Source organism: Indicator indicator, chromosome 36 (assembly GCF_027791375.1).
Source record: "Indicator indicator isolate 239-I01 chromosome 36, UM_Iind_1.1, whole genome shotgun sequence".
In the NCBI taxonomy this organism is placed as follows: domain Eukaryota; kingdom Metazoa; phylum Chordata; class Aves; order Piciformes; family Indicatoridae; genus Indicator; species Indicator indicator.
In genome coordinates, this window is record NC_072045.1 from 169,991 (window position 1) to 238,424 (window position 68,434).

The 68,434-nt window shown below is 56.9% G+C and overlaps 2 protein-coding genes across 3 annotated transcripts in view; one reads left to right on the forward strand and one right to left on the reverse strand.

The window, feature by feature from the left end:
• Positions 1–9,483: 9,483 nt before the first annotated feature.
• Positions 9,484–48,966, forward strand: ATP8B3 (ATPase phospholipid transporting 8B3). The gene is made up of 27 exons (XM_054396033.1): positions 9,484–9,568; positions 13,646–13,737; positions 14,308–14,421; positions 16,515–16,613; positions 18,587–18,648; positions 20,804–20,876; positions 20,990–21,060; positions 23,221–23,303; positions 25,173–25,331; positions 26,780–26,868; positions 28,837–29,030; positions 30,385–30,602; positions 31,962–31,996; positions 32,685–32,841; positions 34,052–34,240; positions 35,816–35,928; positions 38,510–38,668; positions 39,593–39,704; positions 39,981–40,056; positions 41,076–41,217; positions 41,689–41,953; positions 43,115–43,338; positions 45,311–45,394; positions 45,621–45,863; positions 46,821–46,959; positions 47,233–47,363; positions 48,733–48,966. Exons 1-27 carry the CDS (start codon positions 9,484–9,486, stop codon positions 48,964–48,966), a joined length of 3,642 nt encoding a protein of 1,213 aa, XP_054252008.1.
• Positions 48,967–64,753: 15,787 nt separating this feature from the next.
• Positions 64,754–68,434, reverse strand: part of LOC128978359 (hepatocyte nuclear factor 6-like) — a 32,588-nt gene continuing 28,907 nt past the window's right edge. For both annotated transcript variants that reach the window (XM_054396249.1, XM_054396248.1), the window contains one exon: positions 64,754–65,046. In XM_054396249.1, coding sequence (XP_054252224.1) covers positions 64,754–65,046 — 293 coding nt within the window. The remainder of the gene's footprint in view (positions 65,047–68,434) is intronic.

Genomic DNA, 68,434 nt, shown 5'->3' on the forward strand with positions numbered 1-68,434 from the left:
GAGCTGGGTCCAGCTCATTCCTTTGTATCCTGCTGGCAGTGTTGGGCTCAGTCTGGGGATGTGCTGCATGTCCCCTGGCATGTCCTGCAGGCCTGCCCCCCAGCAGGGCAGGGCTCTGTGCCAGGGCCAGGGTGTCCTGCTTGGGCTCCTCTCTGTGGGCTGGGGGTGCTGGTACAAGCCTGGCAGCCTTCCCTGTGCCATTGCTGTCCCTGGAGGTGAGGATGTGGCTTCCAGTGTCTGACCTGTGCCAGGCTCTCCTGAAGCCTGTAGAGGCTCTGTTGGTGCTGAGCCCTCCTGTGCTTCCCCTGGCAGCAGTGGCACAGGCTTCCAGCCTGCTGCCCTGAATTCCCAGCTCCCCCCCACAGCACTCCCCAGGCCTCATCAGGTCCAGCTGCCCTCTGCCAGGTGCTGCAGCCACCCCCTGCCCTGCCTGGGGGCTTCCAGGTGAAGCAGCCTCAGGACTTGGTGTCCTCTCCCTTCTTCATTGCCTGCAGGGATCTGGTCCTGCCCAGGCTGTGGGAGAGGTGGGAGAAGGTTGAGTGCTTGCAGCCATGGAGGGAAGCTTTGCTCTGCTCCTGCTGCTGCCTCTTCCTCCCCTTGGCCATCCTCTGTTTGTCTTCAGCCCTGGCTGCAGGGGTGGAAGGCACCCAGAGCAGCTCACAGATCTCCTGAGGTTCCAAAGCCATCTGCTGCCCCAAGGTTCCCTCATCACTGGAAGGACCACGCCAGCTCCTGGCCCTCTCCTGCAGCAGCTGCCTGCCCTGGAAAACTGGCACCTCCCTGGCATGGGGCTGGTGTCCTCTTCAGGGAGCTGCTTGCTTGGCTTGATCCCATCCCCCAGGCTTGGGCAGGGCAGAGCATCCCTGCAGGCTGTCCCTCAGGCAGGAGTCCTACTGTGCCAGGGGCCTTGCTCGTCTCCCCTGCCTCTCCCCAGGACTGAGACCCCCTGAAATGAGGCTTCTGGAGTGGGCTGTGGGGAGGAGGTTGCCCTGCTGGTGGGATGCTGGTGGGGAAGCCAACCACAGCCACCCCATGGCCTGGGTGTGGGTCAGAGCTCATCTCGGAGCCAGGGGCTGCCATCTGCAGTGGCCCTGGGTGTGGGATGCAGGAAGAGCAGAGGGTTGGGGTTGGGGCTGTACAGAACTGTTGTAACCTGTCACCTTTTGTAACTGTTTTTAATAAAAGAGTGTTGATGAGACACAAGCTGCCCAACTGGCACTGCTCTGCCCACAGCCAGGGCAGCAGGAGGGGGGCTGCACACAGCCCCAGGTGGGCACAGCCTGGCCAGGTGTCCCTGGAGCATCCTTTCAGCCTGCAGCTGCTGTTACCTCCTCCATGTCCTCACAAAGTGGCTCTGCAAGAGCCCAGCCTGCCCCCAGGACTTCCCACTGGCTTCACAGCTCTCTCCTTGGTGCCAGTCTGGGTGCATGAAGAAGGGTGTGGTCAGCAGGTCAAGGGAGGTTCTCCTCCCCTTCTACTTTGCCCTGGTGAGGCCACCTCTGGTGTCCTGGGTCAGTGGTCTCCAGGGGGAGCACCAAGAAGAGTGTGGTCAGCAGGTCAAGGGAGGTTCTCCTACCCATCTGCTCTACTTGAGTGCAGCACCTCTGGAGTCCTGGGTCCAGTTCTGGGCTCCCCAGTTCCATAGAGCCAAGGAACTGCTGGAGAGAGTCCAGGGGAGGCTACAGAGATGCTGAGGGGCCTGGAGCAGCTCTGTGAGGAGCAAAGGCTGAGAGCCTGGAGGAGAGCAGCCCCAGAGGGGAGCTGAGCAATGCTCAGCAAGAGCTAAAGGAGCTGTGGGGGGCAAGAGGCTGGGGCCAGACTCTGCTCAGTGGTGCCCAGGGACAGCCCAAGGGGCAAGGGCACAAACTGGACCCCAGGAGGTTCCATCTGAGCAGGAGGAGAAAGTTGTTTGGTGTGAGGGTGCTGGAGGCCTGGAGCAGGCTGCCCAGAGAGGTTGTGGAGTCTCCTTGTGTGGAGAGCTTCCAACCCCCCCTGGGCATTGTGGTGCTGGGCAAGCTGCTGTGGGTGCCCTGCTGGAGCAGGGGCTTGGCCTGGATGATCTCCAGAACTCTCTTCACATCCCCCCATGCTGGGGCTCTGTGCCTCTCTGTGTCACATCAGCTCACTGAGGTGAGCCAAGGGGCAGAGTCTGGTGCCACTTGGCAGCTGTGGAAGTCCAGCCTGGGGCTTCCTGATGAGGTGATGCCTGTGGTGGTCCCTGGGGTGCTCTGGGCCATATCCTTGCTCCCTGCCTATGTTGCTTCTCCCCCATGCAGTGCCCTGAGCTGCTGAGCAGCAGCTGAACAGGTCCTGGCTCTTCTTGCCTCTGTCCTGGAGCCAGGGCAAAAGCTAAGCAGTGTTGGCACCACCCTTGGCATCCTCCCAGAGCCTGAGCTGGCTCCTCAGGAGAGCCCAAATCAATCTCACAAATGGGACAGGAACTGAAGTGCCAGGAGAAGGAGCTGAGTCAGCAGGGAGGAAGAGATGAAGGTAAAAAGTTCAGATAGAGAAATAATGAGCTGGGAGATGACCTCACTGTAAGGCTTTGATGGAAGCTGCTGCTGATTGCCTGCTGCTGGGAGTGGCTTCTGGGGAGGCTCTCACAGGCACCTGGGGTCTGTGCCACCTTCAGGGAACCATGGACTCAAACAGGGGTGTGGGTGGGAAGGGACCTTCAAAGCTCATCCAGTCCAACCCCCTGCAGCCAGCAGGGACATCCCCAACCAGAGCAGGTTGCTCACAGCCCCACACAGCCTGACCTGCAGTGGTGCCAGCCATGGGACAGCTCCAACCTCTCTGGGCAGCCTGGGTCAGGCTCTCAGCACCCTCAGGGTCAAACATTTCTCCCTTCTCTCCACTCTCAATCTCCCTTTTGCAGTTCCAAACCATCTCCCCTTGTCCTGTCCCAACAGGTCCTGCTCCAAAGTCTGTCCCCAGCTTTCTGCTCAGCCCTTGAAGCACTGCAAGGCCACCAGAAGGTCTCCCTGGAGCCTTCTCCTCTGCAGGCTGCCCAAGCCCAACTCTCTCAGCCTGGCTCCCAGCAGAGGGCTTCCAGCCCTGCCAGCATTGCTGTGGCCTCCTCTGGCCCTGCTGCACCAGGTCCCTGTCTGTGCTGTGCTGAGGGCTCCAGAGCTGCCCCAGCACTGCAGGGGGGGTCTGAGCAGAGCACAGCAGAGGGGCAGAATCCCCTCCCTGCCCCTGCTGCCCACCCTGCTGGGGATCAGCCCAGGACAGGGCTGGGGCTGGGCTGGCAGTGCTCAGTGCTGCCTCAGCTCCACCTTTGCACCCCCAGCACCCCCAAGTCCTTCTCCCCACGGCTCTTTTGTGCTGCTTTAGGGGTGTTTAATGTGTAGGGGTGTTGGATGCACCTAGTGCTGGCAGGAGCCCTCCTGGCTGCTCTCTTGCAGCATCCCTGCTGTGAGGCAGGAAGGGTTTAGGGTTTGGAGAGCCCTGGACCCAGCTGAGCACCTCTCACCCAGCCTTGGGTGTGCTGCTGGACACACAGATGGACAGACAGACAGTGGTGCTGCAGGTGTATGCTCAGGATCTCTCTAAGACCTCTCTTTTTCTCTGTAAACGGGAGCTGGGGCAGCACCAACAGCATCTCCAGCCAGGGGCTTGCTTGCTCCTTGAAGCCTTTGTCCCTTTGGGATCCTTTGTCCCTGGGCTTGGTGCTGCCTGTCCCCTGCCCCCAGCAGAGACACCTCCTGAGCCATAACCCTGCTCCTTCACCTCCCCAACCCCCCCAGGGGGGCAGGGTGGGCCCAGGCAGCTCCTTCAGGGCCAGCTGGAATTTGCAGAGTTGCCACCAAGCAGCTTGCTGGGGGAAAGAAGTGCTCAGAGGTGTAGGGGGTGTTCCTCATCCCCCCAGTTTGTTCCTCTTAACTGAGAGCCTTCCCCCACCCACCCCACACTGTGCCCATGTCACAGAATCAGAGAATCATTAAGGTTGGAGAAGGTCTCTGAGGTCATCCAGTCCAACCCCAACCCAACCCCACCATGGGCACCAAACCCTGGCCCCAAGTGCCATGGCCACAGGGGTCTGGAACACCTCCAGGGATGGAGACTCCACCACCTCCCTGGGCAGCCTGTGCCAAGCCCTGACCACTCTGGCAGCAAAGAAATTTTTCCTCATCTCCATCCTAACCCTCCCCTGGTGCAGCTTGAGGCCATTTCCTCTTGTCCTGTCCTTAGTCAGTTGGAAGAAGAGGCCAGCACCAGGCTCCCTGCAGCCTCCTCTCAGGGAGCTGGAGAGAGCAATGAGGTCTCCCTCAGCCTCCTCTTCTCCACACTCAACACCCCCAGCTCCCTCGGCTGCTCCTCCCCAGCCCTCTTCTCCAGACCCTTCCCCAGCTTTCTTGCTCTTCTCTGGACCCACTCCAGCCCCTCAGTGTCCCTCTCACACTGCAGTGCCCAGCCCTGGGCATTGATCTGTGGAAACAGCCTCTGGCCTCTGTCCCAGTCTGAGCTCTCTACCAGCAAATTGGTGCCACTGGGCTGGCTGTGTCCTCAGGGCTGTCAGGGACACAGTGACCTGCTGGGTCCCTGCTGGCACCCAGGTGAGACTCCCTGCCCTGCTCCTGCCTCTGGTTCTGCAGGGCTGCTTCTCTCCTTGCCCAGGGCTCCACTCTGCAGGGTGGGGAATTTCCAACCCCAAATCAAAGATTCTCAGAATGGGTTGGGTTGGAAAGGACCTTAAAGCTCATCCAGTTCCAACCCCCTGCCATGGGCAGGGACACCTCCCACCAGCCCAGCTTGCTCAAGGCCTCATCCAGCCTGGCCTTGGACACCTCCAGGCAGGTGACATCCACAGCCTCCCTGGGCAACCTGTGCCAGTCTCTCCCCACCGTCACTGCCAAGGATGGTGCCAAGCAGGACAGAGGGCAGCAGCTGACTGGTTGTAAAGGTCTGGGGAAGGGTGGCTGAGTTTTTGGGTGCTGGAGGTGAGTGCTGGGCGCTGAGGGCATCACTCAGTTCTGGGGGCACATGGCAGGGCAGAAGCCATGGCTGGAAGCAGTAGTGCCCAATCCATCCTCTGCCACCACTCCTGCTGCTGTCCAAGCCTGGACCAAAGCTGGGGACAGTCATGGGAGCCTGGGGAGGTGCCAGCTTGAAGCCAAGGGCAGCACATGGGGCAGCTCCCAGGCGGAGAACCTCCCCTCCCCCCTCTCCCTGTGCTGCAGGGAAAGCTCCCAAACCTGGGGGATTTCTGCACAAATGGAGCTTTGGGGCTGCTCTGCCGCTTGGAACCTGGCACCAGAGCGAAGGTGAGAGCCAGGCTCAAGGTTTAACCCTTCCCTGCGAGGCCAGCAGCCTGCAGATGGCACCTGGGCACCCCTGCCACGGGGCAGCTCCCACCGGGGTCTTCTGCATCTGGAGACACAGGGCAACAGTGGCTGCGGTGCCCAGGGGAGCATCCTCTGCCCTGGCACTGGGCTGTGGAGGCCTCCTGGTGCTGGCCCGGTGGGGGTCGGGTCGGCTAATTGCAGAGGGTCATCGATTGGTACAAATGTCACCTGCCTGGCTGCTGTTGCCAGGGTGACCTCGGCCCTTCTCGGCCCTGTTCTCGGTTTCCGGCTGCCCACACCCACCCCCCACACATGTCCCTGCGTGGGGGACACCAGGGTGGGATGTGGGAAGCTCTTTCCTCCCTCCGGATCCAAGCCGCTGCGGCCGGAGCGGTGAGCAGCTGCGGAGGCTGAGCCGGGACCGGGAGGGCTGAGGCTGGGCTGGGACCGGGAGGGCTGAGGCTGAGCCGGGACCGGGAGGGCTGAGGCTGGGCTGGGACCGGGAGGGCTGAGGCTGAGCCGGGACCGGGAGGGCTGAGGCTGGGCTGGGACCGGCAGGGCTGAGGCTGGGCTGGGACCGGGAGGGCTGAGGCTGAGCCGGGACAGGAAGGTTTGGGGATGGGATGGGATGGGATGGGATGGGATGGGATGGGATGGGATGGGATGGGATGGGATGGTTTGGGAATGGGATGGAACATGAAGAATTGGGGCTGGGGTGGGACAGGAAAGTTTAGAGCTGAGTTTGGACCTGGAGGTTTGGGGATAGGATGGGACAGGAAGGTTTAGAGCTGGGTTTAGACCTGAAGGTTTGGGGATGGGATGGAACATGAAGGTTTGAGGCTGGGGAGGGATGTGGAGGTTTGTAGCTATGATGGAATGTGAGGGTTTGGGACTGGGGTGGGACATGAAGGTTTGGGGATAGGGTAGGACATGAAGGTTCCTATCCCCACCATGGCCAAGTGGCTGCTGGCCTTTCCTGGTGGTACTGGTGCCAACATCACCTGAGGGTTGTTACAGGGCCCCAGTGCTGTAGGTGCCACTGGTGTAGAGGGAGGAGGCAGTGGGTGAGAGATGGCAGCTAAGGGCCAGGACCCCAAATGTCCTGGGGCTAGGCATCAGCCCTGCAGGAGCTGCTGAGGTCATCCTGGTGAAGGAGCTGCCAGGGGACAGCTGGCAGGAAAGGGCTGGGAGAATGGGAAGGGAGAAACCCCACTGGGATTTGGAGAGGAGATGGTGGTGATGTCAGGGACCATGATCAGGGCTATGGAGATACAAAACATTGCTCCCAGCCAGACCCCACTCTGCTATGGGCTCCTCACTCCCAGAAGGACATTAAGAGGCTGGAGCAGGTCCAGAGAAGGGCAAGAAAGTTGGGGAAGGGTCTGGGGAAAAGGGCTGGGGAGGAGCAGCTGAGGGAGCTGGGGGTGTTTGGTGTGGGAGAAGAGGAGGCTGAGGGAGACCTCATTGCTCTCTCCAGCTCCCTGAGAGGAGGCTGCAGTGGGGTGGGGGTTGGGCTCTTCTTTTCTCTAGGGGTTGCTGTGCAGTGCTGGGGCAGCTCTGGAGCCCTCAGCACAGCACAGACAGGGACCTGGTGCAGCAGGGCCAGAGGAGGCCACAGCAATGCTGGCAGGGCTGGAAGCCCTCTGCTGGGAGCCAGGCTGAGAGAGTTGGGCTTGGGCAGCCTGCAGAGGAGAAGGCTCCAGGGAGACCTTCTGGTGGCCTTGCAGTGCTTCAAGGGCTGAGCAGAAAGCTGGGGACAGACTTTGGAGCAGGGCCTGTTGGGACAGGACGAGGGAGGATGGTTTGGAACTGCAAGAGGAAGATTGAGAGTGGAGAGAAAGGAGAAATGTTTGACCCTGAGGGTGCTGAGAGCCTGTCCCAGGCTGCCCAGGGAGTTGGGAGCTGCCCCATGGCTGGCACCAGTGCAGGTCAGGTTGTTTGGGGCTGTGAGCAACCTGCTCTGGTTGGGGATGTCCCTGCTGGCTGCAGGGGTTGGACTGGATGAGCTTTGAAGGTCTCTTCCCACCCAGCCCAGGCTGTGACTCTCATTTGGGGATCCCTCTTTTCAGAGGAGCTGCCCTGGAGTGTACAAGAACCTTCAGGATCTTTTCCAGTGCTGGGGGTTGGACTGGATGAGCTTTAAAGGACCTTTCCCACCATGCCCAGTCCATGGCTCTGGTTTCCATGTGCCACCACCCACCATCTCCACATCACCAGGAGCAGCTCCTGCCCTGGGCTCAGCACTTGGGCCAGGGCTGAGGGAGGTTTTTTCCCTTCTCTCACAGGGTAGGGATGCTCCCAGGTCCACTCCCACTGCCACAGGTTGGGTGCTGGTCAGTGGCAGCCCATGGGGACACAGGGACTTGGTGCAGCTGCAGCATTTATGGACCTCCAAGGAGTCACTGCAGGAAATGCTTTTATGGACTCTTGGGCCAGCAGTTGGCTAATTGCCTCCGGCATGCAGTGCTTAATTGCAGTGAGCAATTAATCTAATGATGGCTAATGAAGGACCAATGTGGTAGGGCCTCTCTGTGGGACACTGGGGTGGGAGAGCAGGAAGAGACTGGGATGAGTGTGGGGAGGGGTGGGAGAGCAGGAAGGGACTGGGAGGCAGTGGGATGAGGGCTGGGAGAGCTGGGAGGCAGTGGGATGAGTGCTGGGAGAGACTGGGATCAGTGTGGGGAGGGATGGGAGAGCTGGGAGAGACTGGGATGAGTGCTGGGTAGGATGGGAGATCTGGAGAGACTGGGATGAGTGCTGGGTGGGGTGAGTGCTGGGAGAGACTGGAATGAGTGCTGGTTGGGATGGAAGAGCTGGGAGAGACTGGGATGAGTGCTGGGGGGATGAGTGCTGGGGGGGATGGGAGAGCTGGGAGGCATCATCTCATTAGCTGCTGTCACTAACGAGGCAGCCTCTGTCCCCATTAGGATTTGCAGTCCCAGAGCTGTCATCCTGGGGCTGCTGGGAGGCAGATTGGTTCTTTTGTGCCTTCAGCCTCCTCCTCCTCCTCGCCTGCTCCCTGCTCTCACCTTCCTTAGTCTTCAAGGCACTGCCTGAGCCCCACCGAGCTGCTGTCAGACCCCAGAGGCTCTGGGGCAGACTGAGTGCCCCCCAGTGACACCAGTTCAGCTCCAGTGCTGCCAAAATCTGCCTGCTCCCTGCCTGAGCACTGCCCTGCAGCTGTTGGTGCCCACCCATTGCCCTCAGACCCAGCCTGGCACCACCTGCTCTTCCTCCGGGAGGGTGGTGGGGATGCCCTGGCCGTGGAGGGGATGCCCTGGCCGTGGCAGCCTGGGCACATCCCATGGGAACAGCTGCTGCAGAGGCAGCTCCAGGTGGTTCGGGAACATAAATCAGGGCAGGTTCTGAGCTGCCAGCACGGAGGGGGAGCCCAGGGGGGATTGGTGCCCAGCGAGCGTGCCCCGGCAGCGGGCAGGGAGAGGCGGGCAGGGCCGTCTGGGCAGGTCAGGGCAGGAGGTGTGGCGTGGGCAGTGCCCACGGTCCCTGCTGGGGCAGGACAGCTGCCAGCGGCGCTCAGTGCTGCGCTGGCAGGAGCTCGGTGGCTGTGGGCAGGGCTGGGGCAGGTAGGGGAACCCCGCGGGGGGGGTGCATGGCACACTGGCAGCCCCCATCTAAGGGCAGCAGGTCCCCATCCTCCTTTCCCCCCCCCTCGTCCTCACTTTGGGGCACCAGCCTCCTCCTCCTCTCCCCCCTCCTCATCCTCACTTTGGGGCACCAGCCTCCTCCTCCTCTCCCCCCTCCTCATCCTCACTTTGGGGTACCAGCCTCCTCCTCCTCCTTGCTTTGAGGCACCATCCTCCTCTTCCTCTTCACTTTGGGGCACTGAGTGCCAGCTGCGATCCGAATGGGCAGTTGGGGGCGGGAGGGGGGGCAGGGTTCTGTTGTCCCTTTGAGCCCCTTTGGGACTCTCCTGGGAGCTGCGTGGGGAGGGGGTGGGGGAGGGGTCTGTTGTCCCTTTGAGCCCCTTTGCGACTCTTCTGGGAGCTGCGTCTCCCCCTGTAGTCCCCGGGGGAGAAGGGAGGGGTCGTGGAGCAGCCCCTCTGATGCTGCAGGTGGGTGCTGGGCACGGGGAGAACGTTTTGGGGCTGGGGGAGACACCTTTCCACCTGCAGTCCCATCCAAAGAGGTGGAAAACAGGCCAGGCAGAGGGAAGCTGACGTCCCGGGAGCCGGGCATGGAACCCCGGCAGGGTTTAATGAGCTGGGATCCACCCGGGCGGGCCTGGGGGTGTTTCCGGCCTGACGAGGGCAGGAGGAGGCGTGAGCCACCCCAGCCACTCCTCACCCACCCTCGGGGCTGAGCTGGGGGAGATGCCAGAGCCGTGGGAACTGGGGGGGGGGAGGGGTGGGAGGTGGTTGGGGGGAAGGGGGCAAGGGTTGGGGTCCTGCTGGGATGCTGAGATCAGGTGAAGAGCAGCACTGGCAAGGTTGGTTAGGTCAAGGGGATGGGGGGGACGCTGCCCACCCCCCTCCTTCCCACTCTAGTCCCACCACCCTTTAATTTTGTCTGGCAGGGAGCAGAAAGGTGCCCAGAGTCCTCGGGCTGTGGGCACTGGGGGTACTGGGGGTGCTGGGGGTGCTGTGGGCACTTGGGGTGCTGGGGGTGCTGGGGATGCTGTGGGCGCTGTGGGCACTGTGGGTGCTGTGGGCACTGGGGGTGCTGGGGGTGTTGTGGGTGCTGTGGGCACTGGGGGTGTTGGGGGTGCTGTGGGCATTGGGGGTGCTGTGGGTGCTGTGGGCACTGGGGGCACTGGGGGCCCTGGGGGTGCTGGGGGTGCTGTGGGCACTAGGGGGTGCTGGGGGTGCTGGAGGAACTGGGGGTGCTGTGGGCGCTGGGGGTGCTGTGGGCACTAGGGGTGCTGGGGCTGCTGTGGGTGCTGTGGGAACTGGGGGTGCTGTGGGTGCTGTGGGTGCTGGGGGCACTGGGGGTGCTGGGGGCACTGTGGGTGCTGGAGGAACTGGGGTTGCTGTGGGCATCGGCAGTGCTGTGGGCGCTGGGGGTGCTGTGGGCACTGGGGCTGCTGGGGCTGCTGTGGGTGCTGTGGGCACTGTGGGTGCTGTGGGCACTGGGGCTGCTGGGGGTGCTGGGGCTGCTGTGGGTGCTGTGGGCGCTGGGGGTGCTGGGGGTGCTGTGGGCACTGTGGGTGCTGTGGGCACTGGGGCTGCTGGGGGTGCTGTGGGAACTGGGGGTGCTGTGGGTGCTGTGGGCACTGGGGGTGCTGGGGGTGCTGTGGGCACTGGTGGTGCTCCCAAGGAACCCAACACCTCTCACCCTGATTCCTGCCCTGAGCCACAATTTGCCATCACCCAGAGGTTCCAGGAGCAACCCCTGCGTGTAAATCCCACGGGATCCAGCAGGGCTGGCACCAGGCTCTCTGTTCCACTAACCTGAACTCCGCCTGGCACGGTGCCCACTCCTGCTTACAGTCACACAAACCTCCCCCACCCTAGGAGTCATTTTTTTGGGGGGAGGGTGAGAAAGCTTCTGGGGGAGGAGGGGGAGGAGGTCTCAGCAGCACCCAACCTGTGGCTGCTCCACAGCTGGAGGCCTCGGGGGGCAGCAGGGCTGAGCTGCTCCCTGCCAGCCCTGCTGGCCCTGCTGGTTCTTCCTGGGCACTGAGCTGCGGGTTGTAAATCTCTGCTGCTGCAGCTGAGCTCTGCAGGTCAAGGAGCTCTCTGCCTTTGGCCATTGTTGGCTCCTTGTGGCCGTGGGAAGCCCCAGGCTGGGGCCAGCACAGGGTTTGGCTGCCTGTTGGCACAGCTGCTGCTGGCAGAGAGCCCTGGCACCTGCTGCCAGCCCCTTCCTGCCTGCCCAGGCTGCAATTTTGATGTCTAATTAAGCTCTGAATCACTCTTCTTTGCTTTTTCACCCTCTTCCTCCTGCTCCTGGCTTCTGGTAGATCTTTTCCCAGCTGCCTTCACCTGGTGCTCAGCTCCATGGAGGGTCCCAGGTTTGCCAGCTGCAGGTGGCTGGTGGCTGTGCTTGGCATGGCCCAGGAACAGGCTGCTTGGAGCCAAAGGGTGGCACACGGGGGGGTAACAGCGATGCCTGAGGGTACAATGGGCTGAGTGGTGCCAGCTGCAGCAGGGACATTGTGGGTATTGAGAGCAGGGCATGAGAGCAGCCATGGGGGGAGGACTTGGGAGTGCTGGGGGTGAAGAGCTGGACAAAAGCTGGCACTGAGTGCTGCCAGCCCAGAGCCAGCCCTGTCCTGGGCTGATGCCCAGCAGTGTGGGCAGCAGGGGCAGGGAGTCCTGGGTCCAGTTCTGGGCTCCCCAGTTCAAGGGCACAGGGAACTACTGGAGAGAGTCCAGGGGAGGCTCTGAAGATGCTTGAAGGGCCCTGGAGCAGCTCTGTGAGGAGCAAAGGCTGAGAGCCCTGGGGCTGAGAGCCTGGAGGAGAGCAGCCCCAGAGGGGAGCTGAGCAATGCTCAGCAAGAGCTAAAGGAGCTGTGGGGGGCAAGAGGCTGGGGCCAGACTCTGCTCAGTGGTGCCCAGGGACAGGCCAAGGGGCAAAGGGCACAAACTGGCACCCAGGAGGTTCCATCTGAATAGGAGCAGAAAACTCTTTGGTGTGAGGGTGCTGGAGGCCTGGAGCAGGCTGCCCAGAGAGGTTGTGGAGTCTCCAACCCCCCTGGGCATTGTGGTGCTGGGCAAGCTGCTGTGGGTGCCCTGCTGGAGCAGGGGCTTGGACTGGATGATCTCTGCTGGCACCAAGCTGTGTGGTGCAGCTGACAGGCTGGAGGGAAGGGATCCATCCAGAGGGACCTGGACAGGCTGCAGAGCTGGGCACAAGCCAACCTCAGGAGGTTCAACGAGACCAAGGGCAAGGTCCTGCAGCTGGGTCAGGGCAATCCCAAGCACAAATCCAGGCTGGGCAGGGACTGGCTGGAGAGCAGCCCTGAGGAGAGGGACTTGGGGGTGCTGGGGGATGAGAAGCTCAACAGGAGCCAGCAGTGAGCACTTGCAGCCCAGAGAGCCAAGCAGAGCCTGGGCTGCAGCAGGAGAAGTGTGGCCAGCAGGGCCAGGGAGGGGATTCTCCCCCTCTGCTCCACTCTGCTGAGACCCCACCTGGAGCTACTGTGTCCAGTTCTGGAGCCTCTGTTCCAAGAGGGATCTGGAGGTGCTGGAAGGTGTCCAGAGAAGGGCCATGAGGATGAGCAAAGGGCTGGAGCTGCTCTGCTATGAGGACAGACTGAAAGAGTTGGGGTTGTTCAGTCTGAAGAAAAGAAGGCTCTGAGGTGACCTTCTTGTGGCCTTCCAGGATCTGAAGGGGGCTCCAAGAAAGCTGGGGAGGGACTTTTTAGGGTGTCAGGGAGTGACAGGACTGGGGGGAATGGAATAAAGCTGGAAGTGGGGAGATTCAGACTGGACATGAGGAAGAAATTCCTCACCTTGAGAGTGGTGAGAGCCTGGAATGGGTTGTCCAAGGAGGTGGTTGAGGCTCCATCCCTGGAGGTGTTCAAGGCCAGGCTGGATGAGGCTCTGGCCAGCCTGATGCAGTGTGAGGTGTCCCTGCCCATGGCAGGGGGTTGGAACTGGCTGAGCCTTGTGCTCCCTTCCAATCCTGACTGATTCTATCATTCTCTGATTCTATGATCTCCAGAGCTCCCTTCCAAGTCCTCCATGCTGGGCTTCTGGGGTTCTGGCACTGCTCAGCAGTGCAACTCTCTGTAGTTGTCCTGGTTCCTAGATCCTGGCAGTGGTGGCATCATGGCTGAGAAGGAGCCAGGCTCAGGCTGCCCAGCTGGGAAGCAGCAGCTGCCAGGTCAGTTTCCAGAGAGGGCATTTGGGGTTTTTGCTCTTTCTTTAGAGAGTTCATGAAAAAGCTGAGGGTGGGGCTGGGCTGGGAGTTGGGGGAGAAGAGCTTTGGGGTGAAATGGTGTGGAAGGATTTGCCATCAGCTGGGGGGTGGGGGTTGGGGAACCACTGCTGGGATGTCCCTGGCTGGGCAGGATCTGCACTGGAGCAGCAAAAATGACATCAGGAGAGGAAGGAGCAGTCTGCAGCACAGCAAAGGCTTGGAGCAGGCAGACTTCACCTGGCCTGGCTGTACCTTCAGCCAACACCTGAGCCCATGGAGGACACAGCAACCCTACAGCTCTGGAAGCTTCTGGCCTCCTGCTCCACCTTTGCCCACCCCAGGGAGCCAACTCTGTCCCAGCTGGACCTCCAACAGCTCTCAAGCTGTAGGTGCTCTGGGGACATTCCAGCTGACCAGCAGTGGTCACCAGGAGCTCAGGGGCACCACCACTTCCCCTTGTGTCCTGGGAGGGCAGAGGCTGATGGCCAGGGGCTGGCTGGGCACAGCTGGCAGCCACCCTCTTGCTTTTGCAGCCTTCTCCTGGGAGGTGAGGGCCAACGACCGCAGCTACCACAAGCAGTTCAAGAAGAAATTTGCCTTCTGCCTGACCAGGGAGAAATATTCAGTGAGTCCTTTCCAACCCCTGAGTCCTGAGCTGCTGGTGGCTGGGGATGAGATGGGAGAGATCTAGAGGAGGCTGAAGGATGCTGCCCTGGGTGCCCTAGGAAGGAGAATTTTTAGAACCTTTAGGAAGAGAAATTTTAGAACCGTTAGGAAGAGAACTTTTAGAACCTTTGGGAAGAGGATTTTTAGAACCTTTAGGAAGAAAATTTTTAGAACCTTTAGAAAGAGAATTTTTAGAACCTTTAGGAAGAGAATTCTTAGAACCTTTAGGAAGAGAATTTTGAGAACCTTTAGAAGGTTTTTGACTGAACAAAACCCAGCTGGGGGTTGTCTTCAGCTAGGCAATGACCACTTGGGTGTCCCTGGCTCTAGATCAGCAGAAGTAAAAGGTTTTGTTGCTCTTGCTCTGAGCAACTCTCTCCTGTTTTCCTTCTGGCTTGGGCAGCTAGAGGCAGTTTGAGTCGGGAAGATCCCAAATCCACCAGGAGGTTCCTGGCATTTTCCAAACACATCCTTGAGGCCACCAGGGTTGGACTCCTGCTCTGGGGGTGACTCTGCCTTTCTCCTGCAGGGCAATGCCATTAAGACAGCCAAGTACAACATCTTCACCTTCCTGCCTCTGAACCTCTATGAGCAGTTCCACAGAATGGCCAACCTCTACTTCCTCTTCGTCATCCTCTTGCAGGTGAGGTGGACACCAAGGTAAGAAAGAGAGGGTACAGGTGAGGCTGTCCAGAAAAGGAGGCTTTAGAGGAGGAGACTTTGGTCTCCTGGTGTCCAGGAGGTGAGGTGGACACTAAGGTAACAAAGAGAGGGCACAGGTGAGGCTGTCCAGAAGAGGAGGCTTGAGAGGAGGAGACTTTGGTCTGCAGTGGTGTCCAGGAGATGAGGTGGACACTAAGGTAAGAATGGGCACAGGTGAGGCTGTCCAGAAAAGGAGGCTTGAGAGGAGGAGACTGTGGTCTGCAGTGGTGTCCAGGAGGTGAGGTGGGCATCAGGGTGAGAAAGACATCAAGGTGAGAAAGAGAGGGCACAGGAAAGGCTGTCCAGAAAAGGAGGCTTTAGAGGAGAAGAATTTGATCTGCAGTGGTGTCCAGGTGGTGAGGTGGACACCAAGGTAAGAATGGGCACAGGTGAGGCTGTCCAGAAAAGGAGACTTGAGAGGAGGAGATTTTGGTCTCCAGTGGTGTCCAGGATGCTGCTTTTCAGAGGTGCTCAGTGCCTGCCATGAACTTTTGGGTCACCACATCAGTGGACAAGGGAAGAGTTCTGGAGGTCATCTGGAATTCTGTAAGGCCTTGGACATGATCTCCCCCCCCACCCCCTCTCCAAGTTCCTTCTCTCTACCTTGGAAAGGTCTGGATTTGATGTGGAGATTCCTTGGTGGCTAAGGAGCTGCTGTGATGCTCATGGTCAAGAGGGCAGTGGCTCCATGTCCAGATGGAGATGGGTGACAAGCAGGAGAAGTAAGCCCAGGGTGAAGCTATTGAGGTTTAACAAGGCCAAGTGATGCCAAAGGTTGTCCAAACCATTCAGGAGTGAGAGATGAAGTGCTGGAGACCTTCTGGTGGCCTTGCAGTGCTTCAAGGGCTGAGCAGAAAGCTGGAGACAGACTTTGGAGCAGGGCCTGTTGGGACAGGACAAGGGGAGGTGGTTTGGAACTGCAAGAGGGAGATTGAGAGTGGAGAGAAGGAGGAAATGTTTGACCCTGAGGGTGCTGAGAGCCTGTCCCAGGCTGCCCAGAGAGTTGGGAGCTGCCCCATGGCTGGCACCAGTGCAGGTCAGGTTGTTTGGGGCTGTGAGCAACCTGCTCTGGTTGGGGATGTCCCTGCTGGCTGACTGGATGAGCTTGGAAGGTCCTTTCCCACCCAAACCATTCTCTGATAAAACTGGGAAGGGGCTAACCCTTTCCCATCTGCCTTGGGATGCTCCTGGAATCTCCCTCCTCATGCTCCCAGCCATGATGGAGCATAATCCTTGGATTAGCTGCTCTCCAGAGGTCCCTTCCAACCCTCTACCATTCCACAGTTGTGTCCCTGCTGGAGATGCTTCACAGGGAGCTGCTGCCTCCCAGCAGCCTCCTCCTGATCAGAGAAGGGGAAGAAAGCTCCAAGGAGCCCCACAGTGGGACACAGACACAGCCCAGGGGTGGATGACTGGAAAATAATTTATTGAAGAAACAGAAAGCTGCAGGGCTTGGCCTGGATGATCTTTGCAGGTCCCTTCCCACCCAATCCCGTCTGGGAGTCTGTGAGCTCTGAGGGTTTGACCTCCATCATTTGAGTGCTTCAGAGCAGCTGGGCTTGGATGCAAGCCAAGCTCAGGCAGACCCCAGCCAACCAGCTCCCTGTCTGTGCTGTGCTGAGGGCTCCAGAGCTGCCCCAGCACTGCAGGGGGGGTCAGAGCAGAGCACAGCAGAGGGGCAGAATCCCCTCCCTGCCCCTGCTGCCCACCCTGCTGGGGACCAGCCCAGGACAGGGCTGGGGCTGGGCTGGCAGTGCTCAGTGCTGACTCAGCTCCACCTTTGCACCCCCAGCACCTCCAAGTCCTTCTCCCCAGGGCTGCTCTCCAGCCTTTCTGGCCAACCAAAACCCCACATCCAGCTCCCACCTGCAGCACAGAGCTGTGGAGCTACTTCTCAGCTGGGCTCCTGCCCTCCTCAGCTGCTGACTGGGAAGGGAAGCTGAGAGGGAGAGGTCACCTCGAGTGACTCAAACACTCCAAGTGTCCCAAGGAGGCTGAAAGCTGTGTCAGAGGTGCCAAATTCTCCTTCCCCAGACCATCCCTGAGATCTCCACACTGCCTTGGTACACTCTGCTCTTCCCCCTCAGCATCCTGCTCTGCATCCGGGGCCTGCGGGACCTGATCCATGACATCGTGAGTGGGGCTGGGAGCCCAGGGCTGGGAGGAGGGGTTGAGGGCAGGGTGGAGTGGGGGGAGGGTCAGCAGGGTGCCCATCTGTGCTGGAGGGTGAAGGGGCCAGCCTGGGGATTGTGCCATTCCTGGAGGTATTTAAAGCCAGGCTGGAGGTGGCTGTGAGCAGCCTGAGCCAGTGGGAGGTGTCCCTGTCCCTGGCTGGGGGGGTTGGGACTGGCTGAGCCTTGAGGTCTGTTCCAGCCCTGACACTTCTGTGAGTCATCATTCCTGGGGTGCCACCAAGCCCACCTGAATCAACCTGACCCAACCTGAATCAACCTGACCCAACCTGACCCAACCTGAATGAACCTGAATCAGCCTGACCCAACCTGAATCAGCCTGACCCAACCTGAATCAGCCTGACCCAACCTGACCCAACCTGACCCAACCTGAATGAACCTGAATCAGCCTGACCCAACCTGAATCAACCTGACCCAACCTGACCCAACCTGACCCAACCTGAATCAGCCTGACCCAACCTGACCCAACCTGAATCAGCCTGACCCAACCTGACCCAACCTGAATCAACCTGACCCAACCTGAATCAACCTGACCCAACCTGACCCAAACTCAACCAACCTGACCCAACATGACCCAACCTGACCCAATCTGAACCAACCTGACCCAACCTGACCCAACCTGAATCAACCTGACCCAACCTGACCCAAAATGAACCAACTTCAACCAACCTGACCCAATCTGAATCAACCTGACCCAACCAGACCCAACCTGTCCCATCCTGACCCAACCTGACCCAACCTGACCCAACCTGAACCAACCTGACCCAACCTGACCCAACCTGAATCAACCTGACCCAACCTGACCCAACCTGTCCCATCCTGAACCAACCTGACCCATCCTGACCCAACCTGACCCAACCTGATGCAACCTCACCCATCCTGACCCATCCTGACCCATCCTGACCCAACCTGGCCCAACCTGGCCCAACCTGACCCAATCTGACCCAACCTGACCCAACCTGAATGAACCTCACCCAACCTGACCCAACCTCAACCAACCTGACCCAACCTGAATCAACCTGACCCAACCTGAACCAACCTGACCCAACCTGACCAACCTGACCAACCTGACCAACCTGACCCAACCTGACCAACCTGACCCAACCTGACCAACCTGACCAACCTGACCCAACCTAACCAACCTGACCCAACCTCAACCAACCTGACCCAACCTGAATCAACCTGACCCAACCTGACCCAACCTGAATCAACCTGACCCAACCTGAACCAACCTGACCCAACCTCAACCAACCTGACCCAACCTGAATCAACCTGACCCAACCTGAATCAACCTGACCCAACCTGACCCAACCTCAACCAACCTGACCCAACCTCAACCAACCTGACCCAACCTGAATCAACCTGACCCAACCTGACCCAACCTGAATCAACCTGAATGAACCTGACCCAACCTGACCCAACCTGACCCAACCTGAATCAACCTGACCCAACCTGACCCAACCTCAACCAACCTGACCCAACCTCAACCAACCTGACCCAACCTGAATCAACCTGACCCAACCTGACCCAACCTGACCCAACCTGACCCAACCTCAACCAACCTGACCCAACCTGAATCAACCTGACCCAACCTGACCCAACCTGACCCAACATGACCCAACCTGAATCAACCTGACCCAACCTGACCCAACCTGACCCAACCTGACCCAACCTCAACCAATCTGACCCAACCTGAATCAACCTGACCTAACGTGACCCAACTTTCCCAGGCTGGTCCCCAGAACCCCTCAGTGAAGTTCAGCCTCCCTCTTTCTTCATCAGAAGTCATCCCCAGGTGTCTCCAGGAGCAAGCAGCTGCTGCCTGAGTGCTGAGGAAGCACAGTGTGCCTGCTCTCCTGGACTGAGGAAGACTTCTGGCTGCTTTTTTTTTCCCCTTTTTTTCCCTCTGGGCAGGGTCGTCACCAAAGTGACAGAAAGATCAACAGCAGGCCCTGTGAAATCCTCTCTGGGAAGAGGTGAGAGGCTCTGGGAGCCTGCCCCTTGCTTTCCAGGGATGCATGGACTGATGGAGTGTCCAAAGGGCTGAGCACAGCTGAGAGAAGGGGTTGGGTGGGACAGGGAGGGGATTGGGTGGGACTGTGAGGGGTTTGATGGCACTGGGAGAGGGTTGGTGGCACTGGGAGGGGTCTGTTGGGACTGGGAGGGGTTTGGTGGCACTGGGAGAGGGTTGGTGGCACTGGGAGGGGGTTGGTGGCACTGGGAGGGGTTTGATGGCACTGGGAGGGGGTTGGTGGCACTGGGAGGGGTTTGGTGGCACTGGGAGAGGGTTGGTGGCACTGGGAGGGGGTTGGTGGCACTGGGAGGGGTTTGATGGCACTGGGAGGGGGTTGGTGGCACTGGGAGAGGGTTGGTGGCACTGGGAGGGGTTTGGTGGCACTGGGAGAGGGTTGGTGGCACTGGGAGAGGGTTGGTGGCACTGAGAGGGGTTTGGTGACACTGGGAGGGGGTTGGTGGCACTGGGAGGGGGTTGGTAGCACTGGGAGGGGTTTGGTGGCACTGGGAGGGGTTTGATGGCACTGGGAGGGGGTTGGTGGCACTGGGAGGGGGTTGGTGGCACTGGGAGAGGGTTGGTGGCACTGGGAGGGGTTTGGTGGCACTGGGAGGGGTCTGTTGGGACTCTCTCTGACTCTGCAGACTCCCATCCCCTCCCAGCCTCCTGCTGCAGGCCCAGCTCAGGGAGGGTCATGTCCCAGTCCCACCCAGCAGGTCCAACCCCCTCTGGCTACAGAAGTCCCTCCAGGTCTTCACATCTAAGCCATGAGGTCCTACCACTACTGGCCCCTGGGCCAGGGGAGGACCAATGCTCCCCACTGGTGGCCAGGGGGCTGAAGGTCCCTGTCACCTGCAGGTCCAGAGGGTGTGACACATGAGCCTGGTGCCCTCCTTGCTGCCCAGCCATGCTGTGGGCATGCAGGAGGGAGGCCACCATGGGGGCAGAGAGCCAACAATCCTTAAAGCCCATTCAGAGAATCCTGGAATGGCTCAGGTTGGAAGGGACCTTAGGGATCATCTGCTCCAAACCCCCTGCCACAGGCAGGGACACCTCCCAGCAGCACAGGCTGCTCAAAGCCTCATCCAGCCTGGCCTTGCACACCTCCAGGCAGGAGGCAGCCACAGCCTCCCTGGGCAGCCTGTGCCAGAGTCTCACCACCCTCACACCAAAGAACTTCTTCCTCAGCTCCACTCTAACCCTGCTCTGCCTCAGCTCCAAACCATTCCCCTTGGCCTGGCTCAGACACCCTCAGGAGAAGTCTCTCTGCAGCCTTCCTGCAGGATCCCTTCAGGTCCTGGCAGGCAGCTCTGAGGTTCCCCCCAGAGTCTTCTCCTCTGCAGGCTCCCCCAGCACCCTCAGCCTATCACTTGTTCCTTGGGAGCAGAGCCCAACCCTCACCTCACTCCAACCTCCTCTCAGGGAGCTGGAGAGAGCAATGAGGTCTCCCTCAGCCTCCTCCTCTCCAGGCTGAACACCCCCAGCTCCCTCAGCCTGGCCTCAGGGCAGAGCTGCTCCAGCCCTGGGATCATTGTGGCCTCCTCTGGACTCACGTCCTGAGGCAGCTGGGGTGGACACAGGCTGCTCCAGGGGGGTACAAACCACCTCTGTCTCCATCCCCTCTGCTCTGTGAGCTTACAAATCCCTCCCCCTCCCTCTCCCCCTCCCTCTCCCCCTCCCCCTCCCCCTCCCTCTTCCCCTCCCTTCCCCCTCCCCCTCCCCCTCCCCCTCCCTTTCCCTCTCCCCCTCCCCCTCCCCCTCCCTCTCCTTCTCCCCTTCCCTTTCCCCCTCCCTCTCCCCGTCCCTCTCCCTTTCCCCCTCCCCCTCCCCCTCCCCCTCCCCCTCCCCCTCCCCCTCCCTCTCCTTCTCCCCTTCCCTTTCCCCCTCCCTCTCCCCGTCCCTCTCCCTTTCCCCCTCCCCCTCCCCTTCCCCCTCCCCTTCCCCCTCCTCCTCCCTTTCCCCCTCCCTTTCCCTCTCCCCCTCCCCCTCCCCCTCCCTTTCCCCCTCCCCCTCCCCCTCCCCCTCCCTCTCCTTCTCCCCTTCCCTTTCCCCCTCCCTCTCCCCGTCCCTCTCCCTTTCCCCCTCCTCTCCCTCTCCCTCTCCCCCTCCCTGCCCTGCAGGTTCCTCTGGCAGCAGTGGTCTCACATCTGCGTGGGGGACATCGTGAGGCTGCGCAAGGACAGCTTCGTGCCAGTGAGGAGGGGGCACCAGGGACACTGGGGGGGGACACAGGGGGTTGGTTTGGAGGAGCAGGGACTCAGCAGCTGCCCTCTCCCCCCCCCACCTCCCCTTCTTTGCCCTTCAAGGCTGACATGCTCCTGCTGTGCAGCTCGGAGCCCAGCAGCCTGTGCTATGTGGAGACAGCTGAGATCGATGGGTGAGGAACAGAGCAGGGAGCTGTGGGACTGGGGAGACATCTGGGAGCTCAGCAGCTTCAGCCTCTTGCCTGCAGCTCAGCAGCTTCAGCCTCCTGCCTGCAGCTCAGCAGCTTCAGCCTCTTGCCTGCAGCTCAGCAGCTTCAGCCTCCTGCCTGCAGCTCAGCAGCTTCAGCCTCCTGCCTGCAGCTCAGCAGCTTCAGCCTCCTGCCTGGAGCTCAGCAGCTTCAGCCTCCTGCCTGGAGCTCAGCAGCTTCAGCCTCTTACCTGGAGCTCAGCAGCTTCAGCCTCTTACCTGCAGCTCAACAGCTTCAGCCTCCTGCCTGGAGCTCAGCAGCTTCAGCCTCCTGCCTGGAGCTCAACAGCTTCAGCCTCCTGCCTGGAGCTCAGCAGCTTCAGCCTCTTGCCTGGAGCTCAGCAGCTTCAGCCTCCTGCCTGCAGCTCAGCAGCTTCAGCCTCTTGCCTGGAGCTCAGCAGCTTCAGCCTCTTGCCTGCAGCTCAGCAGCTTCAGCCTCCTGCCTGCAGCTCAGCAGCTTCAGCCTCCTGCCTGGAGCTCAACAGCTTCAGCCTCCTGCCTGCAGCTCAGCAGCTTCAGCCTCCTGCCTGGAGCTCAGCAGCTTCAGCCTCCTGCCTGCAGCTCAGCAGCTTCAGCCTCCTGCCTGGAGCTCAGCAGCTTCAGCCTCTTACCTGGAGCTCAGCAGCTTCAGCCTCCTGCCTGCAGCTCAGCAGCTTCAGCCTCTTACCTGGAGCTCAGCAGCTTCAGCCTCTTGCCTGGAGCTCAGCAGCTTCAGCCTCCTGCCTGGAGCTCAGCAGCTTCAGCCTCTTGCCTGCAGCTCAGCAGCTTCAGCCTCTTGCCTGGAGCTCAGCAGCTTCAGCCTCCTGCCTGCAGCTCAGCAGCTTCAGCCTCTTGCCTGCAGCTCAGCAGCTTCAGCCTCTTGCCTGCAGCTCAGCAGCTTCAGCCTCCTGCCTGGAGCTCAGCAGCTTCAGCCTCTTGCCTGCAGCTCAGCAGCTTCAGCCTCTTGCCTGGAGCTCAGCAGCTTCAGCCTCTTGCCTGCAGCTCAGCAGCTTCAGCCTCTTACCTGGAGCTCAGCAGCTTCAGCCTCTTGCCTGCAGCTCAGCAGCTTCAGCCTCCTGCCTGGAGCTCAGCAGCTTCAGCCTCCTGCCTGCAGCTCAGCAGCTTCAGCCTCCTGCCTGGAGCTCAGCAGCTTCAGCCTCTTGCCTGGAGCTCAGCAGCTTCAGCCTCCTGCCTGCAGCTCAGCAGCTTCAGCCTCCTGCCTGCAGCTCAGCAGCTTCAGCCTCCTGCCTGCAGCTCAGCAGCTTCAGCCTCTTGCCTGGAGCTCAGCAGCTTCAGCCTCCTGCCTGCAGCTCAGCAGCTTCAGCCTCCTGCCTGGAGCTCACATTTCCACCACTTCTGCAGAGCCACTGCCACTAAACCACAGCCCTCAGCACTGCCTCCATGCATCTTTTACACCCCTCTGGGGGTGATTCCACCACCTGGGCTTTGAAACCCCTCCAGGGATGGGGACTCTAGCACCACCCTGGACTGCCTGTTCCAGTGTCTGAGAACCATTTCTGAGGACCCTTTTCCTGATGTCCAACCTGAACCTTCTCTGAAGGCAGGGCAGGAACCTCTATTGCCATGGAGGAAAGGGGCAGAGACAGCCCAGACTGAAGCCCCCAGTCCTGGGGATCCCCCAGCAGTAGAGGCTCAGCCATGCTGTGAGGTCAGCAGAAGCCATGGGATCTGAGGGATCCTCTGGAAGAGAAACCTTCAGACCTCCTCTCAGAAATGGGATTGGAGCTCCAGCTTTTGAAATGGGAAGTCCAAAACCAGTCTTGGAACTTCCACAGAGCAGCTCATGAGCCAGGGCCTCTCTCTCTCCCCCATCTCTTGACTCCCTCCCAGCCAGGCAGAGGGCAACCACTGTCCATCCCTCCCCCTGCCCATCCCTCCCAGCTCCACCTGCAGGATGATTTAAGGTCAGGGTCTGCAGGCAGGGTCCCTGCCTGGGTGCTGGGTGTCACAGGTCCTGATCTCACTGGTCCTGGCCATCAGCTGCCAGCCAGAGGCTGTCCCTGTCCCATGGGTCTGGCAGCATCAGGAGCAGCTCTGGCACCTCACAGCCTGCCTTTACTCTTCCCTTCCTGCTTCTTGTCCACAGGGAAACAAACCTGAAGTTCAGACAAGCTCTTCTGGTCACCCACCAGGAGCTGGGGAGTGAGGAGAGCTTGGCTGCCTTTGATGGTGAGTACCCAGGCAGGCAAGGATGTGCTCTGCCCAGCAGGATGGGCTGGGATCAGGCTCTATCCCCTCAGGCTCCCCAGCAGGATGGGCTGGGATCAGGCTCTATCCCCTCAGGCTCCCCAGCAGGATGGGCTGGGATCAGGCTCTGTCCCCTCAGGCTCCCCAGCAGGATGGGCTGGGATCAGGCTCTGTCCCCTCAGGCTCCCCAGCAGGATGGGCTGGGATCAGGCTCTGTCCCCTCAGGCTCCCCAGCAGGATGGGCTGGGATCAGGCTCTGTCCCCTCAGGCTTCCCAGCAGGATGGGCTGGGATCAGGCTCTGTCCCCTCAGGCTTCCCAGCAGGATGGGCTGGGATCAGGCTCTGTCCCCTCAGGCTTCCCAGCAGGATGGGCTGGGATCAGGCTCTGTCCCCTCAGGCTCCCAGCAGGATGGGCTGGGATCAGGCTCTGTCCCCTCAGGCTTCCCAGCAGGATGGGCTGGGATCAGGCTCTGTCCCCTCAGGCTCCCCAGCAGGATGGGCTGGGATCAGGCTCTGTCCCCTCAGGCTCCCCAGCAGGAGGTTGCTTTTGGCTGCAAGGAGCCAAAGACCTCACATGGAGGCCATTCCCCAGTGATGAGTCCAGCAGAGCTGTGCCCCTTCCCCTTGCCCTGGAGCTTGACTTTTCCCAAAGGAATCAAGTGCTTGACTCCCAAACCTGAGCTTAGACCCTGGATGGTTTCCCCTTTGGTCCTCCACTGGGTGCAGACTCTCCCCTTGGAGGCTCTGGGGATGCAGGGGGTTGGGTTTGCACCTCCTGCACTGTAGAGCCCAGTGAGGTTCCTGGGCTGAGCACCCTCCCAGCACCACAGGGTGACCATCCCCACCCCACATCCACCTGGGAGATGCCCTAACAATCACTGACTCTCCCCAGGAAGCCCCAAAGCTGCTTTGGAGATAGGGGGGAGGGGAAAGGAGGGGAGGGGAAGGGAGAGGGGAGGAGAGGGGAGGGGAGGGGAGGAGGGGAAGGGAGAGGAGAGGGGAGGAGAGGAGAGGGGAGGGGAGAGGGGAGAGGAGAGGAGAGGGGAGGAGAGGAGAGGGGAGGGGAGACGGGAGGGGAGAGGAGAGGGGAGAGGGGAGGGGAGGGGAGAGGAGAGGGGAGAGGGGAGGAGAGGGGAGAGGGGAGGAGAGGGGAGAGGGGGGAGGGGAGAGGAGAGGGGAGGAGAGGGGAGAGGAGAGGAGAGGGGAGAGGGGAGGGAGGAGGGGGGGAGGGGAGGGGAGAGGAGGAGGGGAGAGGGGGGAGGGGAGGGGAGAGGAGAGGGGAGGAGGGGAGGAGAGGGGGGGAGGGGAGGGGAGAGGAGGAGGGGGAGAGGGGGGAGGGAGAGGGGAGAGGGGAGGAGAGGGGAGAGGGGAGGGGAGAGGAGAGGGGAGGAGAGGGGAGAGGAGAGGAGAGGGGAGGGGGAGAGGAGAGGGGAGGGGAGGGGAGAGGAGAGGGGAGGAGAGGGGAGAGGGGAGGAGAGGGGAGAGGGGAGGAGAGGGGAGAGGGGAGGAGAGGGGAGGAGAGGGGAGGAGAGGGGAGAGGGGAGGAGAGGGGAGGAGAGGGGAGAGGGGAGAGGGGAGAGGGGAGGAGAGGGGAGGAGAGGGGAGGAGAGGGGAGAGGGGAGGAGAGGAGAGGAGAGGGGAGGAGAGGGGAGAGGGGAGGGGAGGGGAGGGGAGGAAGGGAGAGGAGAGGGGAGAGGGGAGGGGAGGGGAGGGGAGGAAGGGAGAGGAGAGGGGAAGGGAAGGGAAGGGAAGGGAAGGGAAGGGAAGGGAAGGGAAGGGAAGGGAAGGGAAGGGAAGGGAAGGGAAGGGAGGGGAAGGGAAGGCCCACGTGAAGCATGGCCTCTGCTGCAGGGAGGGTGAGCTGTGAGGAGCCCAGCAGCCGCATGCACAGCTTCACAGGCAGCCTGGAGTGGAGGGGGCAGAGCTTCCCCCTGGACAGTGAAAGGATCCTGCTGCGGGGCTGCAGGCTGCGCAACACCGACCTCTGCTACGGCCTGGTGCTCTATGCAGGTGAGACCTGGCCCCAGCTGCCTGCACAGCTGGGGGAGGTTGAAGTTCCACCCCAAGCCCCCCAGCATAAACTGGCCAGAGCAGCTCAGCTGCAAGCAACTGAAGCTGCATTGACAAGCAAAGCCAGAGTCTAGAAATCTGGAGTGCAAGGAACAGACACCACTGCCAGGCGTGTACGATTCAGAAAGGAGGAGGAGGAGAGGCTGGGGCTGCTTGGGCTGCAGAGGAGAAGACTGAGAGGGGGGTTGATAAGTATTTATAAATATCTGAGGGCTGGGGGTCAAGAGGGAAGGGACAGGGACAGGCTCTGCTCAGCTGCACCCTGGGATAGGACAAGGAGCAATGGACATAAACCACAGCACAGGAGGTTCCACCTCAACATGAGGAGGAAGTTCTGCACTGGGAGGGGCACAGAGCACTGGAGCAGGCTGCCCAGAGAGGTTGTGGAGTCTCCTCTGGAGACTTTCCAGCCCCATCTGGATATGCTCCTGTGTGACCTGTGCTGGATTCTATGGTCCTGCTCTGACAGGGGGGTTGGACTCAATGAAGTGTGGCCAGCAGGTCAAGGGAGGTGATTCTCCCCCTCTGCTCAGCTCTGCTGAGACCCCACCTGGAGTACTGTGTCCAGTTCTGGAGCCCCTATTACAAGAGGGATCTGGAGATGCTGGAAGGTGTCCAGAGAAGGGCCATGAGGATGAGCAGAGGGCTGGAGCTGCTCTGCTATGAGGACAGACTGAGAGAGTTGGGGTTGTGCAGTCTGGAGAAGAGAAGGCTCTGAGGAGACCTTCTTGTGACCTTCCAGTGTCTTAAGGGGGATGCAAGAAAGCTGGGGAGGGACTTTTTAGGCTATCAGGAAGTGACAGGACTGGGGGGAATGGAATAAAGCTGGAAGTGAGGAGATTCAGACTGGACGTGAGGAAGAAGTTCTTCCCCATGAGAGTGGTGAGAGCCTGGAATGGGTTGTGCAGGGAAGTGGTTGAGGTCCCATCCCTGGAGGTGTTTGCAGCCAGGCTGGATGAGGCTCTGGCCAGCCTGATCCAGTGTGAGGTGTCCCTGCCCATGGCAGGGGGGTTGGAATTGGATGATCCTTGTGGTCCCTTCCAACCCTGACTGATTCTATCATTCTCTGATCTCCCACCTACAATTTCTTCAGAGGGCCACCTCAGGCTGCTCAGAGAAGCTGTGGATGCCCAATCCCTGGAAGCACTCCAGAGCAGGCTGGATGGAGCTTTGAGCAACCTGAGCCAGTTTTTGACACTATCCCCCACAGCAAACTCCTGGTCAAGCTGGCAGCCTGTGGCTTGGACTGGAGCACTCTGTGCTGGGTTAGGATCTGGCTGGATGGCTGTCAGCTGCTGGTCTGGAGGAAGCCAGCACCACTCAGCTACAAGACAACCTCCTGGGGGCTGTGGCTTTGCCTTTTCACTCCTGAAACGTTTCTCATCCAGGGTTTGACTCCAAAATTATGAGGAACTGTGGGAAGATCCAGAGGAAGAAGACCAAGCTGGAGCGGCTGCTGGACCGGCTGGTGGTCATCGTGAGTGTGCTGCAGGCAGCTCCTGCCCTGGCCCTGCCCTGCCCTCCTGGGGCTGCTCACAAGTCTGCTCTTGAAGGACTTCTTGCTTGGATGCTGTTGGTTTTCTTAAGCTTGCAACATTCTGCTCAGAAGAGCTTCGGTTGGACCATGGGCAAAGAGGCAGTGGTGGCCCCAGGAAGCAGCAGCTCTTGGCTCCGGTCTTAGAATCAGAGAATGATAGAATTAGTCAGGGTTGGAAGGGAGCACAAGGATCATCCAGTTCCAACCCCCCTGCCATGGGCAGGGACACCTCACACTGGATCAGGCTGGCCAGAGCCTCATCCAGCCTGGCTGCAAACACCTCCAGGGATGGAGCCTCAACCACCTCCCTGGACAACCTGTGCCAGGCTCTCACCACTCTCATGGGGAAGAACTTCTTCCTCATGTCCAGTCTGAATCTCCCCACTTCCAGCTTTATTCCATTCTCCTTGTCCTATCACTCCCTGACACCCTAAAAAGTCCCTCCCCAGCTTTCTTGTAGCCCCCTTCAGATCCTGGAAGGCCACAAGAAGGTCTCCTCAGAGCCTTCTCCTCTCCAGACTGCACAACCCCAACTCTCTCAGTCTGTCCTCATAGCAGAGCAGCTCCAGCCCTCTGCTCATCCTCATGGCCCTTCTCTGGACACCTTCCAGCACCTCCAGATCCTTCCTGGAACAGAGGCTCCAGAACTGGACACAGAGCTCCAGGAGTGGTCTCAGCAGAGCTGAGCAGAGGGGGAGAATCCCCTCCCTGGCCCTGCTGGCCACACTTCTCTTGCTGCAGCCCAGGCTCTGCTTGGCTCTCTGGGCTGCAAGTGCTCACTGCTGGCTCCTGCTGAGCTTCTCCTCCCCCAGCACCCCCAAGTCCCTCTCCTCAGGGCTGCTCTCCAGCCACTCACTGCCCAGCCTGGATTTGTGCTTGGGATTGCCTCGACCCAGCTGCAGGACCTTGCTTAAAGCCTGGGTGCTGGCAGCTCTCAGTCTTCAGCTATAAAGCCTCTGGGACCCAGGAGTTGGAGCACTCAGGATCTCCAACCCCTTCTGACAGGCTCCACTGATCCATATCCATGCAGGTCCAAGGTGGGGGCTTGTGCTGAAGGACCTGCAGGCTGTGGCTCAGCACACAGCAGATGGAGGATGGGGGAAGGAGAAGTCCTTCCTCCATGGGGAGCAAAGCAGTGTGGAGGAGCTGGATGGTTCCTGCTCCTGCTGCTGGGGGCTGTGTCCTCACTTCCCAGAGTGGCCAGGAGCACTCCTGCTAAGGGATATCAACTCCAGCACAGGAGGTTCTACCTCAACATGAGGAGGAACTTCTTCACTGGGAGGGGCACAGAGCCCTGGAGCAGGCTGCCCAGAGAGGTTGTGGAGTCTCTTTCTCTGGAGCCTTTCCAGCCCCATCTGGATGTGTTCCTGTGGGACCTGTGCTGGATTCTGTGGTCCTGCTCTGGCAGAGGGCTTGGACTCAATGATCTGCTGAGGTCCCTTCCAACCCCTAGGTCCACAGATCCTGGGATCTGTGATCCTTTGATTCCTCTGCTTGCTGGGAGTTCAGCAGGGAGCTGCAGGACACACTTTGTCCAGGGTGATGGTGGTTAGGAGGGTGGGACAGTTGGGAAGGGATGGTTAGGAGGGTGGGAAAGTTTCACAGAGTTATGGAATGGTTTGAGTGGGAAGGAACCTTGAAGCTCTTCCAGTTCCAAGCCCCTGCCATGGGCTGGGACCCCTCCCTCCAGCCCAGGCTGCTCTCTGTCTGCTGTGCCTGGGCCAAGCTGCAGCCCAAGCTCTGATCCCTCAGCATGGCTTGGGATCAGCTCTAAGAGCCAACCTCAGGACACCTTTCCCTGGGTGTACAGACAAAGGAGACAGCCTGGGAGGGGCAATGGCTGCTCCTAGGGCAGATCCTGGTGGGCTCTGTGAGCCAGGACCTTCTCATACTGCCTTCCCCTCCCAGATCTTCCTGGTGCTGCTGCTCACCTCGCTCTGCCTCGCCCTCGCCTCTGGCTTCTGGGCCAAGACGTTCCAGATGGACCACAGCTACCTCTCTGCTCTCTACAAGCACACCACTCCTGCCCAGCAGGCCTTCTTCAGCTTCTGGGGCTTCACAATCCTTCTGAGCATCATCATCCCCATGTCCATGTACATCACGTAAGAGCCTGGAAGGGGGCAGAGCTCAGCACCCCAATGCCTCTGCCAGCCTCTGGCACCTTGGTTTGCAGCCCCCAAATGAGGCTGAGACCCTGAGCCTGTCAGCCCCAAGGGTTCCCTTAGCTGGGAGAGGGTAAGGAGGGGTGATGGGGGTGGCTTATAAGCATCAATGATGTCCTCTGAGATCTTCTCAGAGGGGAAAGATGCAGAGAGCTCATACTGGGGGTGGAAAAGGTGGAGGAGCTGAAGAGGAGCTGCTGAAGGTGTTTGTGAGCAGGCAGCACTCACAGGGGTGGGGGAAGAAGTTTCCAGCCTCATTGGATGTGAGTTATGAGACCTCCTTCCTCATCCTTTCCTCTACCTGATGCCCCAAGGTTGAATTTGTCTCCCTGGTGAAGAGCTTTTTATTCAGGTGGGGGCTGGCTCACAAGCATCAGTGATGTCCTTTGAGCCCTCTGGAACAGTGACCATGCCCAAGGCAAACCTTTCTGTTTCTCCCAAGCTCTGAGCAGTAGTATCCATGTGGGGAGTTCCCTCTGCCCTTTCTTCTCTGTCAGATTCCCAAGTTCCCCTCTGGATGTGAGTTATGAAACCTCCTACCCCATCCTTCATAGAATCATAGAATGGTTTGGGTTGGAAGGGAGCTCCAAAGCTCATCCAGTCCAACCCCCTGCACTCAGCAGGGACATCCTCCACTAGATCAGGTTGCCCAGAGCCCTCTCCAGCCTCACCTTGAATATCTCCAGGGATGGGATCCCAACCACCTCCCTGGGCAACCTGTTGCAGTGTTCCAGCAGCCACCTGGGGCAGAACTTGTTCCTCACACCCAGTCTCAATCTGCTCTGCTCTAGTCTGAAGCCATTGCCCCTGGTCCTGTCCCTGCAGGCCTTTGCAAACAGTCTCTCCCCATCCTTGCTGTAGCCCCTTCAGGTACTGGCAGGCAGCTCTAAGGTCTCCCTGCAGCCTTCTCTTCTGCAGGCTGAACACCCCCAGCTCCCTCAGCCTGTCCCCATAGCAGAGCTCCAACCCCCTGAGCATTTTCATGACCTCCTCTGGACCCTCTCCATCAGGTCCAGGTCCTTCCTGCATTGAGGGCTGCAGACCTGCACACAGCACTGCAGGTGAGGTCTGAGCAGAGCAGAGCAAAGTGGCAGAATCTCCTCTCTGGCAATGCTGCTCTGGATGCAGCCCAGGCTGTGATTTGCCTCCTGTGCTGCAAGCTCACACTGCCTGCCCCTGTCCAGCTCCTCACCCACCAGCACCCCCAGGTCCCTTTCCACAGGGCTGCCCCCTCCCCCCTCCTCCCCCAGTCTGCATGGCTAGCCAGGATCCTCTCTTCTCTCTGGTGCCCCAGGTTTGAATTTGTCTACCTGGTGAACAGCTTTTTCATCAACTGGGATCTGGAGATGTACTACCCTGTGAAGGACATCCCAGCACAGGCCAGGAGCACCAGCCTCAATGACCAGCTTGGCCAGATTGAGTACATCTTCTCAGACAAGACTGGCACCTTGACCCAGAATGTGATGACCTTCAAGAAATGCTGCATCAATGGCACCATCTATGGAGCTCCTGGTGGGCACAAGTTTGCAGGGACCTGGGAGTGAGGCAGACCTTGAATCCAGGCTGCTCTGGTTCTTTTCCCTCCTCCTGCCTGGCTGGAAATCCCAGACTCACAGACTGCTTTGGGTTGGAAGGGAGCTATCAAGGTCATCTAGTCCAACCCCTCTGTAATCAGCAGGGACATCTGGAACCAGAGCAGGTTGCTCAGAGCCACAAACGACCTGACCTGCACTGGTGCCAGCCATGGGGCAGCTCCCATCTCTCTGGGCAGCCTGGGACAGGCTCTCAGCACCCTCAGGGTCAAACATTTCTCCCTTCTCTCCACTCTCAATCTCCCTCTTTTAGTTCAAACCATCTCCCCTTGTCCTGTCCCAACAGGTCCTGCTCCAAAGTCTGTCCCCAGCTTTCTGCTCAGCCCTTGAAGCACTGCAAGGCCACCAGGAGGTCTCCCTTAGGCTGTTTTGTTCCAGTGATTTGATCTTTGCTTTTTCTATGGTCTCCATTTGTTTTCCTCCCTATGAACCCAAGAATCCCCAAGTGTTTTTTCTCCCTCCTCTCCCCTCTCCCCTCTCCCCTCTCCCCTCTCCCTTCTCCTCTCTCCCCTCTCCCTCTCCCCTCCCCTCTCCCCTCTCCCCTCCCCTCTCCCCTCTCCCTTCCCCTCTCCCTCTCCCCTCCCCTCTCTCCCCTCCCCTCCCCCCGGTCTCCCCTCCCTCTCCTCCAGTGGTGCCCAGGGACAGGCCAAGGGGCAAAGGGCACAAATTGGAACCCAGGAGGTTCCAGCTGAGCAGGAGGAGAAAGTTGTTTGGTGTGAGGGTGCTGGAGGCCTGGAGCAGGCTGCCCAGAGAGGTTGTGGAGTCTCCTTGTGTGGAGAGCTTCCAACCCCCCCTGGGCATTGTGGTGCTGGGCAAGCTGCTGTGGGTGCCCTGCTGGAGCAGGGGCTTGGCCTGGATGATCTCAGAGCTCCCTTCCAACCCTCCCATGCTGGGGTTATAGAATTCTGGTCACAGCACTCCAGATGTAGGCAGAGCAGAGTAGAGGGGCAGGAGAAGCTCCTCTGAGCTGCTGGCCACACTCTTCCTCATGCACCCCAGGAGCCCACTGGCCTTTTTAGCCCCAAGGGCACACTGCTGGCTCGTGGGGAACTTGTTACTCACCAGCACTCACAGATCTCTCTCCACAGAGCTGCTTCCCAGCAGGACTCCCTCACCTGTCCTGCTGCAGGAGGTTGTTCCTCCCCAGATGCAGGTCTCTACCCTTGCCCTGCTTGACCTTCATGAGGTCCCCCTGGTCCCAGCTCTCCAGACCCTTCTAGAGGAGCCTTTCAGTGTCCTCTTCCAGCTCACTGCTAATGAATTCTTTTTCTTCTGGCAGGTGCAGACAGGGGCCAGGAGACCAAGCAGCCACTGGTGTGTAGCTCCCCTCCCTGGGTGGCATGGGGCTGGACACTGGTCCTCAGCAGCAGGGCCAAAGCCATGCCAGATATTGGTTACTCCAGCAGCAGGAGCAGGCTTTTGGAGCACAGCAGGGGCCCAGGCTGGCACAGAGAGCTTGGCAAGTTTGCCAGGTCTCAGCTGCCCATTGAGGACCAGGGGAACTGGTTTATGGAAGAATCCCCTTCTGGTTTTGGTGTTCTTAATTCCCAACATCTGGTGGTGCCTTCAGTACCTGAAGGGGCTCCAGGAGAGCTGGGGAGGGACTTTGCACAAGGGCTGGGAGTGGCAGGATGAGGACAATGGCTTGGAGCTGGGAGAGGGGAGAGTGAGAGTGGAGATGAGGAAGAAATTGTTGAGAGTGAGGGTGGGGAGAGACTGGCACAGGTTGCCCAGGGAGGCTGGTGCTGCCTCCTGCCTGGAGGTATTCCAGGCCAGGCTGGATGAGACCTTGAGCAAGCTGGGCTGGTGGGAGGTGTCCCTGCCCATGGCAGGGGGGTTGGAACTGGATGAGCTTTGAGGGCCCTTCCAACCCAACCCATGTTGTGATCCCCTTGGTGTAGAAAAGGCAGAGCCAGAGCTGAGCCTCCACAAGGCTGCAGCCCAGCAGAGCTCTGTGCTTGGTCTCTCTTGGGTTCCTGCAGCCTGCCCATGCCTCTTGCAGGGGTTGGGGTTGACCTGCAGACAACAGGAGGAGAAGAAGTTGGACTTCTGCAATGTGACTCTGCTGGAAGCTGCCCAGCAGGACACTGACCCTGTGCTGAGGGAGTTCCTGAGGCTGCTGGCCCTGTGCCACACTGTGATGGTGGAGGAGAAGGGCGGTGGGTTGGGCACAGTGGTTGCTGTGTGGGCACAGTGATTGGAGGTGGAGTTGCTGTTAGAGAATCCCAGCATGGTGGGGGTTGGAAGGGAGCTCTGGAGACCACCCAGTCCAACCCTCCCTGCTCCAGCAGGGCACCCACAGCAGCTTGCCCAGGAGCACCATGGCCAAGGGGGGTTGGAAGCTCTCCACATCCCAGCAGTGGTTCCCCAACCCCCACCCCCCAGCTGATGGCAAATCCTTCCACACCATTTCACCCCAAAGCTCTTCTCCCCCACCTCCCAGCCCAGCCCCACCCTCAGCTTTTTCATGAACTCTCTAAAGAAAGAGCAAAAACCCCAAATGCCCTCTCTGGAAACTGACCTGGCAGCTGCTGCTTCCCAGCTGGGCAGCCTGAGCCTGGCTCCTTCTCAGCCATGATGCCACCACTGCCAGGATCTAGGAACCAGGACAACTACAGAGAGTTGCACTGCTGAGCAGTGCCAGAACCCCAGAAGCCCAGCATGGAGGACTTGGAAGGGAGCTCTGGAGGTCATCCAGGCCAACCCCATCCTGCTCCAGCAGGGCACCCACAGCAGCTTGCCCAGCACCACAATGCCCAGGGGGGGTTGGAAGCTCTCCACACCAGGAGACTCCACAACCTCTCTGGGCAGCCTGCTCCAGGCCTCCAGCACCCTCACACCAAACAACTTTCTCCTCCTGCTCAGGTGGCACCTCCTGGGGTCCAGTTTGTGTCCCTTGCCCCTTGGCCTGTCCCTGGGCACCACTGAGCAGAATCTGGCTCCATCCTCTTGCCCCCCACAGCTCCTTTAGCTCTTGCTGAGCATTGCTCAGCTCCCCTCTGGGGCTGCTCTTGTGCCTGTTCAGGGCATGGAGGCCACCATGGCTCTTTCCATTCCCCAGCCAAGCTCTGGTGGCCGGGGAGCCCAGGGATGCTCAGGGCCAGTCTCCTCCCACCATGGATGTGAATATTTGGGTTTGGTTTACAGCTCCTCCGTTGGAGCAGAGCACAGAGAGGTCAATCCAGCCCTGGCTGGGGACCTGGCCTGTCTGGGGTAGGAAGCAGAAGAGATGAGACAAGTGAGCCTGAGCTTCCCCAGCATGGTAGCTTGGACTGCAGGCTTTGCACAGCCGAAGGTGGTGCTGGGGAGGTTTCAGATGTCCAAGTGGTGCTTGCCTGGGAGCCTCATTGCTCTCCTCCTCCTCTGCAGACCAGCTGGTTTACCAGGCAGCTTCCCCAGATGAAGAAGCCCTGGTGCTGGCAGCCAGGGACCTGGGGTACGTGTTCCTGGGACGGACACAGGACACCATCACCATCAGTGAGCTGGGGGTGAGGAGGACTTACAAGGTCCTGGCCATGCTGGACTTCAGCAGTGACCGCAGGAGGATGTCAGTGCTGGGTGAGTGAGATGGGAGGCTGCAGGGAGACTCCCTCCCAGACCCAGCCCTGCAAGGGAAGGCACCAGGATGGCTGCAACCAACCACACCTGGCACAGGGACACCTGAGGATTGGCCTGGTCATGCCTGCAGAGAATCATGGAATTGTCAGGGTTGGGAGAGACCTCAAGGATCAGCCAGTTCCAACCCCCCTGCCTGTCACACCAGAGCAGGTTGCCCAGGACCACATCCAGCCTGACCTTAAAAACCTTCCACCACCTCCTTGGGCAACCTGTGCCAGTGTCTCACCACCCTCAGGGGAAGAATTTCTTCCTAACATCCAATCTGAATCTCCCCACTTCTAGTTTTGCTCCCTTCCCCCTCCCCCCCCCCAGTCCTATCACTCCCTGACACCCTCAAAAGTCCCTCCCCAGCTTTCTTGGAGCCCCCTTCAGATACTGCAAGGCCACAAGAAGGTCTCCTCAGAGCCTTCTCCCCTCCAGACTGCACAACCCCAACTCTCTGTCTGTTCCCACAGCAGAGCAGCTCCAGCCCTCTGCTCATCCTCATGGCCCTTCTCTGGACACCTTCCAATATCTCCAGAGCCTTCCTGGAACAGAGGCTCCAGAACTGGACACAGAGCTCCAGGAGTGGTCTCAGCAGAGTGGAGCAGAGGAGCAGAATCCCCTCCCTGGCCCTGCTGGCCACACTTCTCCTGCTGCAGCCCAGGCTCTGCTTGGCTCTCTGGGCTGCAAGTGCTCACTGCTGGCTCCTGTTGAGCTTCTCCTCCCCCAGCACCCCCAAGTCCCTCTCCTCAGGGCTGCTCTCCAGCCAGTCCCTGCCCAGCCTGGATCAGTGCCTGGGGTTGCCCCGAGACAGCTGCAGGACCTTGCCCTTGGCCTTGTTGATCCTCATGAGGTTGGCTTGGGCACAGCTCTGCAGCCTGTCCAGGTCCCTCTGGATGGATCCCTTCCCTCCAGCCTGTCCAGGTCCCTTTGGATGGATCCCTTCCCTCCAGCCTCCCCAGGTCCCTCTGGATGGATCCCTTCCCTCCAGCCTTCCCAGGTCCCTCTGGATGGATCCCTTCCCTCCAGCCTCCCCAGGTCCCTCTGGATGGATCCCTTCCCTCCAGCCTCCCGAGGTCCCTCTGCATAGATCCCTTCCCTCCAGCCTGTCCAGGTCCCCCTGGATGGATCCTTTCCTTCCAGGATGGTTGCAACTGACCACACCTGGCACAGGGACACCTAAGGATTGTCTTGATTATCCCTTCAGTTCTGCCCCCCCAGTAGCTCAGTGAAGGGCTTGAGCAGCCAAGAGAGAGCCAGCAGATGAGGGGAGGTGTGTGAGGAACATGATGTTGCCTGCTGGTGACCCTGCCCTGGCAGGGGCTTGGACTGGACGAGCTTTTGAGGTCCCTTCCAACCCCTAATGTTCTGTGATGCTGTGACCTGGGGACATTCCTCTGCTTCCTACCACAGCCAGCAGGAGAGCAGCAGCCTGCCCTGTGGAGCCTTCTGCAGCACTGCTACTGCCTGGGGACAGCCAGGGGTGGGGGCCACCTCCCTGGGGTCCTAAGCTGTCCCTTCCCTCCCTCCCAGTGCGAGACCCCCAGGGAACAATCCGGCTCTACACCAAGGGTGCTGACACTGTCATCCTGGAGAGGCTGCAGAGGAGGGGCCCCAGGGAGACCTTCACCGAGATGGCTCTGGATGTGAGTCTGATGCCAGCTGGGGGGGTGGGAAGGGCTGAGCTGCCTGCTGCTGCCTTTGGCCTGGCTGTCCTGGAGTCTCCTGCTGTTCCTTTTCTCCTTCTAGCTTGAGGGTTTTGGTTACTTCTTTCTTCCTGCTGCTCCTTTTCTCCTTCTAGCTTGAGGGTTTTGGGTTGGGAAAATCATGGAGCAGATTGTCTTGGGGGCAATCACTGCACACCTGAAGGATGGCCAAGGAATCAGGCCCAGCCAACATGGGTTTAGGAAGGGCAGGTCCTGCCTGACCAACCTGATCTCCTTCTATGATCAGGTGATTGCCTGGTGGATGTGGGAAAGGCTGTGGATGTAGTCTACCTGGACTTCAGCAAGGCCTTTGACACTGTCCCCCACAGCAAACTCCTGGCCAAGCTGGCAGCCTGTGGCTTGGACAGCAGCACTCTGTGCTGGGTTAGGAACTGGCTGGAGGGCAGAGCCCAGAGAGTGGTGGTGAATGGTGCCACATCCAGCTGGCAGCCTGTCACTAGTGGTGTCCCCCAGGGATCAGTGCTGGGCCCCATCCTGTTCAATGTCTTTATTGATGATCTAGATGAGGGGATTGAGTCCATCATCAGTAAATTTGCAGATGACACCAAGCTGGGAGCAGGTGTTGATCTGTTAGAAGGTAGAAGGGCTCTGCAGAGGGACCTTGACAGGCTGGACAGATGGGCAGAGTCCAACAGGATGGCATTCAACAAGTCCAACTGCTGGGTGCTGCACTTTGGCCACAACAACCCCATGCAGAGCTACAGGCTGGGGTCAGAGTGGCTGGAGAGCAGCCAGGTGGAAAGGGACCTGGGGGTGCTGGTTGACAGCAGCTGAACATGAGCCAGCAGTGTGCCCAGGTGGCCAAGAGAGCCAATGGCATCCTGGCCTGCATCAGGCATAGTGTGGCCAGCAGGAGCAGGGAGGTCATTGTACCCCTGTACACAGCACTGGTTAGGCCACACCTTGAGTCCTGTGTCCAGTTCTGGGCCCCTCAGTTTAGGAAAGATGTTGAATTGCTGGAGCATGTCCAGAGAAGGGCAACGAGGCTGGGGAGAGGCCTTGAGCACAAGCCCTATGAGGAGAGGCTGAGGGAGCTGGGGGTGTTCAGCCTGGAGAAGAGGAGGCTCAGGGCAGACCTCATTGCTGTCTACAACTACCTGAAGGGAGGTTGTAGCCAGGAGGGGGTTGGTCAATTCTCCCAGGCAACCAGCACCAGAACAAGAGGACACAGCCTCAAGCTGCACCAGGGGAGGTTTAGGCTGGAGGTGAGGAGAAAGTTCTTCACAGAGAGAGTGGTTGGCCACTGGAATGGGCTGCCCAGGGAGGTGGTGGAGTCACCATCCCTGGAGGTGTTCAAGAGGGGATTGGACGTGGCACTTGGTGCCATGGTTTAGATAGGCATGAGGTTTAAGGTGACAGGTTGGACTCGATCTTTGAGGTCTCTTCCAGCCTTCTTGATTCTATGATTCTATGATTCTATGATTCTATGATTCTATGATTCTATGATTCTCTCTTTCTGCTGCTCCTTTTCTCCTTCTAGCTTGAAGGTTTTGGTTCCTTCTTTCTTCCTGCTGCTCTTTTTCTCCTTCTAGCTGGAGGGTTTTGGTTCCTTCTTTCTTCCTGCTGCTCTTTTTCACCTCCTAGCTTGAGGGTTTTGGTTCCTTCTTTCTTCCTGCTGCTCCAGGAACCTCTCCTGCATAGGGGACAGGGGCTGACAGGGCATCAAAATCCACCTTTGGCGTTCTGCATGGATCAACTGCATTGCAAGGCTGCTCATGGGGATGCTGTAGGGTGGGAGAGGGAGTCAGAGGAAGGTCTCCAGCTCTGCCCGTGGGGACACTGTGACCAGCTGGCCTGACTGTGGGCAGTGTGCCCAGGTGGCCAGGAGAGCCAATGGCATCCTGGCCTAGATCAGGAATAGTGTGGCCAGCAGGACAAGGGTGGTTCTTCTCTGGTCAGGCCACAGCTTGAGTCCTGTGTCCAGTTCTGGGCTCCTCAGTTCAAGAGAGATGTTGAGGGACTGGAAGGTGTCCAGAGAAGGGCAACGAAGCTGGGGAGGGGTCTGGAGCACAGCCCTGTGAGGAGAGGCTGAGGGAGCTGGGGATGTTCAGCCTGGAGAAGAGGAGGCTCAGGGCAGACCTCATTGCTCTCTACAACTCCCTGAAGGGAGGTTGTAGCCAGGTGGGGGTTGGGCTCTTCTCCCAGGCAAGCAGCAGCAGAACAAGAGGACACAGCCTCAAGCTGTGCAGGGGAGGTCTAGGCTGGGTGTTAGGAGGAAGTTCTTCACACAGAGAGAGATTGCCCTTGGGATGTGCTGCCCAGGGAGGTGGTGGAGTCTCCATCCCTGGAGATGTTCAAGAGGAGACTGGATGAGGCACTTAGTGCCAGGGTCTGGTTGATTGGATAGGGCTGGGTGCTAGGTTGGACTGGAGGATCTTGGAGCTCTCTTCCAACCTGGTTGATTCTGTGATTCTATGATTCTCTGATTCTCTGATTCTATGACTCACTCTGAGAGGCAGCCTGGGGAAGGGAAGGAAGCTCTGGTGTCTCATCCCTGCAGCACTTTGCCCGGGAGACCCTGAGGACCCTGTGCCTGGCCAGCAAGGAGGTGAGTGAGGAGGAGTACAGCAGCTGGAGCAGGAGGCAGCCCCAGGCCCTGCTGCCCGACCGTGCGCCGGAGCTGCACAGGCTCCAGGAGGAGATGGAGCAGGACCTGCAGGTGAGAGGAGCTGCACCCCAGCACTGCCTGTGCTGGCCCCATGGAGGGCAGGAGTGTGGGGCTCAGCTCTCTGGGATCATAGAATCATAGAATGATAGAATCAGTCAGGGTTGGAAGGGAGCACAAGGCTCAGCCAGTCCCAACCCCCCTGCCATGGGCAGGGACACCTCACACTGGATCAGGCTGGCCAGAGCCTCATCCAGCCTGGCTGCAAACACCTCCAGGGATGGAGCCTCAACCACCTCCCTGGACAACCTGTGCCAGGCTCTCACCACTCTCATGGGGAAGAACTTCTTTCTCATGTCCAGTCTGAATCTCCCCACTTCCAGCTTTATTCCATTCCCCTCAGTCCTATCCCTCCCTGACACCCTCAAAAGTCCCTCCCCAGCTTTCTTGTAGCCCCCTTCAGATCCTGGAAGGTCACAAGAAGGTCTCCTCAGAGCCTTCTCTTCTCCAGACTGCACAGCCCCAACTCTCTCAGTCTGTCCTCATAGCAGAGCAGCTCCAGCCCTCTGCTCATCCTCATGGCCCTTCTCTGGACACCTTCCAGCACCTCCAGATCCCTCTTGTAACAGAGGCTCCAGCACTGGACACAGAGCTCCAGGTGGGGTCTCAGCAGAGCTGAGCAGAGGGGGAGAATCCCCTCCCTTGACCTGCTGGCCACACTTCTGCTGCTGCAGCCCAGGCTCTGCTTGGCTCTCTGGGCTGCAAGTGAATGAGGAGCAGAGTCTAAGCCTGTCCCCTGGGTAGGAGGGCAGGTGGGGGTCAGTCTCCAGGGGTGACTTTGTGATATGCCGCTGGGTTAGAGAGCTGTCAGGTGGTGTCCAGCCATGGGCAAGGAGCTGTGCTTGAACTCAGGGGCAGCTCCCACCTCTGCATCATGCCCTGCCCCCATGCCATGCCACCCACCTCCCCTCCTTCCAGCTGCTTGGGGCCACGGCCATTGAGGACAAGCTGCAAGATGGAGTCCCTGAGACCATCCAGCTGCTGAAACTGGGCAACATCAAAGTGTGGGTGCTGACAGGAGACAAGCAAGGTCAGTGGAGGCACCCCCAGACCCCACCAACACATTTCTGCTTCCCTAACCAGAACCAGAGAAGAGGGATGAGACCCTGGGAGTGGGCAACCACCAGGTTCTGCTGTTCCCTTTGACATGAGTAAGAGCAGGCCCCACAGGGGAAACTGAGGCAAGGGGAAGCCATCTGCATGATGGCACAGAGCTGGAGCAGAGCATGGGTTGGGAGCTGCCCCAGGATGGGGGGGGAGGGCCAGCACCATGTGGCCATCAGCTGTTGACCCCTGAGTGTTGCAGAGACTGCAATGAACATTGGCTATGCCTGCAAGCTGCTCACTGACGACATGGAGATCCTGGAGGAGAGGGAGATCAGGTGAGGATCCATCACCTTCTGGCCCAGCACATTTGTGGTCCCTCTTGAAGACACTTTAGGGCAGGGTGATCAGAGCACAGCCCTGCCAGAGGTGCTTCTCCTTCCCTGTCCCAGTCTGGAGGTCCATGGCAGCTGCTGATGCTTTCCCAGACCTTCCCATCTTATTCTGCATCTCCAGCACTCCCAGAGTCTTTGGCAGACTTTGATCAGGAAGTGCTTGAGCTGTCTCCAGCCTCTCAACCAGAGGGACAGAGGCTGATTTCTGCTACCAGTGAGCCTTTGGGGCACCATCTCTCTCCTTCCTCTTCCCATCACTGGGTCCCAGCCCCATCTCCACATTGTGCCCTGCCCCACGTCATGAGATGGCTCTGAGCTGGCAAAGGCCCATTGTAGGTCTCAGTCAAAGCCAGGCAGCATGCCCAGTGTGCCCAGCTCAGCTCCAAACACCCCTTCCCAGATGGAGGGACCTTTTCCTCCCCCTCTGCTCTGCCCTACTGAGGTCACATCTGGAGTCCTGGGTCCAGTTCTGGGCTCCCCAGTTCCAGAGAGCCAAGGAACTGCTGGAGAGAGTCCAGGGGAGGATCCAAAGCTGCTGAGGGGCCTGGAGCAGCTCTGTGAGGAGCAAAGGCTGAGAGCCCTGGGGCTGAGAGCCTGGAGGAGAGCAGCCCCAGAGGGGAGCTGAGCAATGCTCAGCAAGAGCTAAAGGAGCTGTGGGGGGCAAGAGGCTGGGGCCAGACTCTGCTCAGTGGTGCCCAGGGACAGGCCAAGGGACACAAACTGGACCCCAGGAGGTTGCAGCTGAGCAGGAGGAGAAAGTTGTTTGGTGTGAGGGTGCTGGAGGCCTGGAGCAGGCTGCCCAGAGAGGTTGTGGAGTCTCCTTGTGTGGAGAGCTTCCAACCCGCCCTGGGCATTGTGGTGCTGGGCAAGCTGCTGTGGGTGCCCTGCTGGAGCAGAGGGGTTAGAGTGGATGATCTCCAGAGCTCCTTTCCAACCCCTCCATGCTGGGTTTCTATGCACAGTGACATCCTCCAGGCTTACTGGGAGAGCAACAACAACCTCAGCAGCACCAGAGAAGCCTTCTGCAGTGCCAACCACTCCCCTCAGCACCCAGAGCCTTCATGCCACAAGAAGAGAGCTCTCATCATCAGTGGGGACCTCCTGGTAAGGAGGCTTTTGGATGCTCTGCTCTGCTCTGGTGCCCCACATGGTGTTGGTTGTGTCCTGGTGCTTTTGGATGCTCTGCTCTGGTGCCCCACATGTTTTGGTTGTGCCCTGATGTTATTTAAGTCCTGGATGGCACCAGCACACAGAGGAGGAGGTGGGAAGAGAAGCCCAAATTGTGCTAGGGAATGAAGAATGAAGAGGGGGACAACCTTGTACTGATCATGTGGTGCTGAGGGGCTTCAACCACAGGTGCTCAACCAATCTTTTGGGGCTGGAGGGTGGTCCCAGGCTCTTCTGGTGCTACTGGGACAGACTGCTCTTGTGGTCACAGTGATGAACTTGGAGAAAACCGAGGTCTCTTTTTGGCAGCACCTACAAGGGCATCCTTAAAGATGTCCCCCCATGGGGAGGACACCTCCTGCTGTGAAGGCTGAGGGTGAGGTCCCAGCCACATTTCTCTCCCCTCAGGACAAGATCCTGCAGACGGGAGAGGTGCTGAAGGAGCAGGGGAGTCTGCGGCGGTGGCTGGCAGCCTGCAGGGCTCCAGGCAGCCAGGAGCAGGGCAGCCTGGTGGAGAAGGCCTTCGTGGACTTGGCCACCAGCTGCCAGGCTGTGATCTGCTGCAGGGTGACCCCCAAGCAGAAGGCTCTCATCGTGCAGCTGGTGAAGAAACACAAGAATGTCACCACCCTGGCTGTAGGGGACGGCGCCAACGACGTCAACATGATCAAAAGTGAGCCTGGGGGCAGGCTGGGAGGCTTTCATCCCCTGGTGGGCAGTGGGGGGGCCCCATCTGCCATCTCCATCACCTCACCCTCTCCTTTGAGGTGAGGAGGCTGGGAGGGGAACCCCCCCAAAACCAGTTCCCCACGTTGCTGTGCTGGGAGGGGAGCAGGAGGCGCAGGAGCAGCCTGGCACAAGAGCAGGAGTGAGCTTGGTGACCCCTGATGGCACTTGTCAGCCCCAGTGTGGGCAGCTGGCAGAGTCATCCCTGCCCCTCTCCAGCAGCCCTGGCATAGAATTGATGAGGGTTGGAAAGGACCTCAAGGATCATCAGTTCCAACCCCCCTGCCATGGGCCTCTGTTCTTCACACCCTCAGCCATACCTGGCACAACATTCCCACAGCCATGGCAGGTGACAGAGGAGACTCCTTCCCTTTGCCCATCACTCCTGGACCACCACTCTGCCCACCAGCCTGGGGACAATCCTCAAGGCAATCACAGAGTGACAGAATGACAGAATGGGCTTGGCTGGAGAAGCTCTTTCAGCTCCTCCAACCCAACCATTCCCTAACTGCCATGGCTGGGGCTAAGCCATGGCCCTCAGCACCACATCTCTGCAGCTTTGAAACCCCTCCAGGGATGCCCCTAGGGAGCCTGGGCCTGTGTTTGAGAACCCTTCCAGGGAAGAAGGTTCTTCTGATGCCCAATATAAGCCTCCCCTGGGGCAGCTTGAGACCATTTCCTCTCATCCTGCCACTTGTTCCAGGGAGCAGAGCCCAACCCCCACCTCCCTGCAGCCTCCTCTCAGGAAGCTGGAGAGAGCAATGAGGTCTCCCTCAGCCTCCCCCACACCAAACACCCTCAGCTGCTCCTCCCCAGCCCTCTTCTCCAGACCACTCCCCAGCTTTCTTGCCCTTCCCTGGACCTCCTCCAGCCTCTCAATGTCCTTCTTGGAGTCAGGGACCCAACACTGACCCCAGTCCTCAAGCTGTACCCTCCCCAGTGCCCAGCCCAGGGGCACCATCCCTGCCCTGCTCCTGCTGCCCAGACCATTGTTGCTCTAGACCAGGCTGCTGCTGCCCTCCTCGGCCCCCTGGGCACTGCTGGCTCATCCTCAGCCACTGTCAGCAGTCAAGCCCTCAGCTCCCTCACACCCTCCTGTGCCCTGCAGCTGCTGACATCGGGGTTGGCATCAGTGGGCTGGAGGGCCTGCAGGCTGTGCAGTGCAGTGATTATGCCCTGGCCCAGTTCTGCTTCCTGCAGCGCCTCCTGCTGGTGCACGGCCGCTGGGGCTACCTCCGCGTCTGCAAGTTCCTGCGCTGCTTCTTCTACAAGACCTTTGCTGGCCTCATGGCCCAGGTCTGGTTCGCCTTCCACAGCGGCTTCACAGCTCAGGTAAGGGAGGCAGCCCCCAGGAGGGCTCACATCCATCCCCTGCAGGTCCTGCACACCCGCGCTGCAAGCACCTCGCTCAGGACCACCTGCGGGTCCTGCTGCATGGACACAGGTCCTGCTGGATGGACTCAGATCCTGCTGGACAGACAGAGGTCCTGCTGGATGGACTCAGATCCTGCTGGACAGACACAGGTCCTGCTGGACAGACACAGGTCCTGCTGGACGGACTCAGATCCTGCTGGACAGACACAGGTCCTGTTGGATGGACACAGGTCCTGCTGCATGGACACAGGTCCTGCTGCATGGACACAGGTCCTGCTGGATGGACTCAGATCCTGCTGGACAGACACAGGTCCTGCTGGACAGACACAGGTCCTGCTGGATGGACACAGGTCCTGCTGGACAGACTCAGATCCTGCTGGACGGACAGAGGTCCTGCTGGACGGACACAGGTCCTGCTGGACAGACAGAGGTCCTGCTGGATGGATGCAGGTCCTGCTGGACAGACACAGGTCCTGCTGGACAGACACAGGTCCTGCTGGATGGATGCAGGTCCTGCTGGACAGACAAAGGTCCTGCTGGACAGACACAGGTCCTGTTGAACAGACACAGGTCCTGCTGGACAGACACAGGTCCTGTTGGATGGACACAGGTCCTGCTGGACAGACACAGGTCCTGCTGGATGGATGCAGGTCCTGCTGGACAGACACAGGTCCTGCTGGACAGACAGAGGTCCTGCTGGACAGACACAGGTCCTGTTGGATGGACACAGGTCCTGCTGGATGGACACAGGTCCTGCTGGACAGACACAGGTCCTGTTGGATGGACACAGGTCCTGTTGAACAGACACAGGTCCTGCTGGACAGACACAGGTCCTGTTGAACAGACACAGGTCCTGCTGGACAGACACAGGTCCTGCTGGACAGACAGAGGTCCTGCTGGACAGACACAGGTCCTGTTGGATGGACACAGGTCCTGCTGGATGGACACAGGTCCTGCTGGACGGACAGAGGTCCTGCTGGACGGACACAGGTCCTGCTGGACAGACACAAGTCCTGCTGGATGGATGCAGGTCCTGCTGGACAGACAGAGGTCCTGCTGGACAGACACAGGTCCTGCTGGATGGATGCAGGTCCTGCTGGACAGACAGAGGTCCTGCTGGACAGACACAGGTCCTGGCTGGACAGACACAGGTCCTGCTGGACAGACACAGGACCATGGCACCACCTTGGGCTCCGTTCTCGTTTGCCCTGGGATGGGGTTGCACAGTGTTTGGGGCTGCCTGGCTGAGCAGCCACTGATTGTCTGCTCTTTATCTGACTGGACTGGGGAAAGCTCCCTGGGGAGATGCAGGATGTCCTTGGGAGCTCCACAGCCTGGGGAGATGCAGGATGTCCTTGGGAGCTCCACAGCCTGGGGAGATGTTGGATGTCCTTGGGAGCTCCACAGCCTGGGGAGATGTGGGATGTCCTTGGGAGCTTCAGCTTGGACAGAAGCAGGGAAAAATCCCACATACAGTGAACAGGTTGCCTCCAAAATGGGAGCTTCTATCCCAAGGGCCACCACTGTGATGGGACCACCACTGTGAGGCTCCAGCCCCATCTCCATCTAGCCCCATCAGCCCACGTTGGGCTGATGCAGAGCCTGGGGCAATTCCATGGGGATTTCCTTGGAGTTTGGATGGGAGTCTCTTGGCCTCACCCCTGGTGCCTGGGGAACTTTTCTGAGTCATAGAACCACAGAATTTTTTGGGTTGGAAAAGCTCTCTGGGATCATCCAGTCCAACACCAACCCAGCCCCACCATGGGCACCAAACCATGCCCCCAGGTGCCATGGCCACAGGGGTCTGGAACCCCTCCAGGGCTGGGGACTCCACCACCTCCCTGGGCAGCCTGTGCCAAGCCCTGACCACTCTGGCAGGAGTCATTCCAAAGCACCACTGAGCTCACAGCTGCTTTCTCCTCCCTTCTAGCCTCTATATGAGGGCTGGTTCCTTGCCCTCTACAACATCTTCTACACTGCCTACCCTGTGCTCTCCATGGGACTCCTGGAGCAGGTATGGCTTCAGCAGGATGCACCCAGCCCCTGTGCTTGGAGGCTCCATCCCCAGCAGGTCTGCACCAGCCCAAGCACCTCAATGGGCATTTAGAGCTCACCACCAGTGCTGGGCTGCTTCTGCTCCCCAACACAAGCATGGGGAGGGACTCCCCCCAGGGTGTGCTGGCTGGGGGTGACCCCATCCTGCATCCAGGGGTGGGTGACGCTCGGTGCCCTCCTGGCAGGATGTGAGTGCCAAGAAGAGCCTGGAGTTCCCTGAGCTCTACATGATTGGGCAGCAAGATGAACTCTTCAACTACAGAGTGTTTGGTGTCACCTTCCTGCATGGGGCCAGCACCTCCCTTGCCAGCTTCTACATCGCCCTCTGGGCCTTCCAGGACCACGTGGGGGGCAGCAAGGCTGTGGGGGACTACGAGACCTTCGCCGTCACCGTGGGCACCTCGGCGCTGCTGTCTGTCCTGGTGGAGGTGAGCAGGGAGCTGCTGCTGCCCCCCAGGCCTCACTGCAAGGACCCTGAGGGGGAGCTGCTGCTCTCCAGTCCTTACTGCAAGCACACTGAGAGGGAGCTGCTGCTCCCCAGCCCTCACTACAAGCACCCTGGGGGGCTGGAGCATGTCCAAAGAAGGGCAACAAAGCTGGGGAAGGACTTTGGGCACAAGTCCTGTGAGGGAAGCTGAGGGAGATTGGAGGTGCTCAGTCCTTTGGTTTCATCCTTCGTTGGCTTTCCCCAACACTTTCAGTAGGAAACAAGATCCCTGGAGATGGGAGCAGAGAGGTTTGGGGGAAAGGATGCCTGTGCTTTTCCCAAGAAAGGTTGGACCAGGTGATCCTTGAGGTCTCTTCCAACCTGTGTTCAAGGAAGGATTGGAGGAAGGGAGCTGGGGGTGTTTGGTCAGAGAGGAGGCTGAGAGGAGACCTCATTGCCCTCTGCACCTCGCTCAAAGGAGGCTGGAGCCAGGTGGGGGTTGGGCTCTTCTCACATGCAACAAGTGACAGGACAAGAGGAAACAGCCTCCAGTTGTGCCAGGTTGGGGATTAGGAAAAATGGCTTCCCTGGAAGGGTTCTCAGGCAGTGGAAGAGGCTACCCAGGTGGAGTCCCCATCCCTGGGGGTGTGTAAGGGTCACACGGATGTGGTGCTGAGGGACCAGTGGCAGTGGTGGGAGTGTGAGCTCTAGGTGAGTGCTTGGACTTGATGAGCTCAAAGGCCTCTTCCAACCTCAGTGGTTCCATGACTCTAACCTGGACCCACAGCAGATGCTTAGGGACTGCAGCCCTGGGTTCTCTGACACCATCCCCAGCAGCTTCCTGGATGCAGAATCATCCTCCTTAGGGCAGGAGAGGAATTTGGAACCCCTTGGCTGAATGGAAGAGAGTCCCTGCAGCCTCCATGAGATGCTGTGTGCTCTGCTCTTGGCCCTGCAGTTCATCCTGGACACCAAATTCTGGACTGTATTGTCCTTCCTGATGGTCACAGCCAGCCTGCTCTTCTTCTGCCTCTTCTCCTTCCTCACCCAAAGTGTTGATGCCTTCAGGATAGCTCCTGCTGTCTTCTCCTTCCCAGGTGAGATGTCCCAGGGATCCCCATGCTCCTTCCCTCCCCCAGCCAGGCCAGTCCAGCCTGGGCTGGGTGCTGGGAGCTCTTTCCCACCTTGTAGATCATCTCCTCATTGCCACTTCTCGACCTTACTGTCTTGGGTTTTGACTCCAGTCTAGGTTCCACCTCCTCTTTAGTCCCCTCAGCACCACCATGGGTGCCTGTCCCTCACCAGCTTCTCCTTCTGTCTTCTCCACCTTCTCTACTCAAACATCACCTCCTGACTTCTTGCCCTGGCAGATGCCAGCCAGAATGCCCTGACTGACCCCTACGTGCTGCTGGTGGTCCTCCTGTCCCTGGTGGTGAACACCATCCCCTCACTCACCATCCAGCTGTACCACTCCATGGCATGCAAGGCAACCATGCAGCAGGTGAGGGCTGGCAGGGGCTGGCATGGGGAGGGGGCTGCAGCCTGCTGGTGGCAGAGTCTGGGGCTGCCCAGGGCACTGCTGGTGATGGGAAGGTTCCCCAGGGAAGCCACTGCCTGGCCTGCAGTGGTGGGGGATGTCACCTCTCCTTGGAGGCACCACCCAGCTGGTGGTGGTCTCTCATGACCCTGGTGCCCAAGTCTGGCTCCAGGGCCCTCTCCTTGAATTGGTTCATGTCTCAACAGGAGGCTTTGGGGGAAGAGACCTTCTCCAGCTCTTGGAGAGGGTCTGCTCTAGGCTGGAGTAAGGAACTGGCCTGCAGGACTCCCTGGACCTGCCACTTAGGGGATACTGAGGTCTGGTGCATGTCTGGGTACCCCCAGCCTTGGTAGAGCTCCTCCCCATCTGGACTGTGGTTATACCTTCCTGCTCATACAAAGAGGTCCCAGATGAGAGCAGAGGTTGAGATTATGCTCCAGAGCTCTGGGAGCTTTGAAGAACCCCAGGAGGGTCCCCACATTGTGCATCACATCACAGCAGCTCAGGTCATGGTGGAGTGAGGACCCAAACTGTCTCTGTGCTCCCTGCTTATAGAATCAGAGAATCACAGAGCTGTTAGGGCTGGAGAAGCCCTCTGAGATCATCCAATCCAATCCAACACCGACCCAAGCCCACCATGGCCACCAAACCATGGCCACAAGTACCATGGCCAAAGGGGCCTGGAACACCTCCAGGCATGGGGACTCCATCACCTCCCTGGGCAGCCTGTGCCAAGCCCTGACCACTCTGACAGCAAAGAAATTGTTCCTCATCCACAACCTAACCCTCCCCTGGCACAATTTCAGGCCATTTCCTTACCTTCTATCACCAGATCCCAGGGAGCAGAGCCCAACCCCCACCTCCCTGCAGCCTCCTCTCAGGGAGCTGGAGAGAGCAATGAGGTCTCCCTCAGCCTCCTCTTCTCCACACCAAACACCCCCAGCTCCCTCAGTTGCTCCTCCCCAGTCCTCTTCTCCAGACCCTTCCTCAGCTTTCTTGCCCTTCTCTGGACCTTCTCCATCCCCTCAATGTCCTTCTAGGAGTGAGAGACCCAAAACTGAACCCAAGATTTGAGCTTGGGCCTCACCCCTGCCCAGTCCAGAGGGACAATCCCTACCCTGCTCCTGCTGCCCACACCATTGCTGCTCCAGGCCAGGCTGCTGGTGCCCTTCTTGCCCACCTGGGCACTCCCTGGCTCATCTTCATCCACTGTCAACCAACACCCCGCAGGTCCTTCTCCAGCAGGCAACATGGGCTTGGTTGTTTGTTCCCCCTCGGGGTGAGGTCTTGCCTGGGAGATGGCCAGAGCCCTGCCGTCCTCTTTTCCTTGCAGAAGATCTGCTTGAAGGCCAAGCGGGCACCGGAGCCTTCGGTGGAGCTGCGAGCCCACATCCCCCGCGGCTCCGCCCGGCGCCGCTCCGGCTATGCCTTCTCGCACCAGGAGGGCTACGCAGGGCTCATCACCCGCGGGCACAGCCTGCGCACCAGGGCCGCCCGCAGCACCCCCCAGCTCCTGCACCCAGCCACGGCCCCGCCTGTGCCCCCCTTCCCCACGGCCTCGCTGTAGCTGCCCCGCCTGGCATCAGCCTCCCGGCGCCGTGCGACCTGGCGCAGGTCTGCTTTGGGCTGCGGGAGGGAACTGGCTCCGGGGACTCTCCGGACCTGCCGACCCGGTGCGGAGCTGGCCGAGTCGCCTCCTTCCCTGGGCATTCCTAGATCCTTTTTGGGTGCTTTGGAAGCCTGGGCAGCTCGGGGGCTGCAGAGGGTCTGGTCCAGCCTGGCGTGGGGTTGCTGCTCCGGGTGCTGAGCCCTGGGATGTGTCCCACTGGCAGCTCCATCTCCCCCCTGCAGCCTGTGCGGGGACTCTGCAGGAGCCTGGAAAGCCGTGGAGACCACCGACCTCCACCACCACCATGCTCAGCCCCTCGTCCATCAGCTCCTGGCTGGTGTCCAGTCCCCTGCTGAGGCCCTCAGAGCTGAAGCTCCACCTGCCCGGGGCTGATCCTGCTCCAGGCTGGACCCACAGAGAACAGGTCTGCTGCCTTGGGCTCCTGGAACCACCTCGGAGCTGATGACCTGCCCTGATGCCAGGAGGGGCTGGGTGCTGGATGCAGCCCTTCAGCTCCTGTGCCAGGGCCTGCACCAAGACCCTCATCTTGTTCTGCCAGGGCTGCAAGGAGCACAGGGCAGAACCAGCCCCATGCAGGGCTGGGGCCAGCACCCACAGATTCTACACACAGCAGCTTGGGCTCAAGGGATGCAATGCCAGGGCTCCCCCTCTTCTCTGGAGGAGGACCAACATCTGCTGGGTTCCCTGCAGCTTCTGCTGGGTTGCCTGCAGCTTCTGCTGGGTTGCCTGCAGCTTTTGCTGGGTTTCCTACAGCTTCTGCTGGGTTTCCTACAGCTTCTGCTGAGTCCCCTGCAGCCTGTGCTGAGTTCCCTGCAGCATCTAGGGGGTTCCCTGCAGCTTCTGTTGAGTTCCCTGCAGCTGCTTCTTCTCCACCCAAACCAAACTGGCTTCTTGCAGCCTCTCCTAATCACTCCCCACCACCTCTACTTGGGAGGTGTCCATGGTGGTGGTCTCCACTATGTGCCATGTCCTGTCTCCACAGCAGCCAAGTCCCACTGCCCCAGAACCACATGGGGACAGCTTTGTGGCCCTGAGGTGTTTGCTGCAAAGCCCTGAGAAGTACTTTTTGGTGGGGGAGGGAAGTGAAGCTCTGGGGTGATGTGAATCAGCTCTGCCCAGCAGGGAGGGGTTCACATATCCTGCAGAGCTGCTCATTGGAGACAGCAGCAGCAGCTGCTGGAGAATCTGTGTGTGACCAACTGCCTGGTCACCAGCTCACCTTTTTTTTTGATTGCTATTTTTTTTAATTAAAAGGATTTTTAGCTTCTCTCTCCTCTCCTGTAAGCCTCTGTCACACCACCAAGGCAGAAAGCTGCCCGGACAAGTCCCTTACTAGGTGCCAGCACTCCTCTGCCACCTGCCAGCACTTGTGCTATGGTGAAATGCAGGGCAGGACATGAAACTCAGGTAAAATATTAATAATTAAATCAAGCCTGGGGGGCTTGGACCTGCCTGCAGCAGACACGAGTTGATGGCTTTGTTTAACAAGTGCTTTGGCCTCATCTGCACTGAGGCTGTGAGAATTTAGATGTTTTCTTTGGGCTCTGGCCAAGAGGATGCTGGATGGTGCCAAGAAATAAAAGGAAAGAAAAGCATCTGAGGCTCCCTCTGGGAAAGCTCCCACCTCAGAGCCAGCAGGTGGAAACTGAGAGCAACCCCATGGAGAAGGACTTGAGGGTGCTGGGGGTGATGAGATGGAGCTGAGCCAGCACTGAGCGCTGCCAGCCCAGCCCCAGCCCTGTCCTGGGCTGATCCCCAGCAGGGTGGGCAGCAGGGGCAGGGAGGGGATTCTGCCCCTCTGCTGTGCTCTGCTCAGACCCCCCCTGCAGTGCTGGGGCAGCTCTGGAGCCCTCAGCACAGCACAGACAGGGACCTGGTGCAGCAGGGCCAGAGGAGGCCACAGCAATGCTGGCAGGGCTGGAAGCCCTCTGCTGGGAGCCAGGCTGAGAGAGTTGGGCTTGGGCAGCCTGCAGAGGAGAAGGCTCCAGGGAGACCTTCTGGTGGCCTTGCAGTGCTTCAAGGGCTGAGCAGAAAGCTGGGGACAGACTTTGGAGCAGGGCCTGTTGGGACAGGACGAGGGAGGATGGTTTGGAGCTGCAAGAGGGAGATTGAGAGTGGAGAGAAGGAAGAAATGTTTGACCCTGAGGGTGCTGAGAGCCTGTCCCAGGCTTCCCAGGGAGTTGGGAGCTGCCCCATGGCTGACACCAGTGCAGGTCAGGTTGTGTGGGGCTGTGAGCAACCTGCTCTGGTTGGGGATGTCCCTGCTGGCTGACTGGATGAGCTTGGAAGGTCCTTTCCCACCCAAACCATTCTCTGATAAAACTGGGAAGGGGCTAACCCTTTCCCATCTGCCTTGGGATTCTCCTGGAATCTCCCTCCTCATGCTCCCAGCCATGATGGAGCATAATCCTTGGATTAGCTGCTCTCCAGAGGTCCCTTCCAACCCTCTATCATTCCACAGTTGTGTCCCTGCTGGAGATGCTTCACAGGGAGCTGCTGCCTCCCAGCAGCCTCCTCCTGATCAGAGAAGGGGAAGAAAGCTCCAAGGAGCCCCACAGTGGGACACAGACACAGCCCAGGGGTGGATGACTGGAAAATAATTTATTGAAGAAACAGAAAGCTGCAGAAATACAACACAGTCATGACCAGAAGAGGATGAACAAATAATTCATTAATTAATTCTCTTTTTTTTTTTTTTTTGTTGTTGTTTTTTTTTCCTTCTCTCTTTTAAAACCTGTTGACAGGTTGGAGTTGGGTTCTCTGCTCACCTCCCCCTGTGTGAGTCAATCACAAAGAACCAAAGGAACCAAACTCCACAGCACAGTTTGGGTAAAGTGCCTGACACATAAGACTCTTTTTTTAAAAATTATTATTATTTTTATTATTATTAATTATTATTATTTATATTTTTTTTGCTCTTTTTACCTTTTTTTGGGTTTTGTTTTGTTTTTTTTCCCTTAACCTTTGTAAATAGCTTAAAGGAGACACAGAGGACTGAGCAATTGCATTTGGCTTGGAGAGTAACCAAAAAATAAAGGAAACAAACCCAGAAAAACCTATTCTGTGAGAGGAGTGATGAAGAAGCAGCAGCAAAAAAAAAAAAAAAAAAAAAAAAACACAACAAAGAGGACCAAAGGGAATCAATCAATCAATCAAAATTCAGTTGGATTAGAAGGAAGGAAAAAAAAAAAGGAAAGAAAAAGGCATTTAAAAAGTCAGAGGTGCAGGATGAGGGCAAGAGTCACCTATTGCTATACAGAAAAATGAGTGATGACCTCTGGAGGTGGCCAGAATGAAGGGGGGTGGGTTCCTCCTGGGAAGGAGTCATCATCCTGATTGCTTTTCCTTTGGGAATTTAAGGGGTAAAACAAAAGCAAAACCAAAAGAAAAAACAAATCCCAAACAAACTGACACCAAAACCACCCCCCACCCCCCCAAAAAAAAGGCTACCCCAAAACAAACAAAACCAAAACCAAAACCAACCCCCCCTGAATTTTTTTACCTGGGCAGGAGTCAAAAAACAAAATCAAAACTAAATCAGTCATCCTGATTGCTTTTCCATTGGGAATTTAAGGGGTAAAATAAAACAAAACCAAACCAAAACAAAAATCAAAACCCAAGCAAACCAACACCCCCCCCCAAAAAAAAACCCCAAAACCACCTAAGCCAAAACCAAATCAAAACAAACCAAAGCAAACCAAAATCAAAATTAAATAAAATAAAAAATAACAAACACCCCCCCCCCCCCAATCTTTTTTTCCTGGGCAGGAGTCATCCTGATTGCTTTTCCTTTGGGAATTTAAGGGGTAAACCAAAACCAAAAACTAAAACCCAAACCCAACCAAACCAACATCAAAAACAAAAACACCCAAAAAATACCCACCCCAACACAACCCAACCCAAACCCAACCCCAAACCAAAACCTAAATCAAAAGACCTCCAACTCCCTGATCTTTTTCTCCTGGACAGGATTCATCATGGTTGCTTTTCCTTTGGGAATTTAAGGGGTAAACCAAAACAAAAAACTAAAACCCAAACCCAACCAAACCAACACCAAAAGCACCCCAATAAAACCCCACCCCAACACAACCCAACCCAAAACCAAAACCAAAACCAAACCTAAATCAAAAAATCTCCAACCCTCCTGATCTTTTTTTCCTGGACAGGAGTCATCCTGATTGCTTTTCCTTTGGGAATTTAAGGGGTTAAAAAACAAACCAAAACAAAACTCAAAACCAACCAACCAGCTGAACCCAAAACAAACAGAAACCAAAACCAAAACCAAAACCAAATAAAAAACCCTCCAACCCCTCTGATTTTTTTTTTTTTCCTGGGCAGGAGTCATCCTGATTGCTTTTCCTCTGGGAATTTAGGGGTAAACCAAAACCAAAACCTAAAACCCAAACCAAACAAACCAACACCAAAAACACCCAAAAAAACCCCACCCCAACCCAACCCAACCCAAAACCAAAACCACAACCAAAACTAAAACCAAAACCAAAACCAAAACCAAAACCAAACCTAAATCAAAAAACCTCCAACTCTCCTGATTTTTTTTTCCTGGGCAGGAGTCATCCTGATTGCTTTTCCTTTGGGAATTTAAGGGGTTTAAAAAAAAAAAACCCAAAACTCAAAACCAACCAACCAGCTGAACCCAAAACAAACAGAAACCAAAACCAAAACTAAACCAAACCCAAACCAAACCCAAACCCCCTGAATTTTTGTCCTGGTCAGGAATCATCCTGATTGCTTTTCCTTTGGGAATTTAAGGGGTTGAAAAACCCAACCCAACCCAAACAAATAAGCAACAAAACAAAAAAAAAATCCCTGAATTTTGTTCTCTCCCTGTTTAATTTCCTCTTAAAAAAAAAATAAATAAAAAAAAGAAGATGCCCAAGGGGTTGAGTTCCTCATGGTGGTGTCACCAGGTTCAGCCCTGTTGTTGGCTGCTGGTGCTGAGGTGTCCTCTGAGACAAGGGAAATGGAAGCCACTTACTGGTGAGGACACAGGGTGGGGATGAGGGTGGCCACATGGTGTGGTGTCAGCAGCTAGACCACCACAGTTGTACCTTCACAGAAACCTCCAATCCCAGCAGAGACCTCTGGAGCTCATCCAGTCCAACCCACAGCAGGGCACCCACAGCAGCTTGCCCAGCACCACAATGCCCAGGGGGGGTTGGAAGCTCTCCACACAAGGAGACTCCACAACCTCTCTGGGCAGCCTGCTCCAGGCCTCCAGCACCCTCACACCAAACAACTTTCTCCTCCTGCTCAGATGAAACCTCCTGGCTGCCAGTTTGTGCCCTTTGCCCCTTGGCCTGTCCCTGGGCACCACTGAGCAGAGTCTGGCCCCAGCCTCTTGCCCCCCACAGCTCCTTTAGCTCTTGCTGAGCATTGCTCAGATGCCCTCTGGGGCTGCTCCTCTCCAGGCCCTCAGCCTCAGGGCTCTCAGCCTTTGCTCCTCAGAGATCTTCACTGTGCATGAAGCAGGTTGAGGTAAAGGAGGAGCTGAGGACCTTCACCAGGCAGCCTGCAGATGTTCAAGAAAAAGGACCCAGTGGTGAGGTTCTTGCAAAACCATTTCTCAGCAGGGGTTATCTCCAGCTCTTGGCCAGCTCTGTGCCAATGTCCCACCTAAAGCTTGGCTCTGGCTGTGCCAAAGTGGGGTGACAATGGCTAAAGCTCAGCTGGGCATCCCCTGGTGGGACAGGGGCAGTGTTGTCCTGCTGCTGGTGGTGGCTTAGACAAGATGACCTTTGAGGGGTCCCTTCCAACCAACCTTGGAATCAAAAGCACAAAGACCAGCAGTGAAAAACTTCCACCCAAGGTAGAACCAAAGCATCTGGGAGGTGTCTGGGGAATGAAAGGACCCAGATCCCTGAGAACTTCCACAGCTGAGGTAGGACACAGTGGCCAGGCTGAACCAGCAGGTCTCAGTGGGAGACCCCAGGTTCCCTTCTCTTCCTTACCCTCCATCACTCCTGCTGATGCCCCTAGGGCCCTGATTTTGCTCCTACTTCCCACAGCAAGGAAATGCCCTTTGGGGGCAACCCTGGTTGAGAGAATTGTCTTGAGGACAGAGCTTGGATTGTCTTTACCTGCAGGGAAAAAAAATCTTTGGTATCGTGGCGAGTTGCTCCTCAGGGCATTGTGCTTGCTGTGGGCAGCAGAGCCAGCGTGGGGCAGGGCTCAGCCTGCTGGTGGCTGGTCCAGGGGTGCTGGTGGGCTACAGGACACTTGGCTTTTGGCTTGTCCAGGCTTTCCCAAGCTGCTCAGTTCATTCAGACCATCAGGTCTCTGTAAGATCCAAAGACTTGTGGCCGTTGCTTGCATACAAGCCTGGAGAGATCTTCTCGTGGCTGGAAGCAAGGGATTGGCCTCCAAGAAGCAAAGCTTCTCATGCTGGGAAAGGTCTTGCAGGAGGAAATGGGACATGGGTGGCAAGCAGAGCTCCCTGGAGGACAGGAGGGTTGGTTAAGAGATGAATGGTGCTGCTGGATCAACTCTTCCCAAAAGCCAGCTCCTTGCTCCATGTCTCCCACCACCACCTGGTGCTGAGCACCTCAGTGCTGGCCATGGAGAAGGCAAAGGCAGCAGGGATGAGGCAAGAGCTGTAGATTCAAACCCTGCTTTGCTTTTGGGGGCTGCTGTGGCAGGGCCTGAAGAAGCTGAGATGTCCTTTCTCACAGGGAGCTGTGAGCTCTGGGGCCACCTCTTGTGATGGAGGCAAAGGATGGAGTAGTGAAGAGGCTGGAGAGGGCTGAAGAATCAGCAGTTTAAGGTAAAACCGCTGGTGATGGTGGGGAAACAGAAAGAAGCAGCTGCCACTGCCTTCTCCAGGCCACCATCACCCTCCTGACCTCCAAGGAAAGGACTCACTGCTGCTCTCCACCTGTCTCTGCAGGAGGAGGAGGAGCAGGAGGAGGAAGGAGCAGGGGGTGCAGCCCTTTTCAGGGGGAACTCTTTGGACATTTGCAGGCAGCTCCCTGGCAGTCCAGGGCAGGCAGGGAGATCTTCCAAAGTCCCCTGAGACCTGCTGGTGGGCTGAGGTCCTCCAGGCCCTCTTCCACTGCCTGGACTCTTCTTCTTGAACCCCTTCAAAGCAGAGCAGATGCCTCCATGCAGGGTGAGAGCCAGGCTGGGTGGCACAGCAAAGCCTGGCAGAGGCAGGCACTGGGTGCTGGGTGGTGCCTCTGACCCAAACCACATCCTTGTGGAGCAGAACCTCCAAACCAGGTCCCTGCAGTCCATCCTTGGGTCCAGCTGGGTGTAGATGCAGCTCCATCCTCAGCAGCTCTTTGCACACAGGCAGAGGCAGATCTCTGAGGTCACCCCAAGGGACAGGGACTTGGGGGCATCACCTGGAGAGGCCTCAGCTGCAGAGGGGAGGTCTGGGGGGCCCGGGTGCTGTTTCCCTTGTCTCAGAGCACACAAGGAGCCCCCAGGGCTCAGGTGGTGGCAGCTGATTGTCTCCTTCTCTCTCTGGGATTTGACCCACAGAGCTGAGTAAAGAAATTAAAAACCTCCCAAAACCCAAACCCAAAGCCAGGAGCTGCCCCTGACCCTGCAGCACCAGCTGGGATGGGTGGGTGCCCCCCGGGGTCCCATGCGCCAAATATCCTTACCCTGTTTACCAGGCATGGAGCCACACTGTGCACCTCAGCACCCTGGGGGTCTCTGAGCAGCTCCTGGCATTCCAGGGGTCCTCTGAGCATCCCTTGGCCTCTCTGAGGTCCTGCAAGGACCTGCTCTGGGGTCTTCCAAGAAACCCCTGGCTTCCTTGGGGTCCTCAGAGCAGGTCCCTTGGCCTCTCTGGGGTCTCCTAGGGTTCCTCAGAGCAGTCCTTGGCCTCTCTGAGGTTCTGTCTGGGGATCTTCCAAGCAGCCCCTGACCTCTTGGGTGTCATCTGAGCAGCCCTTGGCCTCTCTGGGGTCCTCCAAAGATACCCTCTAGGGTCTTCCAAGCAACCCCTGTCCTGCTGGGAGTCCTTAGAGCAGCCCTTGGCTTCTCTGGGGTCCTCCAAAGACCCTCTCTGGGGTCTTCCAAGCAACCCCTGTCCTGCTGGGAGTCCTCAGAGCAGCCCTTGACCTCTCTGGGGTCCTCCAAAGACCCTCTCTGAGGTCTTCTAAGTCCTCCTGAGGTCCTCAGAGCAGCCCTGGTCTCCCTGCATTGCTGCTGGGCAGTTTGGAAGTGGGGGAAAGAAAAGGAAGGAAAGAGGCAGAGGAAGACCCCCGGGGGTGGGAGTGGGAGTTGGGGGGTGGGAAGATGAACAATGACTCTCCCATGGCTGTTGGACAAGAAGATGATCCATGCAGAGAAGTCCTCAGCAACCCAAACTAAAAGTGGTGGACAAAGAAAGCAACAAGTTTGTCCCCACCCTCTCCCACCCTTTATTTTATTCCCCTCCCCTCCACCCCCACCCCAAAAAAAAAAAAAGACCCCAACCCTCCCCCCCAATAATTAGTAACATTACTTCAAGAAAGAGTATAATTATTTTTTTTCTTTGTTGTTGTCTTTGGTTTGTTTTTTTTTTCCTCTCTTTTGTTTTTTTCCATGCATAAATCAAATTTTCTTCTTTTTTTTTTTTTTGGTCTTTTTTTTTTTGTCCTTTTTTTTTTGTCTTCTTTAAATTACATCTGAACACAGAACACGGAGAATAAATACTCTTTACGACATGACTCAGAGAAAAAGTAACACAGCCGAACGCAAAGGGAATCAGGGAGGGGGGAGGAGTTTTTCTTCTCTTTTTTCCCCTTTTTCTTCATTTTTTCCCTTTTTTCTTCGTATTTCCCTGTTTTGCGTCATTTCCCCCTTTTTTCCTCTTTTTTCCCTCTTTTGTCTTCGTTTTTCCCTTTTTTTCCTTTCCCCTTTTTCTCATCTTTCCCCCCCTTTTTTCCTCCTTTTCCCCCTTTTTCCTCCTTTTTCCCTCTTTTTCCTCCTTTTTCCCTCTTTTTTCCCTTTTTCCTCCTTTTTCCTCTTTCCCCGCTTTTTTCCTCTTTTCTCCCCTTTTTTCCTCTTTTTCCCCCTTTTATCATCTTTCCCCCATTTTTTCCTTTCCCCCTTTTTCCTCTTTTTTCCCCCTTTTTCCTCTTTTCCCCCCCTTTTTCCTCTTCCCCTCCCTTTTTCCTCTTTATTCCCCCTTTTCCCCCTTTTTTTTCCTCTTTTCCCCCCCTTTTTCCTCTTTCTCCCTCTTTTTCCTCTTTTCCCCCTTTTTTCCTCTTTTCCCCATTTTTTCCTCTTTTTCCCCCCTTTTCCTTTTTTTCCCCCTTTTCTTCATTTCCCCTTTTCTCTCCATTCCCCCCTTTTTCTTCATTTCCCCCCATTTTTCCTATTTTTCCCCTTTTTTTCATTTCCCCCTTTTTTCTTCATTTTTTTCAATTTTTTGTCCATTCCCCCCCTTTTTCTTAATTTCCCCCTTTTTTTCTTCCATTTTTGCCCTTTTTTCTTCTTTTTCTCCCTTTTCCTCCATTTTTTCTTGATTCCCATTTTTCCCTTCTTCATTTTTTCCCTTCTTCATTTTTCCCCTTCTTTGTTCATTTCCCCCTTTATTTCCTTTTTCCCTTTTTTCTCCATTTTCCCCTTTTTTTTCAGTTTTTCCCTTTTTGCTTTATTTTTCCCCCTTTTTTCTTCATTTCCCCCCTTTTTCTTCTTTTTTTTTCCTTTTTTCTCTCCATTTCCCCCTTTTTCTTCATTTCCCCCCTTTTCCCCTCTTTTTCCCCTTTTTTCTTATTTTTTCACTTTTTCCCTCATTTCCCCACTTTTTCCCCCCTTTTTCCCTCTTTTTTCCCATTTTCCTTCTTTTTCCCATTTTTCCCTCCTTTCTCCCATTTCTCCCTTTTACCTTAATTTTTCCCCCTTTTCCCTCATTTCCCCCCCCCCCCCTTTTTCCTCCATTTTTCTTTTTTTGGTCTTTTTTTAAAAGGACTTCTGTTTAAATATGAAATCTGTAAACACCAAGGGTCCTTTTTTTAATTATTATTATTATTATTAATTATTAACCTTTCTCTCTTTCTCTCTATCTCTTTTTCTCTTAATTTAATTTTTTGGGGGTTTTCTTTCTTTTTTTTTTTTTTTTTTTGGTATTTTTTGTGTGTTTTTAACTCGTTCCTCTCCAGCTTGCACCTCCTCCACATTCAATATGTCTCCCACTTGAACAACTCATCAAAGAAATAAGAACATGCCTTCTGCAAAATTATAATTTAACAGTAGAAAGCTTCAAGTCACAAAGTCCAAAAACTACCTAAGTAACCTTTTTTTTTTTTTTTTGGTTGGTTTTTTGTTTGTTTGTTTTTTGTTTTAATTTTTTCTTTTATTTTTTGATTTTTTTTTTCTTTTTATATCACATAAACTATACATTAAATATTCTTGAGGTATTTCAGAGAACATTGTCAAAGGCTTGTAAGGTCTGTGCTGGGTGGATCATCAAGAAGGGCTTTCTCCTGCATAGAGAACATCTTTGGTATCACAAGCTCATAAGGTTGGGGGGCTTGGGGTTTAGAGAAGGGTTGAAGTGGGCAAGGGGTCCAGGCAAGATTTGGCCAAGGCAATAAGTGTGGAGGGACAACAGGGGAGTGGGGAGGTGATGAGGTAAGGGAGGTTCTGACCTGCTCTATCAGCTTGCCCAGAAGCATGGTCCTGGTTGGGCTTGGTGCCACCTGGATTGACCCTGGGCAAATCTGGTCCAAGTCAAAAGGAGTTGTCCCTCCTGGAGTCTGACCCAAGCAGACACCATGGCACCCTAACCAAGATTGCTGTACAGGAGCATCTCCACCACCAGACCATCCACGACTGCCTTCTGCTAAAGCTGAAGCAGCCCAAGCTGTGCTCATCTCCCTCAGTCAGTCAAAAATCCTCCTTTATGGACTTGGAAATGGTTCCTGCTGAAAGGTCTCACAGCTCCAACCCATCCCTAAAGGAGAGGTTTGGAGAAAGAAGAAGAACCAGGAACCCTCCCTGTGCTACCAAACCAGGGAAACCAAAGCCCAAGTCTGAGCTGAGTGAGGAAGGAAAACCCTGTGATGACATCCAGGACTTCCCATTTCCAGTGAGACACTGGAACAGGTTGCTCAGGGAGGTTGTGGATGCTCCCTCCCTGGAGCTGTTCAAGGCCAGGCTGGATGAGGCCTTGAGCAAGCTGGGCTGGTGGGAGGTGTCCCTGCCCATGGCAGGGGGTCTTGGAGCTGGGTGATCTTCAAGGTTCCTTCCAACCCAACCCATTCTGTGAATCTATGAATCTTGTGGACATCTGTAGGGTCCCAGCATTGAGCTGGGCTGGTGAAGGACATGGAGCAAAGCCTTTCCCCCAGAAGAAGAGAGCACCAGGTCAGTGCTCCTGGGGCAAGAGGGGCTGGGTGGAAGGACCTTGGGGATCACACCAGGCTTGGGGGAGGATGGTACAGGGACATCTAAGAGGGAGAACACGCCAGGGAACCAGCACCTTTCCCACTGTGGGTGGCAAGGGGGATGCTTTCTCTTCAGTTAGGACAAGGGTTGGGTTCCTCTCCTTCATCTCAACACCCAAAGACTACAAGAGTTGCCAGAATCCATCCCTTTGGAGAGCTGAGGTAATAGAGTGAGTCTTCAGGGTCAAAGCAGAGGAGCAAAGAAATGGCCACACACCTTTGGTACAAGAAAAAGGCACTCATCTACCACGCTGCCACCCCCCAGCCGCTCGCTTGCCTTCTCCCTCACTCTCTGGGGACCTGATGGGGCTGGGGCTGGGGCTGGGGATGGGGAGGGTTGGGGGTGGCAAGGAGGTCTTGGCCAGACTAGGGGGAGAGGAGCTCTCAGGCAGCCCAGCCACGGGGGAGCAGGGAAAGTGGAGTTTCCAGCACAGACCAGACAAGGCAGCAAAAATCTTTGGTATCAGACGTGATTTTCCAATCACAAACATTGAAAACTCAAGTGAGGTAGCCTTGATTCTTGGGTTCTCACTAGAAATGTCTTTGCATCCTTGAGGGCCTGTGGCATTTACTCTATTTTTTTTGGTCTTTTCTTTATTTTTTTTCTTTTTTTCCCCTTCGTTTTTTTCTTTTTTCTTTTTTCTTTTTTTCTTTTTTCTTTTTTCCCTTTTTTTCTCTTTTTTCCCCTTTTTTCTTTTTTTCTCTTTATTTTCTTTTTTCTCTTTATTTCTTTTTTTTTCTATTTTCTTTTTTATCCTTATTTTCTTTTTTTATCTTTATTTTTCCTTTATTTTCTTTTTCCCCCTTTCTTTTCTTTTTTCCCCTTTATTTTCTTTTCCCCCTTTCTTTTCTTTTCCTTTTTTTGTTATTTTCTTTCTTTTTTTCTTTCTTTTTTTCCTTTCTTTTTTTCCTTTCTTTTTTTTTCTTTCTTTTTTTTCTTTCTTTTTTTTTTTTTTTCCTTTTTTTTTTTTTCCTGCATGTTTTGGGTTAGTTTTTTGGTTGGTTTGGTTGGTTGGTTAGGTTTTTTTGGTTGTTGCTTCGTTGGTTGGTTGTTTTTTTTTTTCCACTTCCCAAACCAAGGCCCCCTTCCTGGCTTTTCAGCCCTTGAGTACTACTCGGTGGGGTTCAGCAAATCCACCACCACCACCATCGTCACCACGTCACGACAAGACAAGAAACAACGTCAGGGTTAAAAACTCAGCGGCGGGAAGCTGGGGGGTGGGGAAGGGGGTCCTAGGGAGAGGTGTTGGAGGAGGTAGGTAGTGGAGGGGGTGGGGATGAGATTCGCTTTGCCCTTAACTTGTGGGCGGTGGTTGGCAAAACACAGCAGAGGCATCTCAACCCCTTGCCCCTCCTTCCCCTCTCTCTCCTGTACGAAATCGGTTCAGTTCAGTGTGAACGTGTCCGGTCTGACACCTCCCCCAACCCCTCCACCACCCACCTACCCCAGGAGCTCTTTGCTTACAGATGTCCTCTAACCCCACCGGCGAGCACAGCCGGGCAGGGGCTCCGAGTGTGTGCAGGGGGTGGTTTGGGTTTGGGGTTTTTTTCTTTCACTTTTTTTTGTCCTTTCCTCATTTTTTCTTTTTTTTTTTTTTTGTCCATTCATCTTTTTTTCCCCTTGTCCTACCCTCTTTCTTTTTTCATTGTCCTTTTTTTCTTGTCTCTTCCTCTTTTTTTCATTGTCCTTTCTTTTTTCGTTGTCCTTTCCTTTTTTCATTGTCCTTTCTTTTTTCGTTCTCCTTTCTTTTTTTGTTGTCCTTTCCTTTTTTCATTGTCCTTTCTTTTTTCATTGTCCTTTCCTCGTCCTTTTTTTCTTGTCCTTTCCTCTTTCTTTTTTCTTTGGCCTTTCTTTTCTCTGTGTCCTTCCTTTTTTCTTTGTCCTTTCCTCTTTCTTATTTTTCCCTTTGTCCTTTCCTCTCTCTTTTTTTTTTTTTTTGTTTGACGTGCTTTATTTTTTTCCTCTCGATGAACACAGACATTATTTTTTTTTAAATCCTTTTTTTTCCCTTCTTTTTAACAAGGTGCCTTCCTGTTACACAACAGCTTGCTCTCAAAGTAAAGTGAATCGAAGAAACCATAGCTCTAGAACACAGGTGGTACTATTTTACCCGCATCAAAATTCATCATGTCCCTCTTTTGGGGTTGCTTTGCTTGTTGTTTGGTTTGATTTGTTGGTTTGTTTTTTGTTTTTTTGTGGTTGATGGTTGATTTTGGAGGATTTTTCCTTTTTTTTTTTTTTTATTCCCTTTTCCCCAAATGGCAGGGAAGGAAAAAAAAAAAGGAGGGGGGGGGGGGGGGAATCTTGCCTTCCCCCATCCATCCCCAAGCTTCTTACCAGCCCTTCCCAATCCTCAGTGGCACCTCCTTGCTCCTCCTGAGGACAACCCTTGGGGTGGGCCAAGGGTTGATGGTGAAAGGGTTTGGCCTGGTGATTGCTTTTTTGGTATTTTTAGAGGGCGGTGGGGGTGTGGGGATGGGGTGGGAGTGGTTTTTTTATATGGCACATGTCACCATGGAGAGCTGGGAGGAAACAATGGTGTTGAAGCTAGTACCAGTGCTCCAGAAATTCGCATTTTTAAGGCAGGTTGTTAATTGGCATAAAAAAAAAAAAAAGAAAAAAACAACAAAAATTCGACGTCTTTGTATGTTGAGGTTGGTTTTTTTGTTTTTCTCTTGGGTTGGGTTTTGAGTTTCTGGTGAGTCACCAAGCTTGGCCTTCAGCTCGGTTGGTTGTTGTGGTTTCTGTTGGTTGCTGTTCCAGGGGTTTTTGCTTGGGGTTTTTTCCATTGGGTTTTGTCTCTTTCCATCTCATCAGGGAGGATGGGTTTGGGTTGTTTTTTTTCTCACCCTTCCCCACCCCCTCTTCCCCCCCTTCTCACACCCAGAGCTGGATTTCACCACCCTGGGATTTCTCCTTGCCCACCATACACCGACGTCAGGTCCCAGGCGGGAATCGTTCCTTTGTTGGGTTGGGTTTTTCTTTTTGTTTTTTGTCATTTCTTTGGTAACAGAAGTGAAAAAAAAAAAAGGGGTGGGGGGTTGGGGAGTATGGGGAAGGGCTGGTCAGGGGGTGGGGGGCAATAGTGCGTGTCGAGGGGTGGATGGGGCAAGACCCAAAGCCAACAAATCTGCTTGGTCTGCGTCTGGTCCTCAACTGCGACACGAAGCAGAACTCCCGCAGCGAGCGGCGGAGCCGGACACCAGGAATGCTCAAGATCCTCTTGCTCCAAGTCTCTCCTCCCATCTCCTTTTTTTTTTTTTTTCCCAAACAATTCCTTATGTTTTAAATACCCGAATTCTGTAGCTAAAAATGTGCTTCTTTGACCTGCTTGGGCGCCAGGCGAGGCGGTGCAGCCGCAGTCCCCAGTCCGGCTGCAGTGCTGGGGGATGCTCGGCTGCGTGGAGGCCACAGCCAGGAGGTTTCCTTTGGCGTGGAAGTTCCTCTGGGAGGGATCCAGGGACAGGTGCTCTTGTGGGTTGGGGTGAGTGTGTGCATAGGGGAGGTGTGGGGGGGGGTGGGTGCTCTTGGGGGGGTGTTTGAGGGGGAAGGGGAGGTTGGAGGAAGGTGCCCGTGGAGGAGGATGGGGCTACAGGAATGATCTTGACCAGGCTTCCAGAACCTTCCAGGGAGCGAAAAGCTCAAGTGTCAGTGGCAGAGGTCTGGCTGCCTCGGGAACCTCGCTGCACCTCAGCGTGGGGAAAAGCTTTCAGCAGCCAGAGGCCTGGCAGGAGCCTGGTGAGCCTCCAGGGGAGCTTTTTCCCTCCTCCTCCCCCTTTGGAACCCTAGAAGAGCTGGTCCTGGTTCGATGTGGTTGTGCCACAGCCCAGCCCCATGGCTCCACCTCTTGTATCTCCCTCACCTTTACCCCTCCTCCGTGGGAGCCCTAAGAGTGGCTGTGGCAGAGACCCAGGTTGGTGTGGGCTCAGGGTGTGCCCCTTTCCCCAGACACCCTGGTGGGCACCTGAAGACAAGGTTCTGTGGTCCCCAAGGACCAGGCATGCTTCCAAACAGCACCTCACCCTCTCTCTCCACCCAGCATCATCCCTCTCTCCACAGGGCTTTCCTCCAAGCCCTCCTGAGGACAGAGCTGACCTGGTGGCAAACCCTTTCCCTGCTCCACAAGCTGGCAGGACGTGGCAGAAGGATTGGGGCATGAGACCTACGCCCAGAAGTGACACCTGGCTGAGGGTTCGGTAGGCTGAGGGACCCACAGCATCCAAAAGCACCCACCCTGGGACATGAGTGTGAGACTGGGGGTTGGCTTTGTCATGAGGAGGATGCCTGGGAAGGGGGAGGGGAGGGCAGGGAGTGGGGGACATCATGCTTTGGAGAAAGTGCTTGTAGAGGAAGAAGGGACCCCAGGGTTGGCGCCTGGCTCCTCCTGCCAGCGGTTCATGCACCGCCGCCTGGCGTTCATGAAGAAGTTGCTGACGGTGTTGAGCTCCAAGCCCAGCTGCTGGGAGATGGTCATCTGCATCTCCTTGGAGGGCCTCTTGTTCTCCTTGAAGATGGCGATCAGGGTGCGGCGCTGGAGGTCGGTGAAGACCAGGCGCTGCTTCTTGGGCTGCAGGCTCCTGTCCTTCTGCTGCTCCTGCTCCTTGCGTTTGCAAGCTGGGGGTTCAAAAGAGAGAAGGAGGGACAGTCACTAACTGCCTGCTCACCACCCTGCCCCACTGGCAGGATGTCAGGCTGCCTTCCCCCAAAAATAAAACCCCAGGCTCTCCCCTCCGGTAAAGCTGCTGGCTTGTAGCCCAGCACTCCCTAGGCTACCTCCCTCCTCTTCCTCCCTCTGAGTCCTGAGCCTCTCACAGCAGCAGTGTGGGAAGAGCCTGGGTGAAGGCCATTGCCTCTTCAGGTGCCCAAAGAAAGCCCTCCAGGTCTCAGCATCTCCAGGTGATCTTGGGACTAGAGACGGAGGAAAACCCTGAGCTGGCTCTGCTCCCACAGCCTGGCCATTGGGACCTGCTCTGTGCCTTAATTTTGGGGGTGATCCATCAGCCTCCCTCTCTCACTGCACTCTGGTGTGGTCACCCTCACCTCTTCCTCATCACCTGTGTGGATCTCCCTGGAGGACTCAAGGAAATTGTGTCTCTTGGCCACCAAGTCACTCAAAATACAAGGAAGAGCCAGGGGCAGGGACATTGCAAAAAGGGCATTCTGCAGCCACCACATCCCACAGCAGACAGCCTGTAAGGACCATTTGTGGTTCCACCTGCTCTGGGAAGGCATTTTCCTGCCCCTGAAGGCTGGAGAACAGCCTGAGCTACCTGAAGCTCCAGGAAATTCCATCTCTCCTGCATGCCTTTGCTACTGGATCCTTTGGCATCATGTGTGGCAGGTTGAGCCAGCACCAGATCAAAAGCCTCCCCTCCAGATTTGGCTGCAAACACAGACAGAGGGAGGGAGGTGAGCAGGGACCTTTGGTAAACATCTGGATTTTAACTGCAGGAATCTTTAGCTCACTGCTGGAGGAAAGGGTGAGTAAAGGAGACCTTTGCTGTGATGTTCCTCTAGAACGCTATGGAGTAACTGAGGCTGGTGGAGGTTGCTGGTCCACTTTCACCTCAAAGCATGGATGACCTCAAAGCTGTTGAGGTGAGCTCAGGGTGCTCAGGAACTTCACTGGGTCAGGGCTTGGCCATATGTGGGCACTGTGGGTGGGAGCATGAGATGCCCATGGGCAAGGCAGGGCATGGGTCTGGCCCTCCAAGGCTGGAGCCACAGAGTTTCCTCCTGGAAAAGCTCAGAAGAGAGTCAGGGAACTGTGGGCTGAAAAATGCCTGAAGAAAGCCCCAGACAGCAACAGTCTGCAGCCTTTGAGGTCTCTTGGTTCACACCGTCCAAAGGATTTGGCAGGGAGGGCACAGAACATAGAATCACAGAATCCTTCAAGACATTCTCTGTTGCTGGGTGACAGAGACTTCAACTTGGTTCTCTCAGACCTTTCCAGCAGCCTCTTCCACCTGGTGCACAGACTTTGGAGTGGGCAGAGGCCAAGGCTGAAAGCCACTGCCACAGAAATGGGACAGCAGCATCTTGGCTCCATGAGCCAGGAATCACCCTCAGGCTAAGCAGCTGCCTGCTCTGCAAACCTCCTTGGCCAGGCTAAGTAGGAGGGTAGGAAGCTGAGTAACCTCAGAGTAATGGGAGGGTGTCTGAAGTCACTTCTTCCTCCCTAGGGAACAAGAAAGTTCTCCTCTGGTTCTTCTTCAGCTGACCTGCACTGAGTCCTCTTTACATCACCTTCAGCTAGCAGAGAAGGATGATGTCCACCCCTTCCACCCACAGCTTCACAGTAATGGGAGGGTGTCTGAAGCCTCTTCTTCCTCACTAGGGAACAAGCAAGGTCTTCCTCTGGTTCTTCTGGACTAGATGATCTCTGGAGGTCCCTTCCAAGCCCTACCATGCTGTGAGTGCATGGTTCTTCAGCTGACCTGCACTGTGAGTCCTCTTCACACCCCCTTCAGCTAGCAGAAAAGGATGATGTCCACCCCTTCCACCCCAAGCTGGGGAAACCTTGAGCTCAGTGAAACAGATCCTTTATCCAGCACCTTCAGCCTTGTTTCCCAGCTCCCTGGCCTTGGTCCTTGCCCTGTCCCCAGGCAGCTGGTGGGAGCCACCAATTCTGCTCCTGCTGGAGCAGGGGACAGGAGGCCCCAAGCTTGACAATGATCAACCTCCACACTCAGGCCAAATCAGCCAGCCCTGGGTGTGGAGAGCCTTCCCCTCCCCTCCTCCCACCCCAGGCAGGTTTAGCTGCCAACCTACCATCCTCAGGGGCAGCCTGAGCCCTGCTGGGACCCTGTCCCGGGGGTACCTTACTCAAAGAGCCAGCAGAGAATGGTTTAGTGGAAACCTACCCTATGACCATCAGATGCTTGCAAAAAAAGAACAAACAAACAAAAAACCTTTATAGAAAAGTTGACTTTGGTTCCAGATAGGAATTTAAAGAAACCCAAACCAAGGCCCCCCCACCCCCCAACTCCCCAACTTCACCCCTCCCCCCCAAACCAACCAACCAAGAGAACAGGACCCCCCCTCACACATCCCCTATGTGCACATTTGGAGCAGCTCTGCCAGACCCCTCCCCACCTGCTGTGTGCCGTCCCAGTGCCCTCTTTGCATGCTTGGTTCCAGCCCCACGCTGGTGGCACTGGGAGGAACCTTGTGGCACTGGTGGGCACCTCATGGGCATGGCTTTGGCTCTGCAAGGTCCAGCCTACCTACAACAGCTACATACAGGCATGTGCAGGGATGTGTAGGTACTCACAGGTGCAGGATGTGCAACTACACACATGTGCAGGAATGTGTAGGAATTCACATGTGTAGGGATGTGTAGGTACTCACAGGTGTAGGGATGTGTAGGTACTCACAGGTGCAGGGATGTGTAGGTACTCACATGTGCAGGGATGTGTAGGTACTCACATGTGTAGGGATGTGTAGGTACTCACAGGTGTAGGGATGTGTAGGTACTCACAGGTGCAGGGATGTGTAGGTACTCATGTGCAGGGATGTGTAGGAATTCACATGTGCAGGGATGTGTAGGTACTCACAGGTGTAGGGATGTGTAGGTACTCACAGGTGCAGGGATGTGTAGGTACTCACAGGTGTAGGGATGTGTAGGTACTCACAGGTGCAGGGATGTGTAGCTACACACTTGTGCAGGGATGTGTAGGTACTCACAGGTGTAGGGATGTGTAGGTACTCACACGTGCAGGAATGTGTAGGTACTCATGTGCAGGGATGTGTAGGAATTCACATGTGTAGGTACTCATAGGTGTAGGGATGTGTAGCTACTCACATGTGCAGGGATGGGTAGGTACTCACAGGTGTAGGGATGGGTAGGTACTCACATGTGCAGGGATGTGTAGGTACTCACAGGTATAGGGATGTGTAGGTACTCACACATGCAGGGATGTGTAGGAATGCACATGTGTAGGGATGTGTAGGTACTCACAGGTGCAGGGATGTGTAGGTACTCATGTGCAGGGATGTGTAG

Bases quoted from the DNA above. Each gene is read 5' to 3' on its own strand.
- ATP8B3 (XM_054396033.1), top strand. From the start codon at position 9,484: ATGGAACCCCGGCAGGGTTTAATGAGCTGGGATCCACCCGGGCGGGCC. The intron at 26,869-28,836 runs GTGAGTGTGCTG...TTCCCCTCCCAG, and splicing joins TGGACCGGCTGGTGGTCATC to ATCTTCCTGGTGCTGCTGCT. The intron at 45,864-46,820 runs GTGAGCAGGGAG...TTGGCCCTGCAG, and splicing joins TGCTGTCTGTCCTGGTGGAG to TTCATCCTGGACACCAAATT.